Here is a 65,292-nt window from a genome sequence, read left to right on the forward strand (position 1 = left end):
AGTGTTTCTTAAATACTAGCACATCCAGAGGTGCTGCAGGCCAAGCTGAAGCTAACGTTAGCTCTGCTTGTGTCTAGGTGCGCCACTAAGATTATGATTCCTTCAGTGTTCAGTGTTCAAGAGGTTTTAACCAAGAGCCATATTATCTTGAACACAAATGCACTGATTATCAAATATGGTAACACTGAATAAAGCAGTAACAAATATATTTATCTCAAAGGCCGTTATGTGGTTTTTTCTCTGTATGTATTTGTTCATATTTTACGAAGTGTGTACCGTAAGCCAGGCCATACAACGATGATAATATTAGAAACCATATGAACTTACAGAGTGAGTAGTAAATCACACTGGCATAAGAGTGGTACCTGGTGTCAGCCTATTTGCAAAATCCAGGTATCTGAATCAATGTAAGGAAAAATTGGTATCAGAACATCTCCAGGGGCAATGACAACAATAACATACTCCAGGATGTCACCCATTCTTAGCAGATCATCTGTCAGTTTCCCATCATCGAGGCACATTACTACAAAAAAATAAAGTATTGCCATCAAGTCTGGCCACAACTACTCTTAAATCGCTATAGACCAAGACAACCTGTTACCACAAAAGATTTATCTTGTATGAGGTCGTACTTAGCCTGATTTATCCTGTTTTAAAACTAAAGGAAAATGTTTAACAACCTATCCCAACTCCTACTCTCTAGTCTCACAAAATAGCAAGAATTTTGTCACTTAGAAAATCACGTGTCTGAAACAGCAGCTTTACACCTCTCATGGTGCTGCATCATGGGGTCCATGTGTGTCCACTCAGCCCTGCCCTGACCCACAGCAGGAGTCTCCCACACATGTCCGCTTGTAAGGACAGCCACTTATCTGTTGTGTAAAGACATTGCCATGGAGATGAAGCATCTCGACTAGCAATAAATAAGCAACATTGTCAAGCTAAGCTATCGGGGGATGACTCACAACACAAACTAATCAAACTGCCCCTGCCCAAGCACCCTTTTCTCTGTTATCTATGGGCTGTACAACTCCTACCGGCTTACAAACACCATAACAGTAATCAATAATGGATAGTGCAGAAGCTCTATGGCAAAAGGTGCTAGGGTGCTGTTTCACTTGTTGTTTGGTTGGATAGTTAGTTTAGTTAGTTAGGTTGTATTTGTGCTTTTGTTTCAAACTAAGATTAAGTTTATTAGCTCTAGTTTAGAGTCCTCTTTTTGTTATAATTGTTTATTGATTTGATCAGCACCCACAGGCCCTTTACAGTTGTACATTTTTGCCTCACTTTTTGTTTGTTATAAAATGATCACACTTCTTTGTTAATAAATAACTTTGTTTTCCCAAGAACAACTGGTTTTATGTTGCTTCCCTTTCCCCCTACGAGCTGGGTCGTAATAATGTAAAGAAGGTGGTTTATATTCATATAACTTAAAAAAATTCTGAGCTGTCCCTCAGCATTTTATGAGTAAAAGTAAAAAGCACTTTCTCTAACATCCCAAGGTTTTAATGTAATCTCATATAAAGTAAATTTAAGATATAATCTCCAAGATTTGCATGTAAATAAATGTCTGTTAAGTCACTATCTATCGCCGAATGAGGTAACACAATGGTGACTAAGCCTATGGTCCACTGATGAAAGCCTTTGCATTTGCAGTAGTCTATATAGTATTATTATGGATTGAGTGTCTGCGACATTTGCGGAAAAAAAAAAATCACAAGCAGCGCCCAGTTAGTGACACGTTTTCCATCACCCAGCAATTGTTGGTCTGCCAGAGAGGGTAGGCGGCTGCATTTCCGGTATCTGCAAGTGTTGCGAGTAAACAGTAATTTACTTTGGCTGAACAAACAAAGAAAGATCAATGACGACAGATATTTCATAAATATGTGAAAATCCAAAGAAAAAGAAACAAAGTCGATGCTCAGATGACGGCAAACAGTCGAAAAAGGAAAGCAACCACCAGCGAGGAAAATCAAGGTAACAGAGGAAGCCAGCCGCAGACATCTGGCTAAATTGGGAAGTGTACTCCCACAATTACCATTTATCACCAAAGGTGTCACCAAAGAGAACGCAACTGATTTTCTTCGAGATTAGGTCTTTAAGCTTCAGGAATAATGATACATGGTGCTACATAACACAGCAAAGGCCACATGAGTAAGGTGAATATTTAAACAGTCATCTACTATTTAACGTCAGTATCTGTCTCATTGATGGAGAACATTACATATTTGCTTGTGCAGTATTCAATCAGAGCAGCACATGACAATGTTTGGAAAAAAGGAACCTTCTGGTTTTAAATAAATAAAAAAGAAAAGACAAATAGCTCAAAGGAACAACCAGCTTCTTATGTGTTGCAGAACTATTGAAATTGTAGTTTGTAACATATTGTTTTATGTAAATAAATATAAATATAGCGATATATATATATAGCTGATATGCTCAATGTATTTTTTTTTTTTTTAATAAGTCTATAAACACTCACTGCTGCACTGCAAGTAAGACAATAGTGCAAAGCATGTTCACTGAACTTACATTTCCTGTCGCTCTGAAACTCTAATAGCACAAGTGATTAAAAGCATACTAAGTAGTAGTTGCCAATGGTGTCTTGTGAAAACAACTAGCATTGCATCCTATCTTTTAGCTACCTAGCTAGCCAACTAGGTCTCCAAATTAACCAGCAGATTCAGCAGAAGGCATGCACTGACAAAGACACACCGGTGGGATCATTTTCAGATTTGCTTATGCCTTTTTGTTGAGGAAGACTCTTGCTCTGTGTATACATAGTTTAAGGTCCTGGCTGTGACATCATTACTAAACAGCAACTTAAATAACATTTGCAAAGGCATTACAGCAACTCGGGATCAAGACAGATGACGTTTGCTTGATTGTGTAAACACCTTTAAGTGAAGGTATTTGAAGGATATTTGCACAGAATCAGCTGTGTCTGTGTTGAGATATTAGGCGTGACTGTGTTTTCAATTCAAACTCAAAAGACTGGGGAATGAATACTGTAAGGAAGTTACTCATACATTCCAGGCAGGTAATTTAGATATTACATTAACTACATGTATATTTAAAGCAGTCAACACACAAATGACAATAATGAAAGAAAACAGAAATGTGGAGGATATTTAAGCAGCCTATTATAGCCTAAATTCCCTTCACAAAGTAATGAGCCTATCACCTGCAGGTTAAAATCTTTCCAGCAATTATAACATCATAGAAATAAAAGAATGTTGGATAAAATGCATTAAGGAAACGTATTTCATGTTAATCTCTTGGTGGTCGATCAGCCAGTTGCAGGACAAAATACTGGATGAGAACAACCATCACCCTGATACAATTTTAGAAAGCCATCTCAACTCCTATTACACTTTTATCTCGGGTTCTCTTACCAACAAAGGATACATTTTCACTCAAATGCTAAATGGTATTTCTCAAATAGTTTCTAAAAAGGATGCATTCAATTTGAGTCACAGACACCAAGGAGACAGATGGTAATTAAACTGCCACAGGAAAAGGTACCAAAGAGCAATGACAGAACTGAGAGGTACAGATGTCCTGTTTTATGTTAAATAACACATTTACGTCCAAAGTATAAGACATATGTTAAGAGGACTAACTTATCACCGTGATTAAAATAAACATTGCCCAAAATTACAGATATACTGTATACTCATGTGTGGTTGACATGAAGGAAGACTGCAGCTCTGTTTTAAGCTTGTGGCATGATTTTCATCTTTTTTATCCCTCCAGGCACCACTGGGCACCGGCCTTGTTGTCACAGAATAGAACATTGCATAATGTGCTCTGCAGCTGTAAAAGATACTAGAGCAGGAAAGGATTTTCCTCAAACTTAATTCTCATGTTACCCCACCCAAGCCTGATTTAATTAAGTCTTGTTTTGGCCTGGAAATGTGTCTAACCTTATTCAAATATGCAAATAAAGTCAATCGTTGTATCATCACTACTATTAGAAGCCCTATTTAAAATCACTTTATTTGTTCGTCTCATTTTGTTTATTTTTTGAAAAAGGGAAAAATGGCCCCCTGATTTATAAAAACTGTTGGGAGGGAAATGCAATGGGGAGATGCTAAAGGATGAGTAATTTAGTCATTCATTGTATTCAAGAGGAACCTTATGAGAGCCCCTTAAACCATGGTACGGGTTTCAGTTTTATTGAATTCATCTGCTTTTATAATTATAATGTATATATCAGTATTACAGATATTTTCAAATAAGATTTTATATTTCTAAAGGCATACAGTTTTTTGATCTTCCCAGAGTTAACTTTATTCTGAAATAGGATTTAAACTGATGATAAATCATTACACTATGGATACAGTAAATTCATATAGGCGACCACGACAGGTCAGTGGTGGTTCTGTTCGGCAAGAACAGCTGGAATAGGCTTCAGGGGGTCAATGAAATAGAAATAACAATGGAATATGCTTTCCTACCTAGAATACAAAGTAAGATTACTGATTTAACATTATCATAATAAAGAGTGTAGGTTTTGAAAACCGTTAAATCAAGACAGGACAAATGGGCTACTCGCTACTTTTCTATTAACTATCAACGTTATTTGGGGCGCCTTCGGCCAAAAATCCCCCCCAAACTGTCTTTTATGACGTTGAATTCAACAAACGTGCTTAACTAACACTTAAGTCGTTTGTTATCGTAAAAAAATAATAAAAATAAACTAAAACTTACCTCTGACACACAGTAACGACATGGCAAAGCGCTTCCAGCGACAATCCCTTACTTTCACACAGTTTGTAGAGCAAGCTCTTAACGGAGATTTACTCTGCCCGGCAACGTTATCATTGTAAGTCCGCGGAATTACTTTTTCAAATCGCTGAAAACTCCAAGTCGATATTTACAGGTGGTTTTCGGATGCTGGACTCGGGCAGACAGTGGCTGCCCATTGCCACTGCCACGCCATTATTAAAACTCTCATCACAGGTTTTCTGACTGACAAACAACCTGAGGGAGCCGAGAGAGGGGATAGGCGGGGTCGAAGCACCTGTTACTGGCGTTTGATGTATCCAATGAGAATACAAAACTGCGCTAGAGGGCGGAGCCGGCAAAAACTGAAGACGCCAATCACTAGAATGTACAGGTTGGAGGAAGAAACGCTGACGCACACAGATTAAAAACATTTAAATCACCTGAGACTTTTTAAATTTTGAAATTTTGAGCGGTTTGATTACCTTGTAAAGATAACTGTTACTGTGACTTTACTTGAGCCTATAACCAGTCTTTTGTGATGTTAGAAGACTGGTTATAGACTCTTTTCTGAGAAAATCATTTTATTATTACTTTTTTTTTTTATTAAAAAAACTGCAAGAGTCGATTACAAACAATTTAATGGCTTTTGACTTCTCCAATTGTATCTAACTTACCAGATAATAGATATTCAGGCTGGTCTCTCTTTTTTACCCTACGTTTCTTTTAACAGTTGGTTCCTATTCTCTTTGCTCATCAATGGTCATCAAGGCATTTTTAATTTTTTTATGCTTAACTCATCACAAAGAGGTTTCTAGAAAAGCAAATCAACACTTAATAAAAATACATATTGTATTTGTAAAGAGCCTATTCTACAGTTTATCACTATCTATTTGGTCCTCATCACACCATTTGACATCGATGTCCCTCTTTTTCTTTGCACATCTTCACGAACTTATATTAAAACTCCATGTGACTGCTTCTTTTGAACATCCATGTAATACACAAAGAGAGCCCCGAAAACAATATATGTTAAAATTTTCCCTCGGAGAGCTACACGGTGAAGCTAAAACAGAAGTAACAGCACCACCTTGCGTATTTTATTACCCATTACATCGAGTCCTTAAGCCTTTTCTGAATACAAAAAGGCAAAACTTGAGTAACAAAGCTAGGTTGTACAAGACAGATCAACGTAGTATTTTACTTCAAGTAATACTACCGATTTGCCATTTTGGCAAGATTGGTCAGATTATTTTAGGCTATTCCTTCTCATCAAATAGGGGCTTTTAAAGATTTCACTAGGCTGTATCTAAGAGGGGTGGCTGTGCATTTGCATTGGTCAGGCTTTGACTATTTTTCATTTAATATTTATATTGTTATTATGATTACTTTGATTTTTATTAGAAGTAGTATTTGTGGTTATAGTTGTAGTTGTAGTTGTACATATAGTGGAACCATAGCCGTTCAGTTCTAGTACTGGCGGAATTTTTCACCGTTGCACCACTGATGTAACTTTCATTTCCTGACCAGTAAGGGTCATACACATGAGTAGAGTTTGGTTAGTGTCCAGTTTACGAAGCTGAACCTATTTTAAACAACACTTTGACCTCTTCTTAATAATGTTACGGACGCTGTGTCGAACCGGTGGGGCCCTTTTGCAGGTGAATCTAAATATGTAATCCTATCCCGCTTGTTAGCTCGTGCAACCTGCTGACAGTTCTTCCTTTGGCGTTTGTAAAGTGGATGTCATTCAAAGTGCATCTGTGTGTTAATAATGCGCGACATATCACTCATTATTCACCCCGATAAAGTATCACTGCGTCCGCACGTGGATAGCAAAAGAGCCTTTTTTAGCTGACCACCATTTCCGGTAGGAATATAACGTAAAGAAATGCGCTGATATACAGGCTATATTATTTTTAAAGGCAAATACATTGAGCTTATCAGCTAAACAATAAATAACAAGCAGTACAATATCTAAGATGAGCGCACGCTAAAAATTTAGAAAAACAAAAATTGTTCAAAATAAGAATATATTTGTTTCAACTTCTTTGATTGTTAATACTCAGCGCTGTAGGTTAGAAATAGCTTGTGAGATGTATATTTCTTCCGTGATTTTTTCTTAAGCCGGGCAAACACGTATAAGACACTCTTCTATTTAGTTTGCTGATTTACTTAATTGTAAATTGAACATATATACGTTTCTGGCTGTTAATTTGTGAGAAGATGGCGTTTGAAGATATTGGCTTTTGCAAAATGACAGGGACATTGTGCACCATTCTCTGACATTTTATTGAAAGAATTATTAAGCAATTCTTCAAAAAACACAAATGAATATAATTGAGTTTCAGCACTGATTTCTTTAGTAAGAACTTAAGTATGACAAGCATGTTAGATTTTAACATGTAATTCATTCATGAAGCTGAAGATCAGTCTGATTGCTTACTGTTGTAACTTTGTTTCTCTGTAGCAAACCCAGCGGACTGTGCCAAGGTTGTGGGTTACACCAGCCCAGCAGCGATGGGCATCCAGCCTGCCCATGAACACTGTGGTCCTGTTTGTGCCCCAACAGGAAGCCTGGGTGGTAGAGAGAATGGGTCGCTTCCACCGGATCTTAGAGCCGGTACTGCTGCCTCTTTTTACATATGTATTCCTGATCAAAGAGCACTTGTATCTAAAATTGTAGTGAAAAAAACAAAACAAAAGCTTAATAAGGCTTTTATCTTTTTTAGGGTTTAAACTTCCTTATTCCCTTACTTGACCGAATCCGCTATGTGCAAAGTCTCAAAGAGATTGTTATTGATGTCCCAGAGCAGTCTGCAGTATCACTAGGTGAGAAATCGGTGAAATGTCACACTCTTGATCAATAATATACAGCTAAGCTTGTCTGATAAAATTTAATACATACAATATATCTTCATTTTACAGATAATGTAACACTACAGATTGATGGAGTGCTTTACTTAAGGATCCTAGAGCCTTTTAAGGTATGCTGTGAAGAAATGCTGGGAAAATGTTTTGATCCATTGTGATTTTCTCTTTAAATTGACATTTATATTTGTTATCCCTTAAAAAATTCCAGGCCAGTTACGGAGTGGAGGATCCAGAATATGCGGTCACACAGCTGGCACAGACCACCATGCGGTCTGAACTGGGAAAACTCACATTGGACAAAGTTTTCAGGGTAATGACAAACTAATGCTGTACCTCGCATTTTTCTTTGGGCTTGTAATAAAAGCTCTTCTAATGTTAAATTTTTTTTAGGAAAGGGAGTCCCTCAATTCCAATATTGTCCACTCCATCAACCAAGCTTCAGACGATTGGGGAATCCGTTGCTTACGTTATGAAATCAAAGATATACATGTTCCACCTCGTGTTAAAGAATCCATGCAGATGCAGGTGAGATGAATATATTGTCGGTTTGATACAAATCACAGCAGATCCCTAAAAGATCACCACATTCTTTTTAATTCATTTTAACTTAGTTTTCTCCAATGTCAGTAATCAGCATTATTACAGGTTTCAAAGTAATTCTAAATAAAAAATTTTGTTATGCTTTAGCCTTAAGACTAACTTCACTATAAAAAATGCAACTCTTTGGGAAAGCTGGAGAGACGTATTCACTGCAGAAAAAAGTTTAACACACATTCTTTTCCCTCTTTGCAGGTGGAGGCTGAACGTAAGAAGAGAGCCACAGTGCTGGAGTCTGAAGGGACAAGGGAAGCGGCCATTAACGTTGCGGAGGGTCGTAAGCAAGCTCAGATTCTGGCCTCGGAGGGTCAAAAAGCCGAGCAGATCAATAAAGCAGCTGGTGGGTGCACTTAAAGACCAAAGTTATTTGTTTTATCTCTGCTTTTATTCAACTGATTTGCTTTAAATATTAAAGGTTCTTTTTTTATCCAATATGTGATGCTCTGTTATGTTATCAAAGATATTACGTTGAGCTGTCAGGATTAAATACTTCAATTACTGATTTAATTGCATAGGATCACACAAGTCATATGCCTCAAATAGATTTCTGTTTCCTCCAGGTGAGGCCTCAGCTGTCTTAGCCAAAGCAGAGGCAAAATCGAAGGCTATCCGTATGCTGTCGGATGCTCTGACTGAGCAGGTAATTTTTTGTTGTTGTTTTTAAGTGAGATAATCGTGAGCCTTATATGAGAAACTAGAATAATTTCCGCTCATGTTAAATACTTTTATGTTTTGTACAGAATGGAAATGCAGCAGCCTCACTGAGTGTGGCTGAGCAGTACGTCTCTGCTTTCTCCAACCTTGCCAAAGAGTCCAACACCATCCTTCTGCCCTCTAATACTGGTGATATTAGTGGAATGGTCACACAGGTATAAGTCTGTTTAATTTATGTGTTAATAGCTACCAGATAACGTATTTTTTTGCACTGGTTGTCTTCAGTCACAATAATTATGGTTCCTGTCCTGTATTCCTGCACTTAGGCTATGTCCATTTACGGTGCGTTGGCAAAGACGAGCCCAAAAGCAGCGCCAGAAGTGGTGGAGGACAAGAATGAAGAGCATGTGAACCAGTCAACATCATCTCAATAACAGTGGATTCAGTGAATGAACTCAAAGCAGTAAAATGACATAGAACCAGAGGAAGCAGTTGATGTTTCAGTTATCGGGGCTCCAAAGCATCGCTATGAGTTGACACATTGTCTACTGACAGGACAGGAGGAAAAACTTTACAAACTCCTGGGATGTTTTGCAGGGGAGTCCTGGGAAAATCACATCTTTTGTAAGAGGATATTTAAATCTACACTGACAATTGTTACATTCAGATTGGAAATACAAGACCAGCCTTTAGCCAAATGAAGTCATAGTTTAAACTGGTAAACAAAATTCTGAAAATTGATGGGATTTTTTGTCATTCACTGTGGCCCGTAGATAAAAATATAAGCCATAGATATTGTGCAGGAAATGTGTTTTTTTTAAGCATAAAGTCTTGATTTCTGAACATATATAACCTAAGGTTGATGTATTTCTGCATAAACCCTAGATATAACCTTACACTTTTGAATTTAAAATGAATCTGATAGTGTTAAGTGTTTTCTCTGTTGGCTATCTTGTTTTCCAGGACTGGTCCAAATAACTGTTTTCAGTGTTCTGTAGGCTCATTAGTAATAACATGGCTCTGGTGAGCCTTCTGCTTTGAAAGTGCTTGTTTACAGACATCAGTGACAATTCTTCAACTGTCATCGGGACCAGCAACTTTGAGTTGCTACATAAGATGTCTGGCTTGAGTGAAGTTAATTTAGAATTTGGCCCTTATTAGATTAAAACATCATCAACCTCCCGAAGAACCTAATCCAGTTCCTGCTTTAGAAATAGTCTTGAGAAGGTGACTCCTTTGAAATTATTCCATAACAACTGCCGCTTGATAACTAGTATACAAAGTCAGCCCTAGGAGCCAATGTTTTTGTCCTCCTCTTATTTGTATTCACCTCTCATGTCTTATTAGATGTATTTATTAAGTTTCATGGTTATTCACAAATACAACAAGTCTGTTATTATTACTGATGCTTACAGGTTTCTGAAAAATACCGGTAATGCAAAAGTGAAAATGGCAATTACGTGTCTGACACTTGGTGTAATAGGCTGTTATGAAGCACTTGATACAAATTACAGTTATGTTAGAAGATCATTGTGTAGAAGAATTAATGAGAAACAATTTACTCCTTCAAATGTAATGGTTGTAAAACCAGGACTGTTGATGAAGAAAAACTGCTGGTATGATTTGAAAATGGATGTTTAAGTTGATCCCCATGTTCGGGGTCACTGAAAAATAAAATAAGTTTGTTAACTTCCTTCCTGTGGACATATGTGTGGAATATATTTCAAATATTTTCTGAATAAATATTGTCCTTCCATGGTCACTGGGCTTGACGGCTGAGAGAAAGCGTCTATATACAGTATAAATATTTTTTTTAATTAAGGTATAAACAAAATGTAGTTAAAAGGATGAATAAAAACATTTTTTTGGCAGCATATTAGACAAAAAGGGCAACGCAATCCATCGAAAGCTGAAAGAGTTAGTGGTACCTTGAGGGAGTGACACATTGTTGCCCCCGCCCGCCTCTCTGTTACCGTTGTACTTTGTGCCCTGAAATTTGCCTTACAGATACTTTTGCAGTATTAACATAAGCAGTTTTAGCTGAGGATCGCATTTTTATTTACATTATTTATTTCATTTAAAATTGCTTTGATAAATACATCATTTCATTAATCATTAACAGTAAAACACCCAAACTGTAGAAAAACACAGACACAAAAACTCCTTTTAGCCATGGCTTCCAAAAAAGTTTTTTTAAATTATTATTATTATTTTAAGATGCTAGACTCAGTTAGAGCCGTAAAATCCGATTTCAGGTCAATAACGCTGTATTTCTAAATTGTGTCGCAATTATTCTCTGTCGTGGCTGATCGCAACGATTGCCTGAAAGTACTAGTTGCGGGCAAAATCGCGAAACATAAATGTGTTACTTTAAAAACGTCCGTCCCATACTTCCGCCGGGTTACATGCACGCTGAAGTTCCTAGCTGTCACAAGCCTTCTTATCTCATTGTACGGGAGTCCCAATGAAGGTGAGAGTGGTGTCAGGTCGTTCTCAGTTTACCTGACACACCTGTACCCGTGTTATTAACACACACATTTACGTCCGCCCTCCGGCCGGGAAAGGACAGGAACCCTACAGCTACAAGGTCAGTGAAAAAAGCGAGGCGAGCTAGCCACGGCTAACAGCGTTAAGTTACTAAAATTTACCGTCTCCTCCTTTTAATATTAGCTAGTGAGTTAGTTAATATTACCTGTCATGTCACAACAATGACTCACGTGTTTATTACTTAAAAAGGAGCTTAAGGTTTCTGTTAAGGAACCCGTACTCAACATTAGCATCTAGTAGCAGGTATTTTTCATAGACATCTCTTCCTTGGACTTTTTATTGGTTGTAAAGGAGCGTGTCTGAATTTCACCTGTACTACCTGTCGTCTGCCTGCGTAGGATGAAGAGGCTCTCGGTGCTGTCCCTGCTCCTTTGGATGTGTGCGGTGTACTTTGTGGGCATCTACCTGTTTGTTGGGGGATTCCTGCTGGTGAGGCTTGAAGTGAACAGGACCAGCACCTGCAGAGACGTATTGCAGCCCGGAGAGGAGCCAGTGGACTTCTGCCGCGCCCAGCCGCGTTTCAGAAAGGTTGTGCTTCTCATTATTGACGCCCTGAAGATTGACTTCGCCCGGTTTGACCCCAACAACACAACACCCAAGCCTTACGAGAACAAGCTACCTGTGCTTGACGAGACAGTCTCAACCAGGCCTTCCAACAGCCGCTTGTACCCCTTTCGTGCTGACCCGCCTACGACCACCATGCAGAGGATTAAGGGCTTCACAACCGGTTCCTTGCCTACATTTGTGGATGTAGGTAATAACTTTGCATCCAGTGCCATCTTGGAGGACAACCTCATCCACCAGTTTGGGCAAGTGGGTGAGTAGTTACACAGCCACATAATGAGCAAAATGAAAAAGACACTCAGCTCCATACATGACCGTATCTTAAACTGTATTTTCTTAATTTAGACATAATAGGATATCTAAAAAAACAAAGTCAAACGTGTGTTTTAGTTCCATAGTCTTTTATGTACAGCTGAGGTGAAATTTGAAGCCAGACTGATGTAAGATTTTTAAGACCACTACTGATTGTCGAGGGGAAATTCATTCATATCAGCATGTAGATGTATATATATTTTGCATCAGATATGTCAGTCAGGCTCGAGTGAAGTTTGAAATATAAAATCGAAGGATATACGACTGCTACTTCACTGCAGGCTGACTAAGGCACAACATAAACAATGACATGTTTGATTGAGGTGTGGTCAGCATGCCTACTATTTAATCTAATTTGTATTTTCACTATGCTATTACTATTTATTACTACTGCTATAGCAAAACAAAATATAAATAGCTATACAGCTGTCCAGACATGTTTTTCCTCCCTACATAAGGGTTAATCACACCCCAGATAAAGGCCACTTTTAAACGTGTTAAAATAATCTGGTACTAAACTAACGTCATCTTATATTCCTCACTTTGAATTTGTGTCTGTCCTCACAGGCAAACGAGTTGTGTTCATGGGTGATGACACTTGGGAGAATCTTTTCCCCAAGAAGTTCCACCGCTCTCTACCCTTCCCTTCTTTCAATGTGAAGGATCTACACACTGTGGACAATGGAATCCTTCAGCACCTCTACACAACTAGTATGTCCTAACTTAATATGATCTATTTCACCATGGCCATAAGCAATTGACCTATTGTTAATGGCGCGCAAAGTAAAGTCATTCAAAGGCATATGTTTCTGTATTTTACACTTCTTGTAATGTATGCGCACTTCACATCTCTCGTCCGTCAATTGCTGTTGGTTTTGACAGTGGTGGGGGATGACTGGGATGTCCTGGTAGCTCATTTCCTTGGAGTGGATCACTGCGGTCACAGGTTTGGTCCTGATCACCCAGCCATGGCAGACAAGCTCGCCCAGATGGATGGAGTCATCAGGTCAGACATCAGTAACTGCTCTGAGCTTGTTTCAGAGCTTCCCCAGACTGCAATCACAATCATGTGCTGTCATAGTTGACTTGTAGTGATAGCTCATGTCAATTAATAACACTGTTATTGTAAGACACTGACCAAGAGAATCCGGAAATAGTTATTACATCTGAATTAGAGATTTATTACATTGCTAGAGAAGAATAGGCACATAAAAAACATGTCCTTTAACCTCTAGTTATTATTTAGGGACACAAGCTGCTAACAATGACTGCAAAAAGCACAGGTCTTGAGAGCACTGCTAAAAATGACTAATTTCAATTTCACATTAGAAATCATGGATTTTGATTGCAGGAACCCTAATTGATTTATATATTTAATTTCCTTTAGGTCTGTGATTGACCGTCTGCAGAATGACACTCTCTTGGTGGTGATGGGAGATCACGGGATGACGGACACCGGGGACCATGGGGGAGAAAGTCAGAAGGAGACTGATGCTGCAATCTTCCTCTACAGTCCTTCCCCTCTTTTCGCTGGACCTCCATCCCAGGTTGGTTCCATCTCTGTTTATTTCACAGTCAGTGTTAACATAACCTGATCAGTTAGACTTTACAGATTGTCACATTTAACATCAAATTCCCTGTTGTGCCTCAGCTACATGCTACATTTCAGCTGAAGTAGGTGTAAATTATATTCAGAGTGAGAGATTAGTACTTTAGACAGAACTGACTCATCCTAGTAAGCATCTTAAAAGTTTTAGAAATTAGTTTTAATCCCGACTCAAATTATTGCCATTCTTTCTTTGTTAACTTCCGATTCTGGGGTTGAATTGGGCGTGGTTATGTATGATATATATCACGTCATAAATTTCCTTGAACAAATCAACCGCAGTTGTCCCGCCCTTACAGGTGCAATGACACTTCTCGGCTCGTGATCAATCTTCCTCTCTGAGTCTGTGCTAACTCGTGTCGACATACCCTGAACGTCTCTGCACATACCTGTTGCAATTACCTACCTAACGATTGCCTTTTTCCCCATCATGCCTGTGTGTGCTGTCCCCGGGTGCACATCGACCATTTGAGATGACAACGTGTCATTCTTTTATTTTCTAAATGCGGCGGACTTGGAGAAGCAGCAGTGTTTCGCTACACACATTCAGTGAATTGTTGCCCCTGCTGCTTCAGAAGTTCTAATTAAACGACTCTTTAGAGATTTCTACTTCAAATCAACGATCGTCATTGAGAAAGAGCACTGAAACGGTGAACTTGCGATGTCTTGGCAACCAAATAAACAACAGCAAGAGAAAATATGTACCTTTTGTGACTAATTAAATTAAATTTTTAAACAGACTGCTGATGAAGACAGTCAACACAGCAGACAGACAGAGAGATAGACAGAAGCAGGGGGGTTGAGCGGGGCCAGAAGCGGTGCAGTGAGCAGAGGTGCAGGTGTTAAGGGTGACACCTAGGGTAAAGTTATCAGATTAAAGTAGTTTGTGAATTAAAACTTAATGAGGTGAAGAAGATTAAACTGTGGAAGTAAGAAATAACCATCTAAACAGAAGGTAATCCAGACTGAGTAAGTCTACATGTGATGTGCTTCTCACAGAAATCATTGATATATGAGATTTATTAAAATCAATTGATTACAAAGCCTGTAATTAATTTGATTCATTTCTTTAAACACCTGACAGCAATAGTTCTGATATGATGTACACATGCGCACATACCTGGGTGGTACAACAAACCCTCTACCCTGCTGCTGAAAAAAATCCTAGAGGAAACACTGCTTTCCCATGCGCCATTGTTGTGTTGACAGTTGCCATGAGAATGCGAACAGGCACCACGCCAGGTGTCAATCAACATGGGATCTGCCACGCCTACACAGTCCTGATTAATGGTCTGAATAGCCAAATTTTCAAGACGATTTTGTAGTGGTTCTGAACGTTTATTTTCTCTCAGATTTTTGTGGATGCTTTATGACACACTCAACTCTGATATCATATGTGCATTTCTGAGTTTCTAGGGCCTTTTTAAAAGAACATTAAATGCTTTGAAATAACAGTGTCCAAGTGTCCAAAAATTAGCAAATAAGGAACCAGAGGGAAATTTTTTTCATGCAGATACGATACGAAGTTTCTTCTTCTATTTGTGAGTTTTTTCTTTTTGTTTAATCTAAAAAATACCTGTGTACATCATTTTTAGTGTTTGCTGGAAACATGAAACCATTCCATGCATGATCATTTATGTTCATGCTGAGCTGCACCCTGAATCCTCTAAATGGATGCTGGCAGGTGGTCTCCCGTCTTTTCAGGGATAAAAGTGGATCACGCTAGTAAAGTGAACTTCGGCACTGATTTTCATAATTGCAGTGTAATTGGGGTATTACATAAAACGTGGAAAATTGTGGGTTACACAGAAAAAAATTGCTCAAAAGGTCTCTTCTTTTGTTTTTTTTCACAGGAACTAACACATCCAACAAATGTATAAATATGTCAATGCTTTAGTGGCTGGCTGCCTGACATAACTGAGTCCTTTATTTAGGATCTGCTTGCAATTCAGGGACTACGCTAACTTTTTATGCTTGTTGAAGTTGGAAATATAGTTATTATATGAAGCTGGTTGTCATCAAGTGTAGAGATAACATTTACCTTCAGATTTTTATCCTGTGAAAACAAAAAGTTTTCCTCTTTATAACAAATTTCTGTTCAGTAGCTAAGAAAGTTGCTAAATTAATGTGTAAACCCAATTAAAATTTAGGTCCCACAGGAAGAAAAATCTTTTCCAATCTCTTAACCATGGCTTGGTAACAAGCAGCCAAACAAGAGGTTTGCCGATGTAAATATAGTCTTTAATTGTAAAAGAAGCAAAGCAAAGGTAAGTAACTCTTGTTGAAAAGGAGCCTTTGTTGCCACAAATCGTATTCATAGATAATTATACATTGAATTAAACTTAAGGATCTTCTTGTGTCAGCTGAGACTTGTATCTAGAAATGTCAGTAAGACAAAATCTATGTGAAGTTTGTCTCACATAAGCTTCTTAAATAAAAAAATAAAAAACATAGTCTCATGTGATTTTTTTTCAATGCCACCTCCTCATCACACTCATTAGAAGGATCCTCTAAAATGTCAGATAAGCACTTTAAATCACAGATAAATGGAGTAGTAATCCAACACCAAAGCTTTTATGTTTTCCTGTTTGTAGAGTGAGCCAAACGTGGTGCCCCAGACAGACCTGGTGCCTACCCTGGCTCTGCTGCTGGGAGTCCCCATCCCATACAGCAGTGTGGGCCAGGTTCTCCTGCCTGTGTTCCCTCCTCATGGGCAGACAGAAGCTGTAGTTGGAGGTTTCAGCCAGCTGGAGGCACTGTGGATCAATGCTAAACAGGTACTCTGCTTAGTTTGGAGTCTTTGCCCAGAAAAAGCTACCAACTTTACATATCCTAGAGCATGTTCAGTTTATATTCATTCTTTTATTTTTATTCTTTCGTGAATTTAACTTAACTTTAACTTTAACATATCATTTGATCATTCTGCTTCTTAAGGTCAACCGTTTCCTGGAGACTTACTCAAGTATGGCCAAAGACATCCCACCAGAGAGCCTCTCACAGCTGAAAGAGGAATTCTCCCGCCTTTCCTTCGAGTACCTCAACTTTGTTAGAGAGGGTCGCTCATCCTCCCCACAGCTGGCTGCCTCCCTGCAGGCCTACCTCACCTCCGTCAGAGACACCTGCCGGGCCACCTGGGCTCAATTCAACCCACTTAAGATGGCAGCAGGTTTAGCCATCCTGACATTTGCTTGCTTGATGTGTTTCATCCTGTCTGAGCTCTCCCTAGTGTTAATCAGGGAGAATGGCCCCGGACTGAAGGCCCCGGTTGTGGTGGCCCTCACAGCTGGAGTTTGTGTGGCAGCTGCTCAGCTGTTCACACAGGGCTACATCGAGGTAGCGTGGTGCTTGGCAGCTGCTGCCCTCAGCTCTGAACTTGTCTTTCTCTGGAGGGCTCGTCTGAACAGAATTGTTACTTTAGCAAAGAACGGATCTAAAGCTCAAAAGAGTGCTAGCTGGCTGACCCCCCGTCACCTCCTTGTCCCCCCTCTCTTGGTGCCACTCCTCCGCTGTGCCTCCCTGCTCTCCGATAGCTATGTGATTGCTGAGGGCCGAGTTGTGACTTTTCTGGTTTTCTCTCTGGCTCTCTATATTCCCATCCATCTCAACTGGGACGGCCTGCTCCTACCCCCCAGCCATGACCCTCTGAAGCCTGCAGGGCTCCTGCCTGCTGCAGCCTTGTCCCCATCGACTGTGAGGAAAGAAAGCAGCACACTGCTAGCCTGCTTAGGAGTTCTTGTTGGCAGCCTTTACCTCTCTCTCTCCTTCCATGGCTGTCGGGAAGAACAGGGCTCCTGCCGCCCGTCCCCATTCCTTTCGCCTCTCTCCCGGTTGCAGGATGCCCAGCTGAAGAACCTCCACTACATTCTCTCTGTCTGCTCTCTGGGCTTGTGGACATATTTGTTGAGACGCTGCCTCCGCCACTACGGTAACCTGAACTCTTCTGGTGGTACTGTGTTCACTGCTCGCTGGATCCTACCATTGCTGTCTGTGTGCCTGGGGCTCCACTGGGCTGTTAGTGCCACTCCAGAGGACAGCTTCAGGAATCTTGCAGAGCTGATCAGCCTAGCCCAGCTGGCCCTCCCAAGGACCGCCTTTTTTCTCCTGGGACTAGGAATGTTCCTAATCTGGCTAGACCCTCTCACTGTGTTTGTAAAGACCAGGACTGAAGCTAAAGCCAGAGCTCCAACTCTACCCCCACCCCGGTATCGGGCCAGTACCGGCATCAGTCCCCAAGCTGAGCTCCATCACCTCATCCCCCAGATCTACCAGCGCATGCGTCGTTCCCTGGACGACGGAGAGCTGAGCAGGAGCAATGAGGTGGACAGCAGGCCTGCTGTGGAGGCCTACGGCCTGGGAACTGTTTACTCTGCCCCTTTGCTGCTGTTTTGTGGCCTGCTGGGAATTGGTCTGCTGCTGCTGCACCCAGAGGGCATGGCTCTGTCTTTCCTCCTGCTGCTGCTTGAAATGGGAGCTTTGTTGCACATTCACGCCTCCTCCACTACTCTCAGTGGCCTGCAAGGATCATATTCTAGTGAGATTCTCTTTTCTTTGTCTTTTCTCTTTTATGACATATTCGGTGTCCTTTTTACCCTGCTCACTTTACCCTCACACTATTTCCCTCAGGTGGCTTTACTGTGCCCTGGACTCCAGTCGTGCTTTGGTCCTTGGCTGCCACCCAGTTCTTCCATGCCACAGGTCACCTTTCCACCTTCCCCTCCATCCAGTGGGGCGCCGCCTTTGTGGGATTCCCAGATGGACACACAGGCACCCTACTGCCCGCCTCACTGGTTACCCTCAACACCTTTGCCTCACACATCTTGTTCGCAGGTAGTTTTGATAATAAAAATATTATTAAAAAATCATCACTTGAAGAAAATTAGGCCACTGCAAAAGTGATAGGATTCAGCTGAAACAAAATATAAGGCTTATGATAAGAGCATACAGTTAGCAATAAAATTAAATATTTAAAATTGACTGACTGGAATTTCATATATACATACAGTTTTTAAAAAGTGTAGTGTATACAGTACTGGAAACTTTTTGAGCAGTTTTTTTCTCAAATTGGTTCAGTTTACTTGATATGATAAAAGAGAAGCTAATGCTTATTTCATTTACAAAAAAAGTATTGTATAACACCATATATAGTCTGGTGTTTATGAATGTAATATATTGAAACATTAGATGTTATTGTTATTTCAAGTATAACCAACAGAAATCAGAAAATACATTTTTCAAGACAAGGTCAAGATCAATTTAAAATTCACTGTTTTCATCTTTCACACGTGTAATTTAATTCTTTATAATATATATTTGAAGTCGGACTAATGGTTGGTTTCTGAAAACTTAATCAATGTAGAACTTGCTATCCTTGCAACAAAGTGTAATATATTTAATATCTTAGGCAGCTTGCATGGCAGCTGCAGTTTAGCTTGGTCAGTAAGGCAGATATCACGGCTGAGATATGATGTTTTGTATAAAGGTCGGTGCAGTAATTTATAAATTTATGTTCTCTTACAACATCATAACAATTTGAGCAAATTGATTTAAATACTTCTTAAATGTATTATTATGACTATGATGATTTATAGTTTGAACTCGTGACTTTTTCATTTGTATCAATGTGTCATGTTTTCAGTGAGCTGCCCGTTGCTGCTGTTCTGGCCTCTGGTGTGTGAGGTTCGTGGCAGCAGGGGAGGGAGAGCTTGTGGGGAAGAAGGAGAGGACGCTGTGATGGAGATGAGATTGAGGGAAAACCCTCAGCAGTTCAGCTGTGCGCTTCTACAACTCTCAACACGCTACCTCTTTATACTTGGAGCACAGGTACTTTAAGGCTCCTGTGAAGAGCTTTTAGCTGAAAATGAAACTGATTCCTCTATATGAGCTTCAAAAGCAAACAAGATTGTCAAAAGAAAGACTGATTATTTCTATATATAATAATTTTTAATGCCTGAAACCACTTCCACCAGTCGGTGTCAGATGAGGCAATTTACTACATGCTGCTGAAACAGTCTGTTTACTTTTTCCACAGGAATGATTCACAGTGACTGATGCATTTTCTATTTAACAGACAGCTACAGAATACTTCTTACACATGTAAAGGACAAGATCAGCGAAGACATATGACGTACCGCTTTGTCCACAGGGGCCACCATATGTTGTTTGCCTTGCACATTAGAGTAAAAAAAATTGTCATCCATAACCAAAAAATGTAGCTCAATTCAGAAATGAATGATCTGGGATTATATTTGTTATATATTGATGTTCTTTTTTCTTATTTTGTTCAGCCTTACATTTGCTGTGTAACAGTATCCCATCACTCCAATCACCATCTGCGTCTCTTCACAGGTCTTTGCATCAGTCTGTGCAGCTGCTATCCTCAGGAGACACCTAATGGTGTGGAAGGTTTTCGCACCCAAGTAAGTGCCTGAATGGATTTTCCAGCTCACACAAACTCACTAACAGTAAAGGCTTTTGAGGATACAGACACATTGTTACTGCCAACCACTTACACTATCTGTGCTTTTCAGTGAATGCACATTAGTGAAGGTCTGCTTCTCCGTTTATGACCATCGTAAGATTTATCCACATCTGCTCATATTGAAGGAGGAATTTCACACATGAATTCTCATCGGAATCTGAAACAGTTCAATTGTTTTCCAATAATTCTAATTCCGTGAATGATTTACTGCTATTAATTACCTAATTTTGTTGCTCACAGGAAAATACAGTTATAAAAGTTGGAGTAATACAAATTGTACTTCTTTTTTTTAATATATATGTTGATGTATCGAACTATTGGTACACAGCCTGTTGGAGATTAACATTTTAAGGTTTGAAAAAGATGGATTTTAAATTGAAAATACAAGTGGAAGTGTAGAATTTCAAAACTATATTTTCCTCATCCTCCTTTTTTCATTCCAGGTTGATGTTTGAGGCCTCAGGGTTCCTGGTGAGCAGCGTGTCTCTGCTGATCGGGGTCACATTAATAATGAGAGTAGACGTGGCTGTGGGCCGCTGGTTTAAGAAACTCATCCCTGATGCATCCAGGTAGCCACAGCAGTCCTCCTGCTGCTGCTTAACCACAGAAGCCCACCAGAGCTCACTGTGCCACAGAGAAAATGGACATGATGGTCACTGTACAAAAACATTGCCATCTGAGTCTAGTGCACGGACCCTAACAAAAATATCATGTGAGGCTGCCTCTTACTGTCGCTCTTCTGAGGGATATGTTGTGAATTACAAAGGCCCACCTCCTTTTGAGCCAGAGGGACTAAAGACTTAAAATCTTGGACTGAACAAACTATAATGCATAGAAGATATGTTTTTTTATTACAGTGATAACACCTTACACTCATTAACCACCTCACTGATGAGGTTGAAGATCTTTGGGATCCCTGCGGAGTTGAATGTGGTTTTAGAAAACAGCATTTTTTTGAATGTTTCTCCTTGTTACATACAGTATGAAACTGTCGGTATGAAACTGTCAAAGTGCTTCACTAAATACAAACAGTAAACAGTTTACACTAGCTACATGCCTGTTACAGCTGGCTAGTAACTTCTGTATTTAAACGAATTTGACCTTTTTAGGTATGTACAACTTCATAACTACCGGATTCAGCAGTTTGTTATGGAAAAAAAGACAGTGAAATGAACTCTTCAGCCACTTATCTGATTCTTTGCCACAGCTATGTACAAATAATGAGCAGGTGAGGGTGTCTTCCTGCAGAATCTGAATCTGTGACTCTCCAGCTACAGGTTGAGACAATTTGCCCTCCGATGTCTGGAGTTACTTCATGATCAATTTGCAAGCAGCTGTACTCTGTTTGCTGAAATCCATCGAAGTGCATTACAGCATCGAAGTCATCAAAGTGTCCACTGGAGGAACTTTTTCATATTTTTTTGTATGTTTTGTATTTTCAAGATGTTAAATTAACCAGTGTGTCTGGTTACTGCCAATTCATGAAGTATAATAGTATAACAGATTTTTTTTGGGTTTTTTTAAGCAGAGTTTCTGGTTCTTAATCTATAACGGTCTCCTTTTTGAGGTACTGATTCCTAACTCTTAACGCCTATATTTTTTAGTCACTGATAATGTTTTTTTTAATCTCAAATCAAACTTTTTGTCTTAATCAGGCTTTATTCACCTTTTTTCCTGGAATAGGTGACTAGCTTTAAGTAATGCCTTTTTTGTGTATGATGTCATTCTATTGGGTCATTAATTCCAGGACCTCCACAAACACTGTTAAGTTAATTTATTTCTGCAGGATGTCTGAGTCAGTGTCCGGAGTAAGATCTGTTAGTGTTGTGCAGCTGTAGTCAGCAGCTGAGGCTCATTAGCTAATGCATGATATTGAAGGGAAGTTGAGCTCAGGTTGAATTAGCTACAATGCGATAGTACTGCATTTCTCAGGCTGCTGTATGGGAGTGACTGGTCATTTATAGCTGCTGCTGTATTGACATCAGCCATAGGGATTGCTTGGCTGGGTTATATGATGACGGGACACTTTTTTTGTTGTTGTTCTAAAATGTTTAATATATAAATAACTGATTAACTATATTACGTTATGTCAAAATGTAATAAAAGTTTTTTACTCAACATTTTGGCCTTATATTAGTCTAATGTTTAGAAACATCCAGGTAAGTCTCAATGCATTCCCTCTTGTATTTCATGTTTCAACTTTAAGGTTATTTATTGTTGAAGTGCAAAATATTAATACAGTGCATAAAAGTAGGATTTAATGTTTATTGATCCAAAGGCTTGATGGAGGAGATGGATGCCGCTATAAGGTTTTACTGCCCTTCAGTCAAGGGACTTCATTCATTATTCACGTGGGGCTTCCCACATTTCCACTTCCCATTACTCTGTAAAGTAGTCAAATATCTCACTTGTTCAAACAGAGACAAAACAAGATGTTATTCAAGAAATGTTCATTTCTTATAATAGAGTTTCAACCAAAAGTCTGTGTCCAGACTACAATGAGGCATGGCCACTTACTTCCTGATCTGTTGTGAATAATGGATCAGTATTACAGATGCTCATTTTCATGGTTTGAGAAAACGTGACACATGGCACTTTTTTTATCACAGAAAACGTGCCACAGCAGTGATAGTGATCTGAAAATTAAAAACCTGTTTTTCTCACTGATATATTACATTCAAGACAACTGACCAGCTGTGTGATACAGAATGACAACTCAAATTTTGTCAATTAGTTGTAACATTTATCTTTATTTAACCTTTAAATGTAAATAACAGTTATAGTACGTATTCATAGTGCCTCTGTATACGGTCAAAGGAAGAAATGAAACGCATATATCACATTCTAAGTCAGAAATCACAGGAACACAAGAAACAAACAAGTCATTGGTATTGATCAAGAAGTCTTTCAATGTTCCCCCAATATATTATGGTTATTTTGTGAGATGAAGATGTGAAAATCTTACTGCCCATAAACTAGATTTACACTTATGTCTGTTATTCTCTGAATACAAACATAAAGAGGTAACGGGTTCAGTTCTCTGGAGCATGGGGTGGATGGATATGCTGGAATAACAAATCAAATGAAATGATTCACCTTTCAATTTTACTTTTCTCTTACACCTACTCCTTCTTATTGTATCACTGCCATATAAAACCCATTATTATTATTTGAACAAACTTTGTTTCAGGTTAACTGAGAAGAAGCCCCAAATTCTCTACCAGAACAAAACTTGAAATTTGAGGCTAAATTTCCTGCTAAAATGCTTTATCTCTATTTTCCTTCCATTATATATGCTGCTTATCCTGGAGCCTTTCCCAGCTATCATTGGGTGAGAGGCGGGGTACACCCCACAGGTCGCCAGTCAGTGACAAACATTTACGCTCATATTCACACTTACGGGCAATTTTAGTGGCACCAATGAACTTCACGAGCAGGACTATGGAAGGAAGTCTGAATACCCGACTGGGGGCCGACGTATGCATGGGGAGAAAAATGCAAACAAAAAGGGCCCCCAACGTCCGGATCAGGATTCAAACCAGTAACCCTGTAGCAGTGAGGCGACAGCACAAACAATTGCACCACCATACACATCTTCATCCATTTTATGTATGAAATATATTTCCAGCTTTTGTTTTTTTGTTTTAAGGCAGGTCGCAGTGAAAGTTACTTTCTAACAACTGGCTTTATGTTGGCCTTGGCATGGAGCTATAGCTTGCTGTGAATTATTATTGAGAAAGCCTAATCTTACTAACGAGAGTTTCTAATGATTGCTTTCTGAAAAATAAATTATAATTATCAAACAACCAAATCAATTTTAGGCAAAACTTGGTGAATTAACAGGACTTTAACAAAGTTTACTTTGTTTCCCCACTGAGATATCACAGGTACACCAGAGCCACACGTAGAAATCAGACCAAGCAAACAAAAGGTTCGCCAACAAATAAACCTAAATGCTATGCTTCGTAAAAAAAGAGCTTTCTTAATTAAAAACTAAAAATAGTTCCAAAACAAATTCACACACTAGCCAGATCAAGATCCTAAACGTACCGCTTTTGTTTGAGGGACCGCAAAACTTAAAACAATAAATGAGAGTTCCTCACAGCTTCTTAAATAATGCTTTTAGTGTACATTTAACTATGAAGCAAAATTAGTGATAAATGAAATATTTACTAGTTATTCACAGGCTAAATAAGTCGATATTGCCGTCTCTCACAGTAATTTCTTAAATTATATTTTGACGATACATTAAAAAATATAAAAATATGTTTCTCTTTAACCTACATGCATGTTACATTGTTACTATACTCTTACCTGACATCTCTGATTAGATTTCATTGTCCTTGTCACCAACACACAAAGGATGCTGCTGGAAACACTACAGAACACTGGATACTTGACACATGACATTACCATGAATGTTTTACAGAGCATGTGACATAGTAGATGACATACAATCAGGGAAATATTTTTATGGTGATTGAAGACAAAGACCAACCTGTCACTCATAACGGTTCCATTCTTTCTGATTTGGAATTAGGGATCTGTGCATCTGTGAAGCTTAAGTCTAAATACCTGCAACGCTCTATACCAATAATACTACTTCAAATCAGATTCCAAAATTTGCTACATTTATAGTCTCTTGGGCAAACCATTAAACCATGGAACTGCAGTACCTTGTCTGGACTTGGAACAGCTTCTTACATGATTACACTATGTAAATGCAGCTATAATGACGGATGGCATACATTGTGGGATAGAACAAAACATGAAAAAGCAACTATTTCTAACTGAATTAATTTGTGTTTACATACATTAGTAAATGTGTGATTGCTTTGAAAGACTTACAATCTAGTAATCAGCAACAAATACATTCTAGCAAGCTTACTCTTCCAGATTGGAACTGACTGAAAGTTGTTGATAGGCTTCTATTTATTGTGAATGGGACCTTATATCGCAGCAGTGGCACTACAGGGGAAAGTAGAGAAAGGCTCAACTTTGTGCAAATGCCCTCCGACCCAATGTAAGTGACAAAATGGCCAAAACCAATCATGCTGTGTTTCGATGCCTGGAGAAACGGAGGCACAGAGTTGATTACTACCCCGCTCCAAAAGTGGAGTGGGTATCTCGTACAGCACAGATACAGGACCGAAGGGCCAATTAGTCCTCCAAGCCTGTGTGCTGGATTAAAACTGTTTCAACATTGCAAATTATGTTAAAGTAGGACAGCAAACAAGGCTATTCTGTAAAGTAACTGTGCATCAGGAAGTTATCTATGTCATGCTACAACCAGGGTTTCATCAGAAAACTGCTCAGTCGAAACAGAGCAGTAAACTACATCCTCATCACAACTTGCAAACAGTTTTAGTTTCATGAGAGACCACAGACCTGTGCTTTCTTTATCTCTGAATGCAGCTTTACGAAAGCCACAGGCAGACCTTTCCTTCCATTAAACCATGGGCACTTTGTGCTGCCAGACACGTGTGGGGATGATGACATCACTTGTTTTAATGGTGAGGCAAACCAGTTGTTTTCATTTTAAAACTTGCAGTTTTGTGAATTAAAAAGGACCAAAATGATACTGTTTCACGACCTTGAAAGTTACTGGTGAAATGGTTAGTTGGTTGAACTTGATTTAGAACACAAATATAAAGTAAACACGTAAACATTTGATGTGCAATCTGACCTAAAGCAGTCCTGTCTTAGTGCAGTACTGCCTCAAAATAAACATTTGTAGTTTCCACTTATGAATGCTAGACATTGTCCTAAGCTGCCCTTTTAGACATGAAGCACATAGCAGGAGACTGTCCATGTCAGATGCAATTTGGTGTAGGCGAGGAAGGCGCCAGGCTAGTGCATGAAAGAGGAGGAGGAGAACCCAGCTGTAAAAAAACAACATGTTTTTGGATGTATCCGCAATATCAACAAACGCATGGAAAGAAATATACAGTCATGCTATTCAAGTATTGTTCATCTGATTCAGAACATTGTTCTCACATCCAGCTCCTCAGGGTAATGTCCAGATATTTCAGGGTTGCAGTGCAAATGGAAAATGGATATTGTGTCATTTTCATCACACAGTGTGATTATTTCAGGAGGGTGACTGAACATCACAGTCAGTGACATAGTGACAACAGCTGAGTACTGTTTAAACTGAGGTCCAGTGGATTTGGATACAAGTTTTTCTTTACTCATCAACATACCATTGAGTGTTCTAACCATTAAAACAATTAAAAAATATATATATCTTAAGCTGTTGATATATGAAGTTAAAGTCAGACCGTTTTCATTATGGGGACGGAAAATCATTTGTCTGCCCCTCTGATGTTTGGGATGCGAGCCCAGTGAGGAGAGCTTGATCTTTCCACATAAAACCTGACATAAAATTGTTTTGATGATTTCCATCATCACTTTCCAGGGCTCCTCCGATCAGAATGAACAGGATCCAAAGTTAATGAGCATCACATTTTCATTAACAAGACCACTAAGGCTCACTTACTGGATCTGTAAAGAATCCACAAACGGCCCCTGAAAAATGCCAGGTAAGCTTGGAACAGAGCTGGGGGGCCTCATGCTCACCATGGAAGTTATGTAAATGGTAAATGGTAAATGGACTGTACTTATATAGCGCTTTTCTAGTCTTTGCGACCACTCAAAGCCGCTTTTACACTACATATCACATTCACCCATTCACACACTGATGGCAGAGGCTGCAACGTAAATTGCCCAACTGTCAATCAGATACACCATTCATACCCGTTGGCTATGCCACCGGGAGCAATTTGTCTTGCCCAAGGACACTTCGACAAGGACACTTCAACAAGGACACTTCGACATGTAGCCTTGTCCCCAGCTCCGTCTGGGGATCAAACCTCCGACCTTCCGATTGAAGGACGACCGACTCTACCACTGTGCCACAGCCGCCCCCTATGTATGGCCCTACAAGTTACACAAGGTCTCCACTTCATTCTCGTCTCAAAGCAAACATACCAGGACTGTGTGCTCTTTTTTTCTTACAAAAGTGAGAGTGAACTAGATTATTACATTTTATAATTGCCCATCGGCGACAGTGTCTATGTCCAAGAGTGACTGATTTGCACATGGCACTAGTCCAGACAATATATGGACAGTTCAGTCTGGGTTGGGAAGCACTAGTTTTGTACAATTACAGTATTTAAAGCTTGAGTAAATTTGTTTAAGTTCCAATAAATCATGCAATTTAAGCGATAGACCATCTTAACTGGTTTCAGGCAATGGCGATTTAATTAGCTCTCTGTTAAAGCCCTTGATGAAATGTAAAAAACATTTGCCTCACAAACTAACTTGATTGATGTACAGATGCACAATCAACTTTTCTGATTTTCTGAAAACAAAAGAAAACATTATTGATGTTAATGGTTCTTTCTCTAATTATTTTGAAGGGTGGTAGGTATATTAATATACTTCAGACATGGCTGTGAAACAATCACCACATGCAGTGAGGCGGATATCAATAGCGCCATTTCCATTCAAATGAAACCCATTTAACAGTATTTCTTTAAAATTGCGAAAAGACTGCTGATACTACATACTGCTAATTTATGTATGTTTTTCTTTGCTTCTGTTATCAGATATTAGGAGATGGCTCATTGAGACAATCATTAATGCTCCATTCAGATACAATATGTAGAACAAGACTAGGTCAAAACCTAGTATGTGGCTGACCGCATCAGGTCAATGTGCGCTTTTGTGGGCAATGTGTTACATGGACAGTTCTTATGAGGCCGATGACAATGTGTTTTAAAGCAGGTGCGCGCTGTGGACAGCGGACGAGCAGCGGAGGAGCAGCCCCGTCTACTCCCCGAACAAAATATCCAGAGCTGTATAGACAGAGAGTCACGTCAGTGGAGGTCCAATGTGCTCCATGATCCACCATTGCGATGTCGCAACTCTCTCTCTCTACGGCTGTGAGAGCACCGTCACTCACTCACTCACTCAGTCAGTTACTCAGTCAGTCACATACAGACCCGTGTGTATGGCTGACCCCGGCGGTCAGCCAAAAAGAGATGGCAACTACATGATGTATTTAAAAGAGCGCAGATCACTACGTTCCACATAAAAGAGTCATTTTGCGCCCTAAACAGATCTAATGTTTTTTTCTACTTTTATTGATCATTTATTCCGAGGAACTCCACAAGATATTTAAATCACATGATTTATTAATATCAAAATTAAATGTGTTTCCATAGCACATTTGTTTGTGTTTGCAAAGCACTTTACTTTGTGATACTAGCCCCCCCCCATATTTTGTGCTTTTCCTATCAGGTTATGACAGATGGATGTAATCCACCCACAGGGATGATATATCAAACCTTCATGCTGGATTACATGTATTGTATGTATTAAATGCCTTGTGCATGTGACTCCACCACTAACATTAAAAATGATTATACAATGAAGTACAGAATGTGAATCCATCAAAAGACTGGGGTGTGCTAGACTGATGCCTTATTAAAACCTGTGTGAACTGGTTTTAATAAAGGATGTAATGCTGCATCAGATTATCTGCAAATAGAAAATGAATCATTGCATTAATTATAAACATTTTGCAATGAGAATGGTGTTTACGTTTTACGACTAGGCATCTAGCTTTCTATCCTGGATGGGGCTTAAATGATTACATCACTGATGAAATTGCAATATTTGATTATTTGCATTGAAATGCCAAACTGTACATATTTCTGAATTTCTGTAATCATAGAGAAAGAGTCATCCCTTTTTGAATCTGCAGGATTTAAGTAGCAGAACTTTAATCATCTAAACAAGCCATTTATACCTTCACGACTCACATCTTTTTTTGTGTCTTATAAAGATTTCACCTCTGAAAGGATTTTTGAGTCCAGTGTGAAAGAGAACACACATTGTGGTAAATTGTTTACAGTGATGAATGTCTATTAGTTGCATAAGATGAGGTAAACAGCCTTCGTTCAAGTATGTGTTTGATGGTTTGAACTTGTCTTTGAACAAATCTGGATTTAAAGTTAATTAAAAAGAGATAAAAATTCTATCAATCTTGTTTGCAATTCTTTGACTCATCTGCTTCCACACAGTTTTGTATTTAGCTTGGATAAAAAATGTAATGCACGCTGCTGTGACATAAAACTCCCTTTAAAGAGGCATTTTACTTTAATAGGTAAAGTGTGTTTCTAGCTCCAATTACATAAATCAAACAACATATTTACAGAGTTGTTTGGGCCATACTGAATTGAATTGCACAAACTTTGATTGGTTAAGTCTCTGTAAGTCACATTTTCACTGTATATTGGTAATAATAATATTTCTACAAATACTATGTACCTGCACTTTTTTCTCCACTTGTTTGTGCTGTTAACAATATCACAATGTCTGTCAATGCAATTTATTTCATCCTCTAAGGAGGCTATGTTTTCTTTACTGTTTGTCTGTGTGTCAGCAGGATTACAAAAGTACTACTGGCTCAGTAGTAGCCTGAAAATAATTTCCCCAACATACAGTTGTCTTGATCTTGTCAATGATGTCACTGAAGTTTAACATGTCAGCAGACCTGCCTGAGGCTTCACATACTCAGAAAAGGAACATGCTTGAGTGCTTCTAAAAGGGTTAATGACAATACAGCTTGAAATGCACAGTGAGGGTAGGCAGCAGTTTACAGGCAGTATATAAACTTGTTCTATGTATTTATTTATTTGGCTTGTGATGATAGAGAGACATATTGATTTCATTCTTTTTCTTTACTCCAACTATTAATGTTACATGACTTACCCTAGCCCTAACTCTTACTCTAACCTCAATCTAAACTTAACTTTTAACATTAAAATCAAGACTGAATCCTTTAAGGAGCACTTATCCTTTTGGAGATACGTTATCGTCTCCTGCCCAGTATTTAATCCTGATAAAGAGTTACCCCTCCCGGATATGTACATACATTCACACCCTACCCCTGTACCTTTGTTGCTGAAAGTACCCTAAAAAGCCATGAGCTGGCCCTTTAACAACTGAATTTGGATTCAGTAGTAGTCAGTGGATTTTACAAGCTAATAGTAAAGCTCCCAACTACAAGAGGAGAAGAACCAAATTTCTCTGACCTGCAACCCAGGAAGCAAAGACGCCTTTTTATTATTCTTGTCTGCATGTCGAAGTGTCTTTTGGCAGTATTCTGAAACTCACATTGCTCCAAGTGACAAAGCCATTGGTGTGTGAGTGTGCATTTAGATCATTAGGTCTGTCATCAGTGTGTGAATTGGTATGTTTATGGGTGAATGATGACATTTAGTGTAAAGTGCTTTGAGTGGTGGTAAGCCGTCCATTTACACGAGAAAAAAAATACTTTTAGAAAATCAATACTTTTACTGTCACAGTCTACGGTACACAGATATTAAAAAACTGTAAATTATTGTCAAGTATTCAATTAAGTAGTACTAATGCAATTGTGATTTTAATTGACCAACATGTATCTGCCATTATAAACCATTATAAACCATTTTTTTCAGTCGAGTAAAGAAGCTGTGAAGCTTGAAGTGGACACTGACTTACAAATTGAGGCACATGTGACTCTTGTACGGCATTAAATACGATTGTTACATATTACACATTTTTTGTATTGTTACCTGATGTTCAGAGAGAGTGAGAATTTTTATGCTTGAAGGGATTTGTTGTTGCAGCCCAGGACATGGCCAATTAGAAACAAACTGCAGACAGACAAACAGAGAGAAGCTATAAAACATCATTAGCATGCACACAACTAGACTTCAATCCTGTGATATTTTTCTGTCTCAGCAAGCAGTGTCAAAGCCAAGGTGAAATTTCTTTCGAAACACAATATGCTTGGATCCGCTGAAGGATACATTTTGCTGCTTGAACGTTTAAAGTAAGCAGTTATTTTTTTTGGAGAAACACCTAAATATATTGTCAAACGTGACAACTTTGCAATGCAAAGGATTATCTCTCTTATCTCAAAGTTCCAAGGGCAGTTTTATATCTGTATCTAACAGGGTTCAACTATTACACACACAAAAAAATACTTTGTTGGAGTAAATGTTTAAACTGTCTGCCTAAGATTGGAAAGACATTATCCAAAGACAAGTTCAGTCATGTTTAAGATAAGATAAGATAAAACTTTATTAATCCTGAAGGAAATTACAGTGCCAGATAGCTCCAAAAAATACAGTACAATACAAATAATACAAAATGCAAAAAACAACTCAAATATAAGTGAAAATATAAAATGTATGGGTTTATCTTCATAGCCTAAAATAACACAGTATGCATTGGCTCAGTATGCTTGCAGATGGGCTACAAGAATAAGGCCTAATCCGCACCATCCTGGAGAAGCTATCATTTCAAGCAATCAAAATTTTTACATTAACAATGGATGTGTTTTGGAGCATGGTAATGCAGTAAGAATTTGATGTCACAGATGGCAAACGCAGATGGGCAGGAGTCTAATATCCATGCTTGTTTGCCCACTTGGCACTCAACACTCACAAGGCCACAGACTGCTGCTTGAAAATGGAAAATTAGAGGGTCTTCTTCAAAGGGGTGAAAACCTCTGGCATTTTCAGCACAAAGGACACTGCAGGATAGCTCCTACTGTCAGAACTCAAGTCAGCATCCTGTGTATGTAATTTGAAATATTCTTACGTCTCTGGTCAGTCAATCATCTAGCCTTTCAATTTATTTTCACTACAGCTCTGATATGCTTTTGTATCTCCAGGATTATGTTCATAGTGGTCATGCATTGTACTCTACAGATTCAGGACCTTGCTAAAAATTGATTTTCCTAGGAGGGTGATATCATCTAAAAATGGAAGGAAACAAAAATAGATATAAAGCAGACAAAAGGCTTCAGATCGGGCGAGTGGTTGTTTCACTCCTTGGAGCAGATATTGCTCGTAGGCGTTTGAAGTGTGAACGAGAAGTATTGGCTGTCCTAAGATAGCGATCTCATCCAACGTTTTTGAGTAAATATGAAAGGATTTCATTGCTGCTTTTGAAAATCTGGTAAAGGTTTCTGTGCCTGTGGGAAACCTCAGCTTATCTAAAGCCTGTGCCCTACTTTTGAAAGGTCACAGAGCTGAGAAGATACTAAGAAGAACAAGAGCAGCTGCTAGATGAATTGCTGAGGCAGCGATATTTCACTATTGATGCTCTGAAGTGGAAGAAAGATAGAAGATGGAAGATAGATCAGATCACTGACAGTTCATTGTTCAGTCTTTCCTGGATTGTTCTGTGTAACAGCAGTAACACAGAGTAAGATCTTAAGTGTGACTCACAGATTAGGCAGAAAGGTAGCAGAGGTCTGCAACAGGGCACACAGTCAGTTAAAACGGTGCCCTGACAGGCAACCAAGTTCAAAAGGCCACAAGCAGACACAAACCCAAAGGGGCAGGCAAGGGTCAGAAAACACAAGAGTGGAAAAATAACAGCCCAAGAGGACTGGAACACAGCTTGAATGCCACAATAGACAATATGACAAAGAGCTATAGCTACAGGGCATATATCCTGGGGAGTTTAATTTGGGAATTGGGAGAAGGTTGGTGGGCAGACCAGATGGTGATAATAGGTACACTGAGGACTACAGGACAGCAAAGGAAAGGAAAGGGATAGCAGGTTCTGAAATAAACCCTTTTCACTGAAAATAATTTGACATGTCCCATTGAAAAAAACTCAGGTACAAAGCTATTCACACAACGCAACTGTCAGTGTCTTGAAGTCATAATGCTTACAGTTTAGCAAGCTAATGAGGTGGTAACATAATGCAGAAGAAGCAAAGGCACAATGGCAAAAAGATGAAGCCTAGGGGCATATCTACATTTTCTGAATAAACAAAAATAACTCTAGGAGCCTAAAATCCCTATTATGAATTGAAAAAATAAACTTCCTTGGCCTCTAATGTTTCTTAAAACATGAGCAAACATGTCACATGTCAAAGACTCTGTGCTTTTAGACAATTTGTACTTCCAGGTTTGTAAACATCCCAAGAGGGAGACATTCATATGGGCTCTTCTCGTAAACATCGTAAACACTATTCAGCAGGGTGGCTGACAAAAGAAACACTGTCTCCCAAATCAATCCCTGTGTCGTGCACTCAATTTAGCCTCCACCTTTAAGTTTCAGTGTCTGAATTGTGAGAGTAAAATATATGCTCCATTAACGGTCATCCGTATCAATGATATACCTATTTTTTACCTACCTGTGGGTAATGACTTTGGTTCTTTCTAAAATTGAGCCTTATTTATTAATTATCTGTCTATTCATTGTATTTTACCTTTTATTTATATTCATTTATCTATTTTATTTATTCTTAATCTGTCTTTTAACTGAGCTTCCTTTTTTATCTGTTTGATTATTTATTAAATTTTCCCTTGTTAGTCTGGTTTCTAATTGAGCTTTCTTTCTTTATCTATTTATTTATGTATTTTAGTCAGTTTTACTTCTTGGTATATGTTTATTTTTATTTTATTTTGTATTTTATTTATTGTCTATTTTCAATCCTGCCTCTGGTGTTTCCTCACTTTAACTTAACAAGAATTATGATAGCGCTTCCTCGGTTCCTGTTTTCATTATTATCCTGATGCACAAGGGGGGAAGGGGGGGGGGGTTTGCCTCCGGGGCCTTCCACTACCCCTACCCCAAACCCTGACCCTGCTGGGGGCCCTGGGGGCAAACTCCTCCCACTAGCTATTACAATTTTAATGTTTTTCCTTATTGTTGTATTATGTGAAGCACTTTGTGTTACATTTTATTTGTATGAAAAGTGCTATACAAATAAAGTCTGATTGATTGATTGATTGATAAAACATTTTTGTTAAAGGGCCAGCTGGCTGATTTTCAACCCCACACCTACCATGCTACTATGGGGAGCTCATTTCATTATGGTAGGAAAAAAATGCTATTTCGCTCTGTGCCTTTGGAGGACACTATCCGCTTCTCCAATGGGCCCTGGAAAACCTCCGCCAGACTACGTAAAACGCGTCATATGGCAGTGGCCAGGGAGCTTGCTAAACTACACTTCGTCAATCTAGGACGGCCTCCTCCAATATCATGTCTCGTTGAAAACCGCCAGGTTTAAAGATTTTTTAGACAATCCACCGGTGACAGTTGCTTTTTTTTATGTCTCAGTATAGTTCAAAATGAGTCAGACGGTTGGATTTCTGACAGTGATATGGTGTTACATTTGTAATGAGACTATACTACTCTGTTTGCATTGAATTGTTGATATTGATTGTAACACTGATAGCATGAATGGGCTACATGATTGCCTTCCTTGTCCTCGATATACTCTCAGTAATTTTTTTATAGTTTTGATAGTTTTAATGTTTTGATAGCAATGATGTTATCCACTGGCCTTTTTGCTTTTCCAGAAAGAGTATAAGAATATAGTGAATGCATGTGGCAGGAAAACTGTGGAGTGATACCTGGGCATATGCTTCAATACATTAGTTGTAGGAGATTATTGACAGTCTCTTGGAAATTTTAATTCTATCCTATAAGTAGCTCTAAGTAGCTAGCAACACTCCATGAGTTTGACGGACCGATAATAATCACCTCTGTCAACATTCTTTTCCTATCCAGCATTTTACATTCTGGAGGTGGTTAAGGAGGGATTAAGCTAGAATTCATTGGATCGCTTGGAAGGTATAAGTGGATGTAATAAATGTAACAGTTTCCTCATTTCACTATCCATAAATGTTTTTTTTCTTTACTTGTTTTGTTATCCATATCTTCTGTTGGTCATTTGATGAGAAAAATTTGCAAGTGGAGTCGTGTGTTGCTTGGTAACAGTCACCGCTTTTCGAGTGTTCAAGTGGACGCACATCATAAGACTGGGCGCAGCTACGACTGGTGTCAGTTGGGCTTGGTGCACTTGGTGTAAATTCCAACTAAGATGTCGGTCGTTGCTACGTCAAACGTAAGCGATAAGACCTATTTTTTTTACACCCATCTGGTGCACTCGGCTGGTTTAGTAAAATGCAATGATTAACTGTTTCAAAAGGTTCTCTGAGGTCTAATAGAATTGGAATTTGAGCAGCAGCAGAACAAAGCTAATGTATGGCATCTAGGTTTCCACCACATCACTCCTCGCAGATTTATTTTACATGCAGAACTTTTCGTGATGAGATAATATCTTAAACCCAGAGTCTGCAGGTGGATGCTGGGGTGATGATGGGGCTGAAAGTATTAGCGCAGTACTAGTGCAGGGCATGGTGGCAATGAGCAAAGGGAGAGACCGGAAATGCAGCTTAAATAGACAGCCAAAGTGGGAGAAAGCGTTTCTCAGGTGACTGTTAAGAATGGAATAGCACATGCTGCATGTAGTAGTAATCCCTTATACTTTGGACAGAAATGTGGGCTTGAATATTGGGCAGAAATTCTTAAGTTAGACTTTCTTACAAGAGGTTGGACTGCTGCATGGCTAAAAAAGGATGGGACAATTTCATCTGCAAGGTTGCTGTTTCTGCTAAGGGAAATTGTAGGATCTACAGTGTCAAATACTTCCTTTAAAAAGTATGTAGGAACAATTTTGAAGGGGCTGTTGGGGGGCAATTAGATTTTATGCAATCAATTTTCTCACAAAAGGCTGTGGTCTGAAGGTGACAGGGTTAAAATGGAATTTATTGTCGGGAACAGAGCTTGGGGACTATGGGATTTTCAACATGATTGTGATGACTCAGTATTGTAACATCAAACAGCCTTAATAGCCTTCTGATCGGACAAATAACTCCTGACCTGGGAGACAAGTTCCTAAATTAGATAAATATATAATGAGGTTGTAGCTGAGCTTTGCTGACAACAATTTTATTTTTTAACATTAGAGGCAGTATTCAGTAGGTATCGTTATTTGATATTATAGTGTTTCTTTAATGTGCACCCAAGGACAAAATGTTTTATTATATCATGTATTGCAGAGTTTAGACAAATAACAAGTTGTCTCATCCATATTGTTTGAATCCACTGAGCACATACTGTGCCCCTAATACATCATCAACCCATTTCCAGAAGAGATAAGATAATCAACAAACCAACATTTCCTGCAGTTACCAGATTGGACAAGCACTGTGAGGAGGGAGCGTGCTGGCACCAGCTGTTGTTGTGAGTTGCAGTGTCAGAGTGGGCTCAGTTAACTGTTTGCCAACCTATGTGGTCAGTTCTGTCATTCATGTTGACTGATTCTGAGTTATATGCTATCCAAAAATAATGGGAAATATGATGAATCATTGCATTTTTAGTTAAAATATAAAAGAGTGTGGGCGCTGGTTTGGCTCGGTTGGTAGAGCAGGCGTCCCATGTATAGAGGCTACAGTCCTCGTCGCACTGATCGCAGGTTCGACTCCCGGTCTGCCGATCCATTTGGTGCATGTCATCCCCCACTCTCTGCTCCCCACATTTCCTGTCTGTCTTCAGCTATCCTATGAATAAAGGCAAAAAAAAAGCCAAAAAAATAATCTTAAAAAAAAAAAAAAAAAACCATAAAAGAGTGTTTGAGTAAACAGTCTCTATTGAAGTTGCATCTGACAGTGGCATCTAAAATAAGTAAAATTATTATCATGAAGAAGGTTTGGAGGTGTATAATATATTTAACTTAAATATATTAAACATTTTAGAAATGTAGTAAATAATCTTAGTGCTTTAAATAATGTTATTTAATATAGTGACATTCCTTGCAGTTACACCACCTGACTTTTGCAACTCATTTCAAATTGAAGAACAGGCATCTACTTAGATGCCTGTTCTAACTTCTGTTTTTTTAAGCTGTTTTTTTAGTTGGTTGCGAAGAGAAACAGTGACATGTTAAACACTGATCCTTTTGGGGAAAAGGAAAGTACTTTAATTTCCATCTAAGTTTTTGTATAATTGATTTTTTTAAATCCATTTTCCACATTGCAAAATATCTTTTTAAAGAGTTTTCTAAGCCCTTGAAAAACTGAGAAAAGTCTCACCTGGCTATAACAAATGACCCTGGTGCTACTTTTTCTTCTACTAGCAAAAACAACCTTTTGCCTCATTCAGGTGCATGATGTTGAATTTATTGGCTTCGACTGTCTCTCTGTCACGCTGGCAAGCAGAAAACTCCTGAGCTTGACAAAGTGACGAGACGTGCCCTGAAAGAAAAGCAGTCTTGTTTTTGCAACCATCGCCACCTGTGAAAATACATAGTCCCACACTTCACACCGACACACACAAATATGAATTGCAAATGACAGCAATTACACAGCAAAACTCCTGGGTTATTTGCCGTGTTTCCTTTTCCCAAGCTGCCACATAATCTGACGTATTAGTCTCAGCTATCCCTTCATCATCCCTGGGGGAATATTTTTCTTCTCTGTGGCCCCTGAGACCCAAGGCTTCCTCCAGCACAAACACACATACACACACTTAGACATTTCTGATGCCTCTCCACTGCCTGGGGGGCATACAGAAGAGAAATCTCCTTTAAACTCCAGTTTAAAAGACTTGATAAAATAAATTATTGATTTAGACATAATGACCCGATGGACAAAGAGAGGTGCTCAGAAACTGCTCGAAAAATGTGACAGAGTAGATGTAATTTCCTGTATTCTAGTGCCTTTTTACATGTGGTTTGATAATTATCTGGCTATAGGAAAAACCCCAAATTATGGGTATATGTTGTAATTTCATCCAGAGGAACTGGTTGGCCCCAGTCAGGTCACATATAGATATTAAAAAGCTAAAAGTACAGAAATTTATTTGCTGACTAATTCAGAGCCATCTTTAGTAACCACTCATTGTTTATTTAAAATTGAGGATCTCTTTATGCTTGCATGCAACTGCAATTTCTGCAAAATGAATTTCTGTTGTTATTAGACTGAGCTCCTTGTCATCCCAGCTCTATGCAACCACAGATCAATATGCAGCTTGGACAAACTGAACTCATACCCACTAAGTCTGCCCAGAACCTTGGTGTCACAACTGACAACCAGCTAACCTTTAAGGTTCATGTGGCCTCGATTGCCTGGTCATGCCGATTTGCCCTGTACAACATCAGACCCTACCTTTCTGAGCATGCAACACAACTGCTGTTACAGGCTCTCGTGATATCACACATTGATTACTGCAACTCCCTACTGGCAGGCCTTCCTGCATGCACATTCAAACCTCTGCAGATGATCCAGAACGCAGCAGCGTGACTGGTCTTCAATCAACCCAAAACGGCACGTCACTACGCTTACAAAACAGCAACAAAAACGGCTCCTGCCTACCTGAATGCCCTCATCCAGGTCTACACTCCCTCCTGCCCACTACGCTCTGCCAATGAAAGGTGCCTGGTACTCCCATCACAACAGGGCCCTAAGTTGCTAACTAGACTCTTCTCCTCTGTAGTCCCAGGTAGTGGAACGTGCTACCAAACTCCATTCGGTCCGCAGAGTCCCTTTCACCTTTAAGAAGAAGCTAAAGACCCAGCTCTTTCATGAACACCTCTGACCTTAATGGTATTGATGCTATTGATGGTGATGACATTCAGGATGTGATTTATGCTGACTATGATTTTCATGATGATGATGATGACTATACTGGTCTTGTTGATGTTGCTGATGATGATTATTATTATTAAAAAAAATAAAAATACACCAATGGCACCAATGCTAAATTGCACTTGAAGCTGCTTTTTGGGCACTTACTGACTTCGTTTCCTCCTGTCTTGATCCTTGCTTGTGTTGTATTAACTCTCAGATGTACATCGCTTTGGACAAAAGCATCTGCTAAATGAAATTGTAACATTGTAACATTGTTATTAAATCAACGAGTTAAGTGGAGAGGACAACTGTAGTCAAAGTGCATTCTCCAATGAACTACATTCATCTGGGCCTGTGTCTCAAATCTAGATTATGTTGTTAGCCAGCTATCTTGATGGTTTTGTTTACACACACATTTTAACACACATACCACTTCTTTCAAGAAACACTTCACATAAACATTTAGGGCAACATTCCATTACAAGAGTCATCAATATAACAATCTCATGCCACCTTTCATGAAAAGCACTTGTCTTGAATTCATAAATGGCCTACTGTGTGTTTGAGGAGTGTTTGAGAAAATCCATCAAGTTAGCAGGATAACATCATAACAACTTTGTGGCACAGGCCTCTGACATATCGTTTTTTAGCTAAAAACACATATTTATAAGAACATTTCAAATAACTTGAAATCCAATATACAGAATCACAAAATCTATTAAAATATTGAAATGAATGTTAACACAATTAATCACCAACAATGACTTAAAGGGGTTGATGCCTTTTGCTGTTCTTTATTTATTTATAAATGTCATAACCTCACAGTTATCAGGTGCCCATCTGGAGTTAGCTGATTACTAACAGCAGTGATGATTACTTACTTTTCTGGTATAATTTCTTCAAATAGCATTAAATATCGCAGAACAAAAAGTTATTATAATGTCAGTTTTTTTCCCACAATAAAGTAGATGGTGGCATGTTCCAGCTTTTAGGAACAGGAGGTTTGTCCTGATTTTACCATACGTCTGCCTACAGATGCACAACAATCTTGCTGATCCAAGAAAAATCTTCCTCACCTCAATGCTTCCAGAGGAGGCTTACTGGAAAGGTCTCAACCGTAGAAATAGAAAACCTGAGCTCTCTGATAATGCAATCCCTGAAGAGAAACTTGCATTTTTGAAACCCATATTGGCCACTTTGACAACTGGGCTGTAATCGGAGGTGGATCCTGGCTATCAGACATACTGAGTTGCACATTCTAGCTGCGCTGTTTCTTTGTGCTTGGTTGCAGGTGTGTGTGTGTGTGTGTGTGTGTGTCAAATTGCTGTTCCTTTTGGGGTTTTGATAAATTTGGCAGCAATAGTTTGTACAATGCTCGCCAGCTCAGTTTAGCACATTAGTATGATAATGTTTGTTAACCCTTTACACCAAGCTCAGGCTGATGGGAATGTAATTTGGAAATATGTTGTCCTTAGTCAAAATATTAAGTACATGTAAATTATGACCTGATGATAGCAATCACTGCAAAGTCACAGATAAATCACTTTGAATACAATTACTCCTGCAGATAAACATAAATGTCTCTATACATTTTTATTGTCTGCTTCGGGGTAACATCTTTACCAAATCTGATGGCAGTCACAACTCAGTAGTTTTTGAGGTATTAAAAATTTAAACTCAATTTCAAGCAATCATCTGGACAGACATTGACATCTCTAGAGCAACACAGCTAGCAGAACTAAAAACATTAAATCAGTGTCTCACCAGAATCATCTCAAATCACTACTTTGGTTTGCTTACTTTATTTTTAATGCATGTTTTTCCAGTGAAATTAGATCTTTGTATCATTCCCTGCGTGAGCAGGATATTCTCACTTATATAATTAACTGAGTGATGTCTCTTGCTTGCATGGCTAATCAAACCATGTTTGCAGATTTAAAAACCTGGAGCAGTGAGCTCTGGATCTCTCAGCAACATTGACAGCTGTTAAGCATATGTTGCTGTTGCAGGCAAATGCCAGCAAACGCAATGACACATCCGCTGGATGCCGATAGAGGGGAAAGACATTTCCACTGGCATGAGAGCGAATGCAGAGTCAGAAACTGGGCTATTTGTTCCAGCTGATTTAGGAACATACATATTTATTAAAACATTCTCACTGAAAAGTAAGCTGTACAACAAATTACTTAAAACTAAATCAATTGAAAATCTCTTGCTAAGCTCACAGATATTTATATTTCTTTCATTTCTTATTTCCACATGAATTTGGGTGTGCAGCAAATGCTTCTACTGCATAACACGGTCTATAAGTTCTAAGCAACACATTTGTGGTAAGGAACCAATTTGTGCTTGGAAGCATGTATGTAAAGGCAAACTCAGAATGAAGGACTGAGTTAAAATGAGGACTGAATCTTCCAGTATTTATAAGGTAATTTTATCAATGAGTATGTAATGCGTGACTGTATGCACAAATACACAAAAAATTAGAGATAGACTTTTGTTTACTGCTTTACTTTACTTTAACTAAACTCTCCCTGCCTGATGAAGGAATTATTAATTACCGTAAAAAAAGACGAACTTTTATAAAAAAAATTTCATCTTAAAAGTGGGCTGTGTCTTATATACCGGTGTGACCATTACACCAGTATAAAAAGCAGAGAGAGGTATATTCTTTTGTTCCGGTATTTAACCCAGACGATGGCACTATAATGGCCTTCGTGTTTGCCACTGAGCCGCCATCCTCACAACAATAGCAAACGCTGAGAAGTCCACATCAGCACCCTTTCGCACTCGTTGATTAGACAGTGGGACAGCACTAAGCAATCACACACTACCGGCAACGCACCTCAAAGTCTGTCACCCGTGAGTGTGGGATTAGCCAATCAAGGTTACTTTAGGCTGAGCTCATCTAGCGCAATGTTAGCTAGCAGGATTGCTAATTCGGCATGCCAATAACAGCTGGTAGGCTATAACTGGCTTTAAATGTGTTAAAAATGAAAATAAATTGAAATGATGTTGAAATATATATTTATTTAAGAAGACTGTGTCTTATTTTCCTGTGCGACTTATTTTCCGGATATTACGGTTCACAACAAATACCTTTAAACTATTGTTTTATTAGTGCTTGTTAACAGTCTGAGCAGCATACACTAATAACTTTTAATTATTGTTAATTGCGGCAGTACAAAAGTATTACCTCTTTCAGAACAATATGCAAAGTGCTGCATTTCACAGGTTGCAGGTTGAAGCTTTTCAATCATGCTAAAACACTGAGGTTTTTAAGTCTCATTTCAAGTGGCCTGCTGTAAGCAAATATGCCAGGTCGATGAACATTATTTTAATAATTTAAAATATCATAAACACACTACACCCCCCTGGCCATGGGGAGACAAAGAGAGAGAGAGACAAATGCATATGGAGTTTGCATATAAGCTATATAAACACTACAGACGGGAGTCCCTGGCTTCAGTGACAGACTGAGTGACAAATGTCTCAGATCGAATAGTCCTCGGCAGTTTGGAAGAACAACAGTAGATCAGCGTATTGTATTTTGTCTTTTCTTAGGACAATTCTGTAGAAGCTAGATATTTTAATAGACTATGTCCCTACCTTCCCTACTCAATTCTAAGCCCTCCTCATTCTCATTGATTACAAACTACATATTATTTAAAGAGAAGAAAAGCCATAGGTGCAAAGAGAAAGCCAGCTTCATCATCAAAATTTGCATAAAACCTTGCATCTTCTGATATGGAGTATCTTAAGGGCATTTAAAAAAGGAAATGATAGAAGGGGTTTTGACCCATGGCTGTAAGATTAGAAATAACTCCCCAAAACAGTAGATATTTTCTGTTTCATGTAGCCAGACACAACACAGAGGTGAATAGAATAAAGCCGCTGACAAAATGGTCATTGGGGCATTCAGAGGATTGGCTACTGAGTGGATGAAAACACATTAAGCTAATGGATGAAGCCAGTGGACTGCTCTTCCATCCCCACAGCCTCCAAACACTATCTAACTACACTACCACTGGGCACTAATGTATCATCCAACTAAGGCATACTGGACAATTGCTCACCTCCTTAAGAGACTGTATGAGATGCTTTTTATGGGTACATTTTGGAAGAGACTTAAGAAGTCTGAGGTGTAAGAAAGGCTCACATCAACGGACTAGAAAAACATTGAATCTCATTCTCAAATGTCAGTATATCCTAACGCAACAGTGTTCCCATGAAACTCTATGCAATGTAATAAAGAAAATGTTGGCACTTTTACAAACCATTTCATCTTAATTCTTGTAGTTTCACACTATGTTTCAGTGCTCTTTTAAAGGAATATTCAAACAAAAATTACCATCAATATTTGAGTGTCAACACATGTAGGCTTGACGTGTCAAGCCTTGTCATTGTCATATTCACAGCAGCTTTCCAATTCTTCTGCAGCATCCTTTCTTTCATCGATTTCCCCACTTTTTCTCTGTGATTTAATACCGGTACATTGGAGATACATCAGATTTTTTGATCAGGTTGATTTTTGAGAAACTAAATAACACTTTTTTCATGTTAGGGTGTATTTGAATGAAAAACTGAAGGTACAACAATGGAACAAAACAACCTCCTCACAAAAGACAAGGACAAGACAGCACCATGAGACATCATGTCAATGAGCTGAAGTGAGACGGCAGGGGCCTGATGGGATTCAGTAAACTGAGCAGAATTATGGATATGTGGTTAGTTTTTGTGACATACCCACAGGAAAAGAATATTCACCTTGATTCAAGGTGGGCTGACAGCAGGTTATGCAACAGATACTCCACTGAAGCAGTTCTTCTCAAAGCTGTTGATTTAATCATGAAGGCAAATAACATTTGCAGCCAGACTTTGATGTGAGTCTTGTCTTGAGTTCATTTTATGACTACTTCTCAATTCCTGTACATCTCCTGATTTTGCTTCCAGTGGTGTACACTTTTGATGTATGATGCAGAGAGGCTAACCTCCACAGAGGCAGACTGACATTCTTTATCGATTAGAAAGCTTGTCAGCTTTACTGATGATAGTGAGCATGACTGTGTGCCACATTCTGATGTGAAATATTAGTAAAGTCACAATTAGACAGAATCCCCATATAGGCTGCTTTGGTTGCCCAGTGTGATTAAGGGCTGGCGTCTCTTTTTTCAACCTTCAGAGTGCACATTTCTAATCCAGCTGGCACATTCTTAGCAGTCAGGCTTGTTGGCTTTTAGATTAATGCTTGCCTTTTAGAGCCACTGAATGTCTTACATTTAAGAGTCAAAGGTTATGGGGGTTAGTTGCCCTAAAGAAATTATTCATCTGACTAGTAAATTACAGGTCTGAGCTGAGAAAAAAATCACTTAGTTTCTCCTATATTAATTAAGCGCTCTTCAGAAACGGCAACCTGGGTATTGACATTGAAGTATTATTGATTGCAAAATAATTGAGAGAGCACTACTCATTCTGTGAGTAAACCTTTCTGGGTCACATGCACAGATTTGTAACTACATTTTTAAACCACCAAATGTCTGCAGTGTTTATTGGATTCTGGGCATCTCCGCCTCTCTCTCCGCAGCGCTCAGTCCTGCCTCCAAAGCCCTCCCTGCAGAGGAGGCTGTCATGCGCGAGCAGGCTAGTAACCAAACGGTCACACTGCCTGGGCACTTCACAGAGATATTTTTAGCCACTCCGCTATGAAACAACGCGGAACAGCAGTAGCAACGGGAACAAGCTAACGTTAGCCCTACGGCAACACCAATGTAACGTCACAGTAACCGCAGACATCTTAGCAATGTGGATACGTTTTTGAAAAGCAAATACAGCAGAAATGAAGCTGGGGTAATAACCTGATGAGCAGAACTGTCTAACTCAGCATCACTTTTTTATCCTCTACAGCAGGGGTACTCAATTAAACTTGAAAGGTCCAGTTAGAGATTTTTTTTCTATAGCAAAGGTTCGGAACATCATAATGTCTGACCTGCATTATGATTCAGTACCATACATTTATACATTTTGAACGTCTGTCAAATCAAATAAAGAAAATATAATAAGGCTAAATAGTTTTTACAACAACGTTAATAACTTTTACACAGAGCTCTCATAATTTAACAATAATGATAATGAGTACTTCAATATTTAAAAGGAAATATAGTGTGTGTTTGTAAGTTGGGGGGTCTCCCCCAGGAAATTTTGAGTGTCAAAACCTTTATTTCCTGTATTTTTGGTTTATTTTATGCCCCGGTTTGTGATGGAAGTGTCTTTATTTGTAAATGAAAACAAATAATATAATATCTGGTACTACTGGTAGTATAATGTTGTCCGTGCAGAAATCAAATGAAAGAGAGAGACAGCTTTACCTCTTCACTTAAGCTGCTATCTCTCTGCCTCCTGACAGAATTATCAAAAATTTGACCATAATAGGGGGATTCACTTTATATTTCATTTCATGTTTGCCAAATTTTATTATATGTTTTGACGAAATGCAGTTGCATTAGACTTTTTCTCATGTTAAGACATAGTGAGTTTTAAAACAGGCAATGACTATGAAATAAATAACATTTAAACGCACTGTACACTGACGGACTGCTGGGGAGAGCGAGAGCGAGGGGGCGAGAGAGAGGGCACATATCGGTACATATAAGAACAGAACTGCGGAAATAAAGGAAAACTACTCATGATGATGAAGCCTGATGTAGCTCTGTGTAACTCTCAGGTTCATCAATAAAGTGTTTGAACTAAACTGCAGCCTGGAGTTAACAGAGACCAATGGAGACAAACGGAGTGACAGTGTCAGACAATGTCCGCGTTTAATAATTGCCACAGTCACGGAACACATATACGAGTGTGTCCAGTCTTAAAAGCTTGGTTTTCTCTACTGCTCGCAGCACGCCATGTCTACTTTTCCCTAACTCACTTATTTTCTCCCGCTGCGTCTCTGTAACTCTCTTGTTGGCTGGCTCTTAAGTCTGTATCTGTATTCTCACACACCCACTGGGTCAGTCGCGATCTGAGTGACAGATTTGATTGGCTGAGTAGCGTCACGTGTGATGATTTACAACGAACTCATTGGTGTGCGAGTTTCTTGGACCCCCAAATCACTACCAAAAAAACAAAAAAGCTGCGCAGGTTAAAATAGATGCGCTTGTCAAAACTGTAAGTAGGTCCGGATCCGGACCGCAGTTCGCCGTTTGGGGACCGCTGCTCTACGGTCCATAGCTCTCTCCACCTCAGTAATGCCACTCCAGTGTTTTCGCTCATTTTGTTTTGGTCTCGGTTCAACTCTTTCTTTTTAGCTTGCCTTTTCCTCTATTGTCTTTTAACAGCCCTGTAAGCCGTAATTGGCAGGGGAGGGATGGGCAGTTTTTCATTACCCATGGTTGTGTTTTTAAGCCATTGTGGACACAAACTGGCTGACGCTGCACACACTGAAGAAATTGAGCTTGACCGTGTGAGCATGCGTGGAGGAGTGGTGCTGTGCATCGTGTGATTGACAGCAGCCTGAGAGACTGCTCAGTTCTGATTGGTTGTTGTGGTTCGGGAGCGTTGGGTTCTTGCAAATGCCATCAGGAGCAGTAGGAGGAGCCAGAGGATCATGATTTTTTTTTCATGTACTACTACATGTTTAAAGTGACAGTTTTAGCAAATATGACAAAAAGTTAGTTTTAATAATTTTACCTACTGCTGCTTTAAGGACCAATAGTCTTTGCTTCTTAAGTCTTTACTACAATTGTTGATGTTGTATGATCAATAACAGAAGCACGTCACTGATTAGGCGACCCTCCGCTCCTTCACCTCCCCTCCTCTCGCCCCCCCACACACGCACACTGACTATAGGCGCTCCAGTGCGCGCCCCCTCGAGCACGCGCTGGAGCACGAGTGTTTTCATCTGAATCGTGTTGTCATTTGATGACAGGGAGCTAAAGATGGAGAGGCAGAAAAGAAAGCTCTCGGGGGCACAAAACGGAAAACGGAAGAGGGAGAAGGAAAAAGATTTCATAGGGATGAAAAAAAGCTTTTCAAAGTGGTTGAAAGACAGTAGGTAAGTTATGTCAGTGTATCAAGAGGAGGCTTGTAAATATTCAGGTTAGCTACTAGTTGAACGTTGTTCAGACAGTAATCATTTTTTTAACTAGATGGTGAATCAACAGATAAATTATAAAACTTGGGAGTGATACACTTGAGTTTAAATGTCTTCACTCAGATATAACACCACAGTGCTGTTGTGATGTATCTGATAAGTCTGATCAGATGCAGTGTACAATCAGTAACTGATATCCAATGAGGATATCATTTAAAATTAAAATTTCGTGTTTTTTATATGTGGTTTGACTGCTGTATTTTTGAAACCTCCTTAACACAAAGTTCATGCCATTCAGGTGTGAGGATCGAGAGAAAGAAGAGAAGAAGAGAGAGAAAGAATCAGGACAGACAGGGGAAGGCGACAGGTAGATCTAATATTAGGCGGTAGTAGGAACAGCCACTTGATACCAAGTGATTCATTTCTAAATATTATTTATATTGAAAAAATATATATTGTCCTGCTGATCACCTGCTGTAATATGTAACTTAAAATAAAAGTCTGTATTAAAAGTCTTATATTTTATAAGTCCATGAATAAATAAGATTTATACACGGAAACATAAAAAAAACAAAGAACAAAATCAGGGCAGGGGGGTCCTGTAATGTGTCTGCATACCCCTCATAAAGTAGGTAGTTGCGCCCCTGAGCTTTCTAAACCACAATATGTTTTTTCTTATATATTCTCTTTTTCCCTTTTCATGGATCATTTAAAAAATAAAATAAAAGGATGTCGGCTCTTACAAATTCATAAATGTGTGTCCCTAAAAGTGGACTTGCAGATTGGTAGAATTTGTTGTGTACTCCCTCTCCTTTGTCGTCATTATATTTCCATATTTGCTGAGCTGATTCACAAGGTCTAATCATTATATAGTCCATGCATTGGGGAATGGGGCCAACATGGCCATTCATATTATTACTGCAGCTGAAGGCAGCAAACAGGCAACACAGACGGATGTGAAAGCCAAAGAACATGTTGGAGGCTTTTTCACCTCAGCAATTTATTTCCAGATGAAGGGAAGACCAATACAGTTAGCGAGATTTACTACTGCAAGAACAACAGGGATAATTTATAATGAGAGTTCTTTTTCCCTTACAGTCAGTCTTGTATATACTCTGTCGAAAATGTTTCTAATGCTTTTTCTAAAGGAGATAGATGAATTTAACTCCTTTGTTTCATCCTATGATAACAAATATTACTGATACCAAAGTATTATGTAACTGCCAACAGCCTAACAATAATAAAAAAAAACATGCATTTGTTACAACTTTGTTGGATTATTGCAATTCCCTATTATCGGGCTTCCATTTTAAATATCTAATGACTCTTCAGCTGGTCTTTAATGCTGCTACTCCTATTGTAGCGTATTAACCAAGTTTTAAGGGTGCCAGCCATTATTTCAACCGTGGGTAGGTGCTTAGCATCAGCATCTCTCAAAGGTCACAGTTATTCTCGTTCCACCTGTACTACACCTCAGTGGCACTCACGGTTTTGTTCCCCACTTTGACCCCTTCTTTGCTCCCACAGCAACAGCAGATGGGCGTTCGTGGAGGCGTTGATCTCACTGACGGCTTCTTTTTTCCGTTGGAAACTGATATAGTTGGACTCCCATCCCCTGAATCCCATCTCTTGCAGCTTACAGCGTTGTTTCAGCTTGTACTGGCGGGCATGGGTCACTCAATGTGCTTTCCAGTGTGGAGTGGGAGTAGGATGTTAAACGATTAAGTGAGTCTGCACCGATGCTAACTTACTGACCAGGTGCAACTACGTGTTATGATCGTCATGAGATGAGAGACCGCCATCAATTAAAGTTATTACCCGTACAAACAAAAGCTGCTTTAATCAAGAAAAGCATGAAATAATATACTGACGTCAACATCTTAAAGTTATCTCATGTTCAGGATCTAATTAACTGTTTTCTTGTCGAGAAACAATACAAGTTAAAAGTGTTAAATATTTACAGGGACGGTTTTAAAAACTCGCTTCATAATCATAAGATTGTAAAATGTAATATATTTACAAATGTTGGGACCGGACTATACATCTAAGTCAGATTCCATAAGTAAAGGGTGGTATTAAAAATGGCTATTAAAATAAATTATTAAAAATAAATATTAATTATATAAATGATATGATTTAATCTACTTTAAATCACCTGTGTATGGGGCAACACTTAACAAAGTTAAGAAAATAACCATCGAATTACCTCAGTCTCATGAAGTTTACTAGATTATCAATATAGACTCTGATTAATAATTAACTTAATAACTATAACCCAATTATTGATTGCTAATAGGTTGAAGGATTCATTCTTGTGCAACATTAAATGACAGCATTATATTCCACATTCAAAGATGACCACTGAATGCTGTCCTTTGTCTCAACCAACTTGCACTGAGCACATGGGACGGGTCGAGACCCAGAAAAAGAACCGGGACTGTTTAGTCTGGTAAAAAGGTCAAAAGCTCAGTCCAAAATATTGTATGCGTGTTAGTCTTAAGAGTGCCGGGTTAGAAAAGAGCAAGTCTTTGTGTAAGCATAAGTAACCTCAACTACAATCAATACCTGACTAAACAGACATTACAACAATACAACTCAGTAACAGATCAAATCAATAACATTACAATACAGTAAACATTCCTACTTAGCCGGTACTGTGGGTTATTCTACCTTTGCCCAGATGTTACGTTACCAGACCGTGGACGGAAAGGCATTGCTGTGCTGTGTTGCACCTTGTTAGTCCGACGATCCTGTTGCTTAACCAGGCGGGGGGAACAGGGGTACTGGTGAAGAAAGTTGCAGTCGTTGTGTTGGTGTCCACCTGGAAACTGGTCCTTTCTTGCTCCGTTGTCCTTACTTGTAATCTTTTCAGCAGGATCTTGCATCGCTGCTGAGGCCTTGCTCGGTTAGCAAGCCATGAGAGCTGTTGCATTGGAGGGAACTGCGGCAGCAGCTCTGACCTTCTTGGAGGGCAGTGGAGAGCTTCTGAGCTTCAGAACAAAAGAACCCCAAAACTATGGTGGTCTTCCAGTTTTACAGACCTGGCCAGGGAGAGGGGTTTTCATGTGAAGGTGTGAAAACCTAGAGGCTGCTGGGAGTTTGAGTGTTAGGTTCAGCTGCCATTTTGAAGAGTCAGTTTAAAGTCCATATATGAATACATTCCAATATTGGAGATGCAATGAATCCCAACACAAACAAGAAATGCCACCAAGTTTATTTTACTCATAATGTGGAGTGATTTTCATGACTCTGCCTCACTAGTATTTAAGAGGCTTTTATTATTTGTAGGACATGAAACCATGGTTACACAAATTTCCTGTCTCCACCAGAGTGAGGGGAGTTTATCTCAAAGCTCGGCACTGTATTTAACCCCTTCACCTTAACGAAGGTTGCTACATTCAGCTGTAGAGAGTGGAAGGTAAAACTAAACGAAACAGGCAGATCACCACAGTATACTGACAAGAAATAGGAAAAGCGATCATACATCTATAACAGATTCTCTGCACTGGCTCCCTATAAAATATCAAATAGAATTTAAAATCCTTCTCATCACATACAAAGCTCTTAATGGTCAGGAGCAAACATATCTTAACACTATTCTTGGGCTATTTTGGCCATTTTCAAATACTTTTTCCTTTGCCTTTATATACCAAGAACAAAAAATGTTCTTCATGCCAATGTTTGATATCTTTTTTCAGCACTACCTCACCTATGTGACATTTTTTTGACATCTTTTACTTTGACATACTCTTCCAACATATAGGGCCCAAAAAGCACACAAAAAAACATAAAATCAGATTTGAAAAATGATGTTCCCCTTAATAGAAAAAAACACAAACACACACATTTGCTTAATGACCATTTAAAAGGTTAGAAATGAAAGGAAATATATGTTTATTTGAACATGTAATTGTAAAACTGTAATAGATCAAACTACATACACTTTTAACTATGCCAAAGTTTCAAACATTTGATGTATGCAATCACACAGAGACTTACATTCCCAGAATGTGAGGGGTTCCCAAATAGTGCATTTAACATAAGTTAATTCAACTATTTAGGCCTCCTTTGTGCTCTGTGTTGGGATTTGAGGTAAGCTGCTCATCCTCTCTGTGCATGACAATAACACCAGTGATGTTGATACGTTTTCAATGTAGTGAGTCCCCGGAACCCATGGTGCAGTGCTAATTGGGCACAGTTGATGCGCACAGGTAGGCTCATGGTTAGAGCATGGAATGTGAAATAGTGTAGAAAGACAGACAGTCTATTTTTGTGGGTGGCTGTGGCTCAGTGGTAGAGTTGGTCGTCTTTCAATCGGAAGGTTGGAGGTCCGATCCCCAGCTCCCTCATCCTACATGTCAAAGTGTCCTTGGGCAAGACACTGAACCCCAAATTGCTCCCGGTGGCATAGCCATCAGTGTGTGAATGGGTTAATATGACATGTAGTGTAAAAGCAGCTTTGAGTGGTCGCAAAGACTAGAAAAGTGGTATATAAGTACAGTCCATTTACTGTTTGGTATTGTTAATAAATTGATTGATATCTGAAATTAAGTTGTTTTATTTTTGAGTGACAACTGGAGATATCAAGGACACTATTCCCCGGACCATCGCATACAAATCAGAACAAACAAACAAAACTCACTTTTTTCATCATATTATTAACATCTCTGTTCCTCTCAGCAATATCCTGACAAACACTTGAGTATTGTGTTTAGGTTTCTAATACAGACTAGAGAATCAACACTTCTATACATTATTGTTAACATGGTGGAATATATGTGAACAATACTGGATGTGGTTTGGGCGGTCAGATTAGTCTCCATTCTTAATGCGTCTTGAATGCATTTACACCTCTTAGTTACAGAATGCAATCACTGGGTAATGGTTGGAGTCAGACATATTTATTTGATGTAACCGCATGACTGCAGTTCCGGGGTTATGTGAGGCCAACCGCAGGATGGACCCAGTGACCATCATCACATCCATGCATATACGAGTGCATATGGTGTGAAATCTGAAATTTAAACCCCTACAGGCAATAGTTTATTTGTTGTTGTTGACAACAATACATGTGAAAATACAACAGATTCACATTTGTCAAACAAACCATAGGGGAATAGAGAGGAGTGAGCTACCAAGCGAGATTAAAGGGGTAGCCGGGTCTGTTGAGCCTAAAGTTTGAGTTTTCCGTGTCACAAAGCTGCCTCTTTATTAACCTGGCTAGATCACCATGGCAACTTACTCTGCAAGGTTAACGTGGTCAAGACCAGGTTATGTTTGGAGTTTCGGCTTTTAGTCAGCTGTAAGATGCTATCACATCATGATGTCCTCAGCTAAATTGACGATGACGATAAAATTAACTAGCCTATAGGCATTTATCACATTAAATCAAATCAATAAACTAATTTGAATTGGATTTGGCCAAATACTAAAGTTATTTTCTACGCATTTTTAATGAAGTAAAAGTAACCCATCTAACTGCAGTTCCTGACTATACTACTGAAATCATGTGTATCACTGTTATAACTGTTAAACAGTTGTACTGAGTAGTTACATTAGAAATAAATCGGAGGCACTGAGAGCATTTTGTGTGGTGTAATAAATACATTGATTTACATATCAACACATTACATTTCTGCAGCATTCTGCTCTTGCCTTATTTGCAGCAGCAGTCTTAATTTTTTACCATAGTAACTTTTAATATATCATCGCCTCTCATTTAAACAGTCTGACTGAAGCAGACAGCCAATGATCGGTCCTTTAAGTGCAGAACAAGCATCAAATGACACGAAAAACGCCGCTTTTTCTGCAAACGCGCACAGAGCCTGAAGCAGGAAGCCTGGGCTAACAGAAAGTTTATAACCACCTTCGTGATACCTGTCATCTCTAACTGGTGCTTGAGGCTTTGTAGTGCCAGCTTACTTAAACAAAGCCTGGGTATGTTGAAATTGCTTTGTAGTGCACCCATCTGGCTGACGGACTTGTAGTTGGAATGGAATAAAAACAAACAACAGCTGCCTCGGCTCGTGGGTCGTATATAATGTTAGATTTGACCGTGAGAAAATGTAATTTATCTTTTACTTCTTGTGCATGCCCTTCTCCATGCCTCAAACGACTTGTCCTTAATCTTTATGATTTCACGTAAAAAAACATTTAAACATATAAACCCTATACATGAGTACATTTAAATGCATGTTTTTATATTTTAATTGATGATATACAGTGTGTATATTAGTAAATTAGTATATCTAAAATTAACGCCATATATAATTTTTTGCTGCAGCCGTACCGTCACAGCCCTACATTTAGCACAGACTGCTTCCAAAATATGTAGTGAGTTGCTACACTAAGTAAAGCTTTCATTTTCAAACTTTGGTCTGAGGACTTGATGCTTTTAAAGACTTTACACTATGAACTTGGATATGATTACAAAACAGAGGGCTATAACCCTGAGGTAAGTGTTGTAACGGATTGCAGTTTATTCATGATCCGTACGGATCACCTCCCTCGGTTCGGGACATGCAGGTGATCTACGGACCGACTGTATAGAGTTTTACTTCCACTAAATCCCTTTGTAGAGTTACAGTTAAAAGAGACAGAACAATGTGATATGTTTTAATCTGATTAATTAGTCAAGTAATAAAGAAAATGGAGGAGCTGATGCATTGTATACATGTATGGAGATGCATCACGCATCGTGTACTTAAGATTTATAGTGACAGTCATGGCTAGCTGGAGAGGGGAAAAGTCATAATAAATATTTGCTTCTTTTTTTTTTGCAGATCCAAAAATGATCCGATCAGTGACTCGAAACCGTGAAATTATCCGAACCCTGACATTTGTGACCGTTATACCCCTACCTGAGGTTATAACATATGAAGGCTGTTCCAAAATATTTAATATGGCTTCAAAGCTTACTTACCTTTCCTGTCTGAAACTTGCTCACTGTTTGGCTAAGAGAAGATTCATATCTCATCTCATATGCATGCACTGTTGCTAGTACTATGTCATCTTTATTGTCCTGTAAAAACACTAAAAGAAAATGTATTGGTGACAATTGTGATGATTATTGGACAGAGAATTGATTCCCAATCCTCACTGAATGGACTTGTGGCCTTGGGCTTTTGTTGTGAAAATCCTCGCAATGTTGAAAAAAATAAAAAAAACATCCACTGATGACTAATGTTCACACAAGGGCCAGTCAGAGACCAAGCAAGCTCAGTATGTGATAATTGTGATACTCTATTGATTTCCATTACAGCATCCCTTCTGGAGCAGTAAGACCTTTGTCCCTGCTAAACAAGGAAACATGCTCATCAGCATTAATCAAATGAATGTGACCCTGCTGCGGGGAGGCAAGTAAAATGTCTCAACACTCTTTTTGCAAAATGCCAAAGTGCATCTATTTTGGCAATCTAAAAGAGTAGAACAGTAAGAAGCAGAAAGGAGTGAATAATTTAAAACACAGTTTCTTGGAAACACAACTTTCTTCTTGCACTGTTTCCAGTGAATGATTCGAAACAGAAATGACCATGTGTCATACATAACCATCTCAGGAGGAAAATAGAGAAAATAGAAGAAAAATCAAAGTAAGAATCAGGTGTAGTAGTAGTAGATTGTCACATGGTGTCGAGGTATTTTCCTTGGTATATGAGTACTAGTATGAAGAATACGAAAGTAAGCACTGCAGATCAATAGTCATAAATACAAAATAGACTATAGTACAAAAGATACATAACAAAACAATAGTTGTTGTTAAATGTATGATGCTATTCAGAGTTTTATTCATGTAGCTGTCTGTCTAACTTGCTATCACAAACCCTTCTGCAGTATTAAAGAGACAGATTGTGAAGAGCTGGTGGGCACAAAAGATGACAGATTACATAAAAAAGCAATAAAGCAACATCAATAAAAAAAACTTTCTGAATAAAGCTCAGAAAGATGAACAACTGCTGTGTGAACTCTTACCTTGAAAACAAGTTTCTCTCAGATATCAAAAAATCAAAATGCTGCTGGTAGTTTCAATCTGGGAGCAATATAAAGCACCATAAACTTAAATTTGTCCTTAAAAAGCTTAAAGTGGTATAATGGAAGATATTCTGAGTCAATTATTAACAAGATGAAAACATGAATATAAAGGACAGAAATTACTCAGGAAAAAAATGCAAACATCATGTGTCTTTCAGCTTTTATGCTGACACATTCATATGCGTAAATCTAAAGAGCTATATTGCTCGAAAGTCTGACATCAAATTGCTATAAATCATTTCAAAAAAGCATCAACTGTCATATCTTTAAGTGTCAGCGTTTTTATTTCTTCAATCACAGCATAAAGAAAACCACACTGATACATCAAATTAAACAAAAAGGCTTTATTAAGAACACTTTTTGTCAAATATATTTTGAAGTTAGGTGATCCAGGACAGACTGGGATAGAGAAAGAAATGACATCCAAATCAAGGCCTACGTGATGGTTTCGTCCCCGAGTGAGAACTCTTGTTGATCTAATGAGGCTGAAATATCCTGCATTGGACATGATACGCAGTCCTATTTATAAATCCTCCCTCTTGACCTTTTGACCACCTTGTATCCATTTTGGCAACAGCCAGGGCGGCTTCGCTCGAGAAACAAACATCCATAACAGTGCATCTGCGATAAGTGGCAGTCCATTTCCTTCGCATTAGGGCCCGGCCAAAGGGAAACGTTTTTTTTTTCCGCCTCTCATTGTGCACAATAGCATATCCGTCTTTCATCTAACCCAGTGACTCGATCAATTATGCATGCAAGCTAAGCACGCCTTTCTTCCTCAAGTACATGAGAGCATCACGGCTGATATAGCGAGGCGCCAAGGTGTTTGTGTATAATATGCTTTATTTCCCCCCTGCTTTATGTTCAGCTGTAGCTACTCTCATGTTACAGGTGTCAAGAGGAAAGTTTATTGAATTACCTTATACTTTATACCAGATGTGAAGCTGTACACAGTAGCTTGGAAGTATGTGAATTTATGAATATAAGTTATTTTTAGATATTTTCTCTAATTAATGAAATAGAAATTTATATATATATATATATATATATATATATATATATATATATTTAAGGGCTTGAAGATACAATTTCAGGGGTTAAACTGAAAAGAGTGATTAAATCATAATATCATTGTCATTTAAGTCGTGCGCATTGACTCACAACCACATACCACTCACCTTTGAGTGGTAAATGGAAAAGGTAATGGACTGTACTTATAGCACTTTTCTAGTCTTGCAACCACTCAAAGCGCTTTCACATTACATTCACTCACACATTCACACACTGATGGCAGAGGCCGCTATGTAAAGTGCCCAACTGTCAATCAGTTATCATTCACACACCGATGGCTATGCCACCAGGAGCAATTTGGGGTTCAGTGTCTTGCCCAAGGACACTTCAACATCTGGATTGAGGGAGCTGGGGATTGAACCGCCAACTTTACGACTGACTCTACCACTGAGCCAAAGCTGCCCCCAAAAGTGGTGTGATGAAAAATTATTTTTCTTCTTTTTTTAACTTTTAGCTAATGTCTGCAAGTAAAGATGAAAAAGTACCAAATTTAAAAAAAAGCAACATGCACTGGATGTTTCCAATGCGTTTTCATTAAGCACAAGTAATAAATTATGTGTAAACATCCATGCACCATGAAGATTAAGCAATTTTTTTATCAAAATGTGGTCGTAATTAGAGGCGGTTTGTGCCAAGTATTTTGTCTGTCAATTTCATCTGATCATACGAATCCCATACAGTTCTGATTTCGCAGATGGATTGTTAAACTTTAATATAACATTTTGAACTCTGCCCCTCTGATCACTGACATTCAATGGTGAATAATTTTAAAACCCAGGTTTTAAAAGGCTTTTATTTTTAAAACTCTAAAGTTACAATGACGTTTAGTTAAAATATCTGCATTTTCTTCTTTTTGGCATCTCCTATGGTGATAATCTGGAGTGTGTTTGTAATTTAGCAGTTAGTACCATTTATCGGGAAATGCCAACATTAGCTGTGTCCCAATCCAGGGGCTGCATTCTTTGAAGGGCATATTTGAAGGCTGATTGCGTCATAGTGGTGCGTTGAAGGCTGTCTCAATTCGAAGGCTCCATCAGATGTGGCCGACAAATGCATCCTCCTTTTCCCAATGTATCCCGAGATTAATTGCACGCCAATTCAAATGAGATGGTGGACTGAGGAAGCGGCCGGGGAATAGAGATTGAAATGTAAATGTTTTTGGTTTCAACTAAATACAATAGCTAGCCTTACACAAAAAGAACAAAAGGGCCCTTGAACCAAATTATCTTTAAATTAATCACTTAAAGTCGAGGTGAAATTAAAAATGTCATTTTAATCCTTTTAGATCACATCCCCATTTCAACCAATAATATCAGCCACCTGTCAATCAATCTGCAACATTTAGCCGCAGAGCACCAAGAACTCTCGGTCAGTTAGCTAACTACTGCACTGTGGAGAACATCTGTCTACGCCCACTTCTCAACGATCAAATCAAATCCCTCTTATGATATGTCCGGCCTGCATGTCCTGTTTCACTCGGAAATACGTCACGATACGGAAGCTAGATACTCTCGAAATGCCCTTTTTTATCTCGACTTTAACGACGTTGATTATGCTAGCTAGTTAGCCCGCTAGCTACCTGTTGCTGGGCGACAGGAGCGGAGTTTGGTAACGCAAGTGTAAGGGCTGGAACAACTGGTGACGCAAACAGGAAGTCCTCTGTAGACAAGGCCGTCCCATATCAGTTCGGCTTTCGGGGTCTTCGCAGGATGTGAATGCTGCATCCTCTGTAGACTGTGTCCTTCGAAGGCTGCAGCCCCTGAGTTAGCACCATGTTAGCATTGTCATTGTGAGCATATTAGCATACCAGTATTAGCCTTTATGTCAAGGACTGCTATGCCTAAGCATCACAGGACTTCAGCATGGTTGTAGGCAGCATGGATTTTCACCTAATTTAACTAAGGCTTTAATTATTTATTCATTGTCTAGTGAGAGCATGGAACACATGAGTTAAACATGAAATATCACACTAAATAGCTGAACACCTGAGGACTTGATACCGAGCTTTTACACGCCAAGCCTGCTCAGTCTGCCTTCTCTGTTCCCATGTAATAGAATTGTAGCATGAGATATTTTACTTATTAACAAACCCAGTGATTTGGGGTGGCAGCTGTACTGTAATTGTGGAGGATGTGCGGAAGAAAGTAATTAGATCATTGTGATGCTGTGTTTTTCCTGCAGCTGTCTGTTTTTCATCAGTTTTTTTCTAAATGGGTTTGTCCTATCCCTCCTTTTTCCCCTGTACAAAAGTCCAATAATATTTTATTTGTGTTTGCAAATTCCCTGAGCATTGAATGATGGCTGTTTAATATGCATATGGAAATGGTTGTACACAATGCCAACAGGTTACTTTTGACTTGAATACATAAAGTGGTTCAGTTGTAATTTCAGGTAATGGAGTTTCTTCCTTTGCTTTTTGGGCTTTTAAAACAACAAACTAAACATGTTACATATTAGAGCTAAATTCCACCTACCAGCACGCTCCACAAATGTTTTTCAAGTGAGTTGTGGTTAGTTTGTATGTTTATTTGACATTGGAATTTCTGACCACATCCTGTCTATTGTGATTCCCTCCATTGGCTGCATCTAAAACACAGGATTTCCATTACAGGAAAGGGTCCTATCAAATATTAAATTATGCTAGAATGCTCTATTGGGCTGCTGCCATGGAATTATGGACCATCGTTTGTACTCTAACAATATCTACTTCTGATTTCTGGGATCTGGATTTCAAAAGAGGCAGGGAGGTGGTTCTTATATGCACAGCTAATGGCTTTTCCTTTCATTACTTCCTCGCTCAGAGTGCACAGAAATTAACCTCCTCATATTAAAAAATAAAGATGCCAAGTGTGGAAATTAATATTGAACTTTCTCTAAATAAACAATGGAAGAAAGCTCTTTGGAAACTTCCAGAGGCTGAAATTAAGAACCTGACTTGCCCGTTTATCTCCGGTGGTCTCAGATGTTGTTTCTGTTTCTGTCACTTCATGTCTAATTAATTAACCCAGCCTCGTCCTTTCAGAGCCCTCTGCAGCAGAAGCAGGTTACCTTGGTAGCCAAAGATCATGCTACATCTCTTTGTGTGCTGGTGTAAGCAGGAAGTACAGCAAAGTGATCTTGGAGAACATAAACATGTCTTATTTACGAAGGTATTTATAGTCTTTCTGACATTTCTGCCAACTGCCACAAATAGGATGCAGACACCAATTTCTCTTTGTATACAAAACACATAATATTAATGTACAGATATTTTTTAAGAATAAATTCACAATAAGAACATCCTAAATATATGACATTAGTCTTTTAATGCCTAGTTACAGCTGCCAGCTCTAGTCTTATATCTGATTCATGATAGAAGCATCAACAAGGTTTTGTTTGTGAGCAATTTGAAAAATATGCAGCCTTCAAATTCAGGCCATCAGTAGGAATCCAGGCTCAACTAAGCACATGAGAGGAGGATGACTCAGCAAAAATGAATGTCCGTGAAGCCTTCAGGGGTAAAAACACTGTCAGAGAACAAAAGTGGAGAATTTTTAAAATAAATGAACAACATATTTTCTTAGCAAATTTTTCCACTGAGTGCACTGAATGATTTCAAAACAAGGAAATGAATAATCGTCAGTCCTCAAATACATAATTCAACTTGTATACCTTCAGATGGATCAATTTCTTATCAGACACCGAAGCTTTTTCTGCTCCCGGGATAATACTTTTTTCTTCATAGATTATTGCTACAAGAAAATAAATTTAATTTCATGGGACATGCTCAGACAAATCTAATATGCATCAATACGCTTCCCTTCCCGTCCAGATTATCTGAGCAGCTTTCTTGCACAAGCTAAAAACATTGCTAAAGTGGGACACGGCTCTGTGGATTTCTGTTTTATTCACAAATATTGTCTCCGGAGTTCTCGTTTAAAGGAATTTAAATCCCCTGATGAAGTTGTACTACTTCATAGTATTATAATATATTCATTATGAGTTGGCAGGCAATAATCATCCCCCAAACTGTGTTTTTATATCACCCTTATCTTCTCTATAACAATTTATTTGACTGCCTGGCATCTTGGAGAAGCTACAGCTCCAGTGCTCACATTTTCAAAATATGTAGCTGTCTTTTCACAGTGGGAGATAAATGAGGTAAATTTTCTTGCTGTGCTCGCACGAGTTACTGCCTGTCCCTATTACTCTATCCAGGCCATAAATAGGCAGAAAGACGTGACACATTTAATTAAATTCAAAAGCCAAAGCTGTCAGACGTTGTGTTCTGCCCTTCCCTCTTTTGGTCCTAATGGATGCTTGTGGTCCATAATGCATCTGTGCCAGTTCCCTTGTGTAAGCTTTGAAGAGTGATGCTAAATAATGGGGTTCTCTTTCAGATCTGGTTGTAAATCCTCACTGTCAGACGAAGACGTCAAATTGTCTGAGGAAAACAAACCATCTCCAAATCATTAATCAACATGGATGTTCATGCAATAAGAAATTAAATTTAGATGAAGATAAAATTGTGTGACACGTGACAGGCACTTTGCTAAGCATGGAGCCAAACAATGCTCAGTCTGTGAGAACAAATCCTCTGATCCGGTTTGACGAGACAGAGAAAGGACAATGTTTGGATAAAGCCTTGATTTAATGGGAGCAGCATCAGATGGCAGGTAGCATCTGGATTGAATCACACCAACTGTGCTTAGTCAGGAGGTAAGCCACATGTCAGTGAATCATCTCCACAATGTGACAAAGAGCAGCTGTGCTCCAGATTAGTCAGTGCTCTTCAGCTCTGCTTTGTCATGCTGTCGTGCACTGATGGACAGGTAGATAAGAGATTAGCATTTGGCAGCAGTCTATCGGATTTCAGCGCAAGGATGGAAATCCAATTACCACTTCATTTTATCATATCGTGCAGGGGTGTGTGAGTGTGGGATAAGGTTCTCCTCCTCTCTGTTAAAAAGCAGGGAACAAACACTTAACTTAAAGTTTCAGTATGCAGTTATTTTCACATTTAAAGCTCTTGTGAGGAGTTTTTCGCTGGTTATGAAACAGACTGAAATTAATTCTGACTGCTCTATATGATCTAGCGACAAGACCTATATAGTTATTTTTAATGCCTGAAACTGCTTAGGTGTCAGATGAAGCGATTAACTGCATGCTGCCTTTGTGAACTTTTTCCAGAGAAAAAAATAAAAGTGATACATATGACTGTTGAAGAAAGCCGGATGAGATTTTTTGTTAAAACTTAAGCCTGTACAGGAGAAAATCAGCAAAGAGGTAAGAGGTACCGCTTTGTCAAAAGTCAACACAAACCGAGCTTCCTCACAGTAGCTTTGCATAGCAATATGTATCTTAAGCCTCTTTAGTATGATGCATTTCTAACTTACCAAGCATGGAGTCACTGGATGACCAGGAACAGGATAGCACCACCCATCCTTTGTTTCTGTTGATAAAAAAATGTGACGACGTCTGTATTTTTAGCCACCCACTAGATTAAAACGTTGTATTTAATTACGTAATTTTTAGTTGTATATATAATTGATGGTATTTTCTCTTAAATTCTGCTTTAAAGTGGTAATCTTGAAGATCTCAGTTTCGTTCTCTCTGGGGGCACTTATGGCGATAAACAGTAATTGCGGGAGCATGCTTCTCAGATATCCCATCAGTGTTGCATGTGTGACGTTCACGGTTGGCTCCGGTTGTAACTCCTGATTTTCCTTGCTGACGGTCGCTTTCCTTTTTAGACTGTTTGCCTTCATCTGAGCGTCGAATTTGTTTCTTTTTCTTTGGATTTTCACTTATTTTTAAAGTTGTATCTGTAGTCAGCGATCTTTTCTTTGTTTGTTCAGCCATAGTAGATTACTGTTTACTTCACTTGCAGAGACCGGAAAAGCAGTCGCTTTACACACAAGTTTGTTTGTTGCGTTAGCTCCGCCTGCCCTCTTTGGCAGACCAACCACTGCTGGGTGATGGAAAACGCGTCACTAACTGGGCACTGCTTGTGATTTTTTCCACAAATGTTGCACCAGACACCAAGTCCATATTAATACTGTATACTGCAAATGCAAGGCTTTCATTAGTGGGCCATAGGCTCAGTCACCATTATGTTACCTCATTCGGTGATAGATAGTGACTTAACAGACAATTATTAAAACGAAAATCAAGATTATTACTTTAATTTAATTTATGGCCACTTAGGGGTAGCAGAATCAACATTTAATCAAAACACTGACATATTACAACCTTATGAGTGGATATTGATAGCAGTTCAATTTACACATAACTTTAATATGACATTTTTTTCATATCGCTCTTCTAAGGTTAAAGGCGGCAGCCCAGAGAAAAGCAAGACAAACTAAAAAGATTGGATCTGACCAGTTGCAAAATCCAGCTCAACTTTGGCATCACTTTTTTATGACTTTATTGCTTTGCTATCTGCTTGTTCAACATATGTGATAGTGCAATTGATGCCGCTATCTGTTAATTGTTTAGATGCCATTTGTCCAAGCTGACTTGACTGAGAAAGTCCCTGCTGGAATGTTTCAATCATCTTAACATGATTGTACAAAATGAATGGATGTTTTCGCTGTCACTACCTTATTGCAACAGCCGATATTAATTTTACCATTTTATGGTAATGCAATCAGGCTGCTTGTGCCACACTACATTTTAGTTTTAAATGTTGACATTCATTCAATTTCCAGCTGTCAGACTGAAAGCTCCTTTAATCAAGATAGAAGTTTCCTTGCTTTCAGATTAGGTATGCGCATGTTGACAGATAGAAATGTTTCACCTGGAAGCAGGTGGTGTGTGATATTCACGACTTCCTCCCCCTCAGATATTTGAGTACCTTCACCAACGCTTATTGCTCATGTTGATGAGCTGTTTACCCTGAAACTGCTTGTGAAGTATTCTTTATAAACCAGGTCTGTGGCTTCACAATGCTTTCTGTTCTTACTGCTTACCACCAATGTTGGGGTGGTCGTGTTTAATAACGTACAATTTTATGATGTAGGAATGTTTACAGGGTTATGTGCAGCTGGCAATTTGTGTCTTCACATCCACTTAAATGGCTCATACTGAGTGGAATAGAACCATGACAAGATAAAACAAAATAGAGATTTCCAATTAGCATATTTGGAGTCCTGTTTGGTTATGAGATTATTGCTTGCAAATTCCACATTAAATTGTGTGCTAATTTTTCAAGTAAATGCTTGCTGGAACTACATTTTCATTTTAGAATGTAATTACTTTAGTTAAAGCTCTTCTGCTGGGATACTGTTTATATTAATGAAACAACAGAAAAGTTGTATTAACACAGACTACATTTACGATGAAGTTTCATGGCAGGCTTTCAGCAGAGACTCGGTGCTGTTCTTCTAAGAGACAACATAATGTCTGACAGACTGATCATGCAGAATCTCAATTTCTTAAGCCCACACTTTAAATTTTAGAACAGAAAAGGGGATTATTTGTAATGAAACTAAATCAGTTGCATGACTGATCAGTTGCCTGGCAACAGTGTTAGTATTGGCATCAACAGGTTTTTCCAGCTTACAGCCTTTAATTCCATGTTACACATGACAACAACAGCCTTTGTACAGCATACAATTCTTGATGTAAAATAAATATTCAGAATTGTGTGGGGAACTTAAATGTGTTTCTTTTAGTGGGCTCCTGTTGACAAAAGCGGTATGCCTAGTGTCAAGTTCAATGTTTTAACACAATTGGGAGAGGACCAGATGCAGACTCTGCAGTTATTTATTTATTCAAAAAGGAAAATTCAAAAAGGCCGAACAAAAAATCTGACTGTGAAGAATCCAGGGAAACAAAAGTCCAGCAAAAGGTCCAACTTAACTCTACGAAAACAGGTGAAAACACAAGGAGCCACAATGAAAATCCTCACCAGTTCAGGTATTCAACTAAAGTACGTCCACAAGGGAAAACAAGGGTGACTTTTTGGTGACAAGTTTCACAAAGGAAGATGAAAGTTTCAGGATGAAAGACGACAACAAACTAGCAAAAAAAAACAAGGGAAGGCAAAGTCTATGTACACTGAGGGGTGCCAGGAACAGGTGAGACAAATCAAACACAGGTGAAAACAATAAGGGCGGGGCACACAGTCACAAAGGCGGGAAACGAAACAAACATCTTTCTCTGGCTTCTGTTTGCATTTCTTTTGAAAGCAAAGTTTTACTATGTTTTTTTTTTTTTAAACACAGCTGTTGGCAAGATGCTGCCTCTACTTAACAGATTTGGTAGTGGCATCAGTATTAAATTGGTTTAACTATAAAGGTTGTGATATACGATATAAGGCTGAAAGTTATGTACATAAAAAAAAAAACTTCTACAGATACAAAGCAGAGATAAAATAAATGTTTAAATATTACGAGTTCTGTTGAAGACTGTTGAAGCTTTGAAGCATCCCTCCATTTTTCATTGCAAAACCACATTGTGTTCAGAAGTCAGGCTGAGTCATCTTCCAGTTAATCTGATCATGCTGTAACATCAACCTAGGCTGATTTTCATCCACGGCCTTCTCTCTGGCTCATCCTAAACCCCTGCAGTCATGATCTTTTCATAAAATGTTGAATAAATGTTTAGATAATGCGACTTAAAAGATTCCTTATCATTCACGAAAGGAAAGCAACTTCAGAGACATTATTCTCATTCACAGCTGTTACTTCCTCTGGGCAATGAGTGTGTTTGACCTCTGTGCCTTTGACGTTCTTTGTTTGTGTAAGTTGTTTGTTCAGTTACGTGAGCTGAATAATAAAACTGACATAGAACATAACATTTTAAAAAAGCTTAAATTAATATTCTCACCTAACAATGTATCATAATCGAAGTATAAAGAAAGATGAGGAGAGGAGAAACTGTCATGATGAATGGAAAGCCCTGCCCCCTTAAATATTTTTACTACACTTGTCAATCTTTCCTTTAAAGTATGGCACATATATGCAGTTTACATGTTTGTAGATTAAAAACCAACATCCTTAATAATTTATGAATCAATGAATTCTTAACAGAGGCCAAAACACTAGACCATCACACTAGAACACAACACATATACGTATTTTCATCTGTATATTTTTAACTCTACAAGAGGCTTTGTGGATGCACAGTTACCAGTGTTCTCTGTGAATGTATGACTGTCTCAGGTAACTAGTCTGGCTGGGGCATAAACTTCCCTGAATCCAATAAAGTGCTGAGCAAGGGCACTAACCTTAGCCCATCTCTTGGCTGGATCCTGGGCAACATTTCA

The 65,292-nt window shown here is 38.8% G+C and overlaps 2 protein-coding genes across 2 annotated transcripts; both read left to right on the forward strand.

The window, feature by feature from the left end:
- Positions 1-6,263: 6,263 nt before the first annotated feature.
- On the forward strand, positions 6,264-10,625 carry stoml2 (stomatin (EPB72)-like 2). The gene is made up of 10 exons (XM_069677225.1): positions 6,264-6,389; positions 7,199-7,351; positions 7,461-7,560; positions 7,657-7,715; positions 7,811-7,912; positions 7,993-8,127; positions 8,395-8,539; positions 8,760-8,839; positions 8,940-9,068; positions 9,180-10,625. The coding sequence occupies exons 1-10, from the start codon at positions 6,348-6,350 to the stop codon at positions 9,285-9,287; spliced, it is 1,053 nt and encodes a 350-aa protein (XP_069533326.1). The 5' UTR covers positions 6,264-6,347; the 3' UTR covers positions 9,288-10,625.
- Positions 10,626-11,320: 695 nt separating this feature from the next.
- pigo (phosphatidylinositol glycan anchor biosynthesis, class O) lies at positions 11,321-22,422 on the forward strand. The gene is made up of 11 exons (XM_069677227.1): positions 11,321-11,440; positions 11,739-12,217; positions 12,844-12,987; positions 13,159-13,282; positions 13,664-13,823; positions 16,477-16,659; positions 16,817-18,413; positions 18,506-18,709; positions 19,518-19,702; positions 20,228-20,298; positions 20,804-22,422. The coding sequence occupies exons 2-11, from the start codon at positions 11,740-11,742 to the stop codon at positions 20,931-20,933; spliced, it is 3,276 nt and encodes a 1,091-aa protein (XP_069533328.1). The 5' UTR covers positions 11,321-11,440; position 11,739; the 3' UTR covers positions 20,934-22,422.
- Positions 22,423-65,292: the final 42,870 nt, after the last annotated feature.

This window comes from Semicossyphus pulcher, unplaced genomic scaffold, assembly GCF_022749685.1.
Source record: "Semicossyphus pulcher isolate SPU_LCO1_2020_fin unplaced genomic scaffold, fSemPul1.0.p SCAF_28, whole genome shotgun sequence".
Taxonomy (NCBI): domain Eukaryota; kingdom Metazoa; phylum Chordata; class Actinopteri; order Labriformes; family Labridae; genus Semicossyphus; species Semicossyphus pulcher.

Bases quoted from the DNA above. Each gene is read 5' to 3' on its own strand.
- stoml2 (XM_069677225.1), top strand. From the start codon at position 6,348: ATGTTACGGACGCTGTGTCGAACCGGTGGGGCCCTTTTGCAG. The intron at 7,913-7,992 runs GTAATGACAAAC...AATTTTTTTTAG, and splicing joins CATTGGACAAAGTTTTCAGG to GAAAGGGAGTCCCTCAATTC. The intron at 8,540-8,759 runs GTGGGTGCACTT...TGTTTCCTCCAG, and splicing joins GCAGATCAATAAAGCAGCTG to GTGAGGCCTCAGCTGTCTTA.
- pigo (XM_069677227.1), top strand. From the start codon at position 11,740: ATGAAGAGGCTCTCGGTGCTGTCCCTGCTCCTTTGGATGTGTGCGGTG. The intron at 18,414-18,505 runs GTGAGATTCTCT...TATTTCCCTCAG, and splicing joins CCTGCAAGGATCATATTCTA to GTGGCTTTACTGTGCCCTGG. The intron at 19,703-20,227 runs GTACTTTAAGGC...GTCTCTTCACAG, and splicing joins TCTTTATACTTGGAGCACAG to GTCTTTGCATCAGTCTGTGC.